Source organism: Microcebus murinus, chromosome 16 (assembly GCF_040939455.1).
Source record: "Microcebus murinus isolate Inina chromosome 16, M.murinus_Inina_mat1.0, whole genome shotgun sequence".
Classification (NCBI taxonomy): Eukaryota; Metazoa; Chordata; class Mammalia; order Primates; family Cheirogaleidae; genus Microcebus; species Microcebus murinus.
The window spans coordinates 40808213-40877118 of NC_134119.1; the positions used below are offsets into that span (position 1 = coordinate 40808213).

General features: G+C 46.9%; 4 protein-coding genes and 1 non-coding gene across 11 annotated transcripts; 4 read left to right on the forward strand and 1 right to left on the reverse strand.

Annotated features, from left to right (window-relative positions):
* Window positions 1-1331: 1331 nt before the first annotated feature.
* Window positions 1332-6303, forward strand: SYS1 (SYS1 golgi trafficking protein). Of its 2 annotated transcripts, XM_012780284.3 has the most exons (4): window positions 1333-1490; window positions 1704-1868; window positions 3810-3877; window positions 5088-6303. In XM_012780284.3, exons 2-4 carry the CDS (start codon window positions 1707-1709, stop codon window positions 5326-5328), a joined length of 471 nt encoding a protein of 156 aa, XP_012635738.2. In that variant the 5' UTR covers window positions 1333-1490; window positions 1704-1706; the 3' UTR covers window positions 5329-6303. The 2 variants fall into 2 exon arrangements, with proteins under 2 accessions (XP_075867268.1, XP_012635738.2); XM_076011153.1 differs by having other exon boundaries at window positions 1332-1868.
* Window positions 6304-11581: 5278 nt separating this feature from the next.
* On the reverse strand, window positions 11582-15240 carry TP53TG5 (TP53 target 5). The gene is made up of 5 exons (XM_012780315.2): window positions 15157-15240; window positions 14768-14842; window positions 14433-14563; window positions 12415-12913; window positions 11582-11717 (listed from the first exon to the last, which is right to left on the reverse strand). The coding sequence occupies exons 1-5, from the start codon at window positions 15202-15204 to the stop codon at window positions 11709-11711; spliced, it is 762 nt and encodes a 253-aa protein (XP_012635769.2). The 5' UTR covers window positions 15205-15240; the 3' UTR covers window positions 11582-11708.
* An 11988-nt stretch (window positions 15241-27228) lies between these two features.
* On the forward strand, window positions 27229-32184 carry DBNDD2 (dysbindin domain containing 2). 6 transcript variants are annotated; one of them, XM_012780372.3, is made up of 4 exons: window positions 27229-27362; window positions 29693-29839; window positions 30025-30162; window positions 31518-32184. In XM_012780372.3, exons 2-4 carry the CDS (start codon window positions 29701-29703, stop codon window positions 31721-31723), a joined length of 483 nt encoding a protein of 160 aa, XP_012635826.1. In that variant the 5' UTR covers window positions 27229-27362; window positions 29693-29700; the 3' UTR covers window positions 31724-32184. The 6 variants fall into 6 exon arrangements, with proteins under 6 accessions (XP_012635826.1, XP_012635801.1, XP_075867271.1 ...); XM_012780347.2 differs by lacking the exon at window positions 27229-27362 and adding an exon at window positions 27838-27996; XM_076011156.1 differs by lacking the exon at window positions 27229-27362 and adding an exon at window positions 28664-28679.
* A 6727-nt stretch (window positions 32185-38911) lies between these two features.
* Window positions 38912-47089, forward strand: PIGT (phosphatidylinositol glycan anchor biosynthesis class T). Its single transcript, XM_012780272.2, has 12 exons — window positions 38912-39135; window positions 39297-39474; window positions 40451-40578; window positions 40854-40954; window positions 41060-41146; window positions 41695-41782; window positions 41881-41978; window positions 42066-42231; window positions 42948-43148; window positions 45347-45512; window positions 45627-45710; window positions 46419-47089. Exons 1-12 carry the CDS (start codon window positions 38949-38951, stop codon window positions 46669-46671), a joined length of 1737 nt encoding a protein of 578 aa, XP_012635726.2. The 5' UTR covers window positions 38912-38948; the 3' UTR covers window positions 46672-47089.
* A 5112-nt stretch (window positions 47090-52201) lies between these two features.
* On the forward strand, window positions 52202-52306 carry LOC142861459 (U6 spliceosomal RNA). Its single transcript, XR_012912688.1, has one exon. It is a non-coding gene; the product is annotated as a U6 spliceosomal RNA (small nuclear RNA).
* Window positions 52307-68906: the final 16600 nt, after the last annotated feature.

Genomic DNA, 68906 nt, shown 5'->3' on the forward strand with positions numbered 1-68906 from the left:
AGAGGAATTTGAATATATATTTGTTGAACTGAATTGAGGTGCCTAAAAATATGGTTGAGCTGGAAAGTACCTTAGAAATCTCTGGGCCTTAATAACTCCCAAACTAGATTCCAAGTGAACTGTTTCCAAATGATAAGGGAGATCACATACTCTTGATAAAGTCTCAAGTTTCTTTACTTTTGTCTGGAATCGTATCAACACAATGTGATAACAAGGCTATCACATGCTGTTCAGAAATTCTGGCAGTTACATGGGTCTTTGATAAATTTTTTTAAATGGGAAAATAATTAATGGAGGGTAAATATTGAAAAACTTTAATCCTGTCCAACTCCTCATTTCATAAAGACGGAAGCTGAGTTTTAAAGGAGGAAGTGGCATGCTGGTCACACAGCTGGTAAGCAGTAGAGCTGGCTCTAAAACCCAAGTTCTTTTCCTGGAACCAGTTACTTCCCTTCTTTCCAGTACCCTAGGGGGGAACCCATGAAGTTGAAGGGCTTGGGTCTGCTGAAGCAGGAATAAAGTGAGTCATCAATTTGCTATTACTCTTTCTCTGTTCTTGACTCATTCATCAAATATTTACTGACCGTCCACTATTCGGACTCCGAGGCGAAGACAGAGATAAAACAGTCATGGCGGCGGTCTGCGTCCGGATTTGCTCCCAGGTACGACTTCAGAACCTGTGCCTTTTTCCATTGGATAGCCACATTTTAGAACACCCACCACTCTGCCTTCTAAATACGTTAGACTGTGTCTGAAGGCAGGACTGTCTCATTTGTACGTTTCCTAAGCTTCCTGACCCCCAGCAGGCGCGAAATCTGTCATAGTGCTGGAAACACCTGAATTCCAATCCCGACTTTGCCACTGACTCTTGTGTAGTTCAGACATTATGTTGCTTTCCTTCTCTGGCCCTTAGTTTAACCATCTTTATAACGGGAACAGTGGCAAAATCGTATGTGGAAGAGCTATGCAGGTTCACTTCAAGTTATCACAGATTTTAACTAGAAGGAAACTCTGGGAATCTAGGCTGAAAATAGAGTCAACGTTTAGCACCTGGTTAATTTCCAAACCTTGTTCTCTCGCCCTAGGCCACCCCCCCTTTCCTCTTCCACTGTCGCCCTACTTTTCTTTTTTCAAAATTCCCCTCTAGAGGGCGCGCAAGCTCTGCGGCTTTCCTGCCTCACTTCCGTTCGCCTTCACTCTTCATTATGCGCATGTGCAGAGTTTGCTTCCCGCTGCCCGTACCTCGTTCAGATGGTTTAGCCAAAGGTTGCGCCCACTACGCCTGCGCCATCCCAACCACGCCCCTCTGCCGCCGTCCCCGGAAACGCTTCCTTCCTACGCGGCCTTTCCTACCGCTGCGGTCGCTGGCGCTTTGCCTCTCTAGGCCGGCAGGCCCTCTCCTCCATGGTCCTGTCTGTCAGCACAGTTTCGGTAGCCGGCCGGTGAGGCCGGGCCACGCTCCGACGCTTCGATCCTCTAGTCTGTCACTGGTGAGTGGACCCCAGAGGAGCTTGTGTACGAGTAGGGGCCGAGCAGCCGTAAGGGGCAGGATTTCCCCTCGCTCCGGGAATGGGTCTGTCCGCCCCGCCCTCCCCCGAACTCCTGGAATGGGCTCGCCCCTGGATCCCAGTCCCTCCTCCCGGGCGGGGCGGCGTTGCCATGGCGATAGACCGCTGCCTGAGGCCCGGCGTGCATCCCTGCAGGGCATGGCGGGCCAGTTCCGCAGCTACGTGTGGGACCCGTTGCTGATCCTGTCGCAGATCGTCCTCATGCAGGCCGTCTATTACGGCTCGCTGGGCCTGTGGCTGGCGCTAGTGGACGGGCTAGTGCGAAGCAGCCCCTCGCTGGACCAGATGTTCGATGCCGAGGTAGGGTTCCCGGGCTGGCGCGGGTGGGGTCTTGGCCTCCTGGGGTAGGCAATGTCGTCTGGCATTACTGTAATCTAGACCCGGCAGGGCCATCTTCTCGCTTTGTGGCCCTGGGAAAGGGATTTCACCTTTTTGAGCCTCAGCTGCCCCATCCATAAAATGGAGTGACTGATAACAGAGAAGCAGATTAGTACAAAGGAAAGGACATATATGTTACAATAAACATGTCTCCTTTTCTGAGATTCTGAGAAAGTGATTTCACTCACCTGAACCCAGGTTGTCAGGTGACACACTGAAGCAGGGTGGATAAAAGAGCATTCATGGTAGTACAATGGAAACTGCCTGGACTGTGGGATCAGACAGTCCTCCGTTTAAGTTCCACTTACTAGCTGTGTGACCTGGAGCAAATGTTGTCACCTCTCTGAACTTATTTTCCTGTCTGCAAAATCATGAGACTGGTAGCAGAGAGGTCGTGGACTACAGCACAAAGAGCCTGTGCTATGGATTCACAAAGTCTTTGGGTCTAATCTAGACCCAAACATACTAGCTGTGGGACCTTGGGCAGGTTACTTTACCTCTCTGAGTCTTTTCTCTTCTGTAAAGTGGGTGAATACTCCTGCCATCCTGCTTATGTCACCCTCAACAAAATGTTATGAGGCCCAGAGAGGCCCAGAGTAAGAAAGTGCTTTATAAAGTGTAATGGAGGCTTATAAATTGTTGCATCTGAGCAGCAGCTGTGGTATGATAATGAGAACAGTTTTTGGAGCCAGTAGATCTAGGATAGAGTCCTTGGTCCTGCTGCTTATTCTCCATGTAGCCTAGCCTTTGGGCAAATTATTATCCCCAAAGTGGTAAGAATAAAAAGAATAATAATAATGGCTTTGTGAGGTTTTTGTAAGGATAATATAAAATTATAGATGTTACCAGGCGCCAGACTCATGCCTGTAATCCCAGCAACTCAGCAGGCTGAGGCGGGAGGGTCACTAGAGCCCAGGAGTTTGAGACCAGCCTGAGCAACATAGCAAGACCCCCATCTCTAAAAAAAACAAAAAAAAAAATGAAAAAAATTAGACAGGTGTAGTGGCCATGTCTACAGTTCCAGCTACTCAGGAGGATTGCACTCCAGCCTGGGTAACAGAGTAAGGCCCTGTCTCTTAAAAAAGAGAGAGAGAGAGAGATTACGGATGTCAGAGAGAGAAAGATTACAGATGTCAAAGAGAGAGAAAGAGAGATTATGGATGTCAAAGGCCTTTCTTTGTAAACTGAAAGTGTGGTGCAGATGTTTGGCATTCAATAGTATTGTGTTGTATAGTGGAGGTTGCACACTGACCAGGTACCCAGTAGTAGCCTATTAGGAGCCTCTGTCCTCCAGGGAAGGGCATGTGGGATTCTTGGGCCTTGTTGAAAAGCTATCTGATGCACACAACCAGAGTTCTAGACCAAAAGTCAACAAATCTTAAAGGGTAAGGTAGTAAAGATTGTAGGTCACAAGTACTCAGCTCTACTATTATAGCACAAAAGTAGCCATAGACAAATATGTATGTGAATGGATGTAGTTTTGTTTCAATAAAACTTTATTAACAAAAGCAGGTGCCTGGCCTGTGGAACCATAGTTTGTGGAACTCTGTTCTAGACCTTACTCTTGCTATTTATTGTATCACTTAGGGCAACTTAACTTCTTGGAGCTTGTAGGTCTTCCTTTGTAAAATGAGAATAATAATCCCTTTCCACCTGCTATGAGGATCAAATGAAATACCACAGTGGATGTCTGTGAAAGCACCTTGTTGGAAATAGGCTGCCATACAGATGAAGGAAGGTATTATTATCTTCTGTGCTCTGGGAAGAATGCTTGTTCCTTAGGAAGACTGCTGGGATCCTGGATCCTGGGGCTCTGTGCTAAGTCACTTCTCCAGCATATTTCCATTTGTGATTCCCCCTTAGATCCTGGGCTTTTCCACCCCTCCAGGCCGGCTCTCCATGATGTCCTTCGTCCTCAACGCCCTCACCTGGTGAGTATCACCAGTTTTGCTATCCAGCTTTTGGGGTCTTAGCACTGGGACTAACTTCCTAGATTTGGACATCAGATAGGCTGGCAATTGTTCCTGGGGAGGGGTAAACTAAAGTGAGTGGCAGAGGACAATTCTGGAACCATCTCTATCACGGGGCTCTTCCCATTGCTATTTTAACTTGTGTGGGAAGCTCTTATGTCACTGTGTGCTGCCTGTAAGATAGCTTCCATCTCAGATCACTTTCTTGATGTGGAGTGAGGTGAGGAAGGGATAAGACTGAGAGAGTTAGGGGAACTGGCTTCTATTCTTTGTTCGTGTGCCAAGTCACTTCCATCCTCTCTAGGCCTCAGGTTCCCCATCTGTCCATGAGGGGTTGGACTATGCAATGTCTAAGATCACTTATGACTATTGCCTGTCTCTTAAGAGGCAATTTAGCATAGTGATGAAGGTCTCAGGCTCTGGAGGCAGACTCACTTGGCTTTGAATTTCAGCTTTACCACTAGCCTAGTGACTTTGGACAAGTTAATCTATCTAAGCCCCAATTTCCTCATCAGTAAAATGAGCCTTATAATATCTCCTACCTCATAGTTGTAAGTATTAAAAAAGTTAATTCACAAGAAGTACTTAGGACAATGCCTTGCACATCATTATTATTATTGACCTTATACTGGAGATTAAAACCTGGTGGGCTAACTTTTACCTGAATTTGTCTCCCAGATAGGTTTTCTTTGGCTTACACAGACGTCAGCCCATACATGGCGTTTAAAACATTTTTTTCACTTAGTTGAACATCAGGATATTTTATATAAAAATCTAGATTTCTGACTTATTTCGAACAGTGGAATGACCAATTGATTTCAAGCCAACCTTCTAGCATGGCAAGATCTGCCTAGGTGCAAGTACCTTTTGCCCCCACTTTAGCTAGAACATGTATGTTGCAGGGTGCCACGGTCCCCACCAATCCCTAAGATCCCCTAGTGATAGTTGCCATTCATCATCAAGCTCGTCCTTTTATTTTCTTCTCTTCAGTCTGATTCACTCTTGGTATAACCTGTTCCTCTAGGCATCTAATATTGTAACCCTTGCTCCACACTTATCTTACTTCTGACCACCACGCTGTCATCTTAATTGTCCCTACCCCCCCCCCCAAATAACCTAATCTAAGGCCAGGACAACCCAGTGACAATTCCCTGCTGTCCTCTCCCCACAGTGCCCTGGGCTTGCTGTACTTCATCCGGCGAGGGAAACAGTGTCTGGATTTCACTGTCACTGTCCATTTCTTTCACCTCCTGGGCTGCTGGTTCTACAGCTCCCGTTTCCCCTCGGCGCTGACCTGGTGGCTGGTCCAGGCTGTGTGTATTGCACTCATGGCTGTCATCGGGGAGTACCTGTGCATGCGGACGGAGCTCAAGGAGATCCCCCTCAACTCAGCCCCTAAATCCAATGTCTAGAATCAGGCCCTTTGGACACCCTACTGGCATTTGGGCCCCCCAATATCTTGGGCTGCTCTGACCCTTCAAATGAGGTCCAGCCCAGGTCTAAGAGGAACCCTGGAAATGTGAAGTCTCTGTTGGTGTGGGAGAAATAATGAGGCCCTGTCAAGAAGGCAGGTAGCAGTCAGGATCACAGCTATAAGAATGGCCTCTGTCTGCTGAAGTCTTGGTATCTGCAAGGTCAGGAAGGGGACCTCTTTAAGAGTAATAACAGAATTGGAACCATGCCACTCTTGAGCCACCATACCTTTCACCAGCCTGTTATTTTTAAAAAGAAAAAAAATCAAGGATATCTGATTGGAGAAAACCACTCTTCTGATCATCTGTCTGACCTCCCTGGAACAGCTGTTACCTTTGCCATGTTGCCGAACCACAGCAATTCTGTTTGGAGAAACACTTGGTTTCTGGATCCATAGCCACAGAAAGAGATGTAGGTGCAACGGATTAGGCTGCTGTCAGGGAGAGGACGGCAGATGGAGGCATCAAGCACAAGGAAAACACACAACCTGTGTCCTGTTACACGCATGTGAGCGTGCACCCAAGAACCCATGACTTTCTTCCAGATCCCTCTCCTGAGTCCCCACCCTGCTGCCAGCCCTCAACATAGCAGGCCACAGGACCCAGAGAAGAATCCCAGCATCGCTCCCAATCTGACCCTCATAGTACAGACACTGCCTGTTCTCTAAGATTGACCAGGCACCCCAGCTTCCACTGGACCCCCATTCTTTTTCCTGCCTTATTTGGAATTCTGTGGTGGGAAGGGTAGGATGGGTGCCTAGAGCAAGAAGCCCTGCCTTCCAGCCTGGGCTATACTGCTAATGCTGAGGGAGATAGGAATTTGCTGCTAAGGTTTTTCTTTAGGGTAGAGTTTCCTATTGTGAAGGGCGTGCAGCTGTCCTTCCTATGTACCTAAATACAGTATTTTCCACGGTTCTGCCTGTACTCACTTTGTAATACTATGGTTGAGGCTGAGAGAGATTAGCACAGCCAGACAAGGGACCTATAAAGAATTATTAGGCCATCTTCTCCATTCCTGGACCCCAGAGTCCTTCCTCCACTTGGTTAAAATATTAAGTGCAGGGAAATGCTTGGGCCCACTCCCTCTACTTGCAGCCTCCAACTATGCCTCCAGTGAGTGTCCATGACTCTTGTCATTCCTTTCCTACTTGCTAATGATTTCTGAGCATGGGCAATGGAGAGCACTGGTTGAGACCCACTTCTGCATTGAAACCATCACTGTTCCTCTTTGGTTTCTCTGGAGCTTGCTCAAGAGAGCTGTTAGTTTTCAGCTTTCAGTGTTATAGCTACACAGATGAGGTTTTTTTAAATTTTGTTTTTGTTTTTTAAATTCAGACAGAGTCTCGCTCTGTCACCCAGGCTGTAGTGCAGTGGCATCATCATAGTTCACTGCAACCTCAAACTCTAGGGCTCAAGCAATCCTCCTGCCTTAGCTTCCTGAGTAGCTGGGACTACAGATGTGTGCCACCACACCTAGCTAATTTTTTCTATTTTTGGTAGAGACAGGGTCTCACTCTTGCTCAGGCTTGTCCTCCTGAGCTCAAGGGATCCACCCACCTTGGCCTCCCAGACAGAGTGCTAGGATTACAGACGTGAGCCACCACTCCCAGATAACAGATAGATGAGCTTTGCTGTCTCTCTAGGAAGCCTTTCTACCCTCCTGGCTCTCAGTCCTACAAGTAGAGTAGGGAGATGAGGCTGACAGGATGAAGGGTTTAGAGTGAATATGCCAAGGCAGAGAGACTGGGAAAATGCTGGGGTGAGGCACCTCACCCCAGTAACTCAAAGTAACTCAAGGTGCCCTGGCCAAGCTGGAAGGAAACAGCTTGTTAATGGGACACTGTAATCCTGGCTATAGGGTCCAGGAGGTAAGACCAGCTGGGATGACTTTCCCCAGCGTGGTGGATTTCCCCCTAGATACCACACACTCTACAGGCATGTGACTAACTGCATTTTGAAAGGCAGCAGAAGACACTTCATGTGGCTGCTGTCTCCCTTCATCAGCTGTGGTGACGGTTAGCATAGCTGTGGTAGGAACACCTCATGGGGATTCCCTTTGTGATCTTGTGTCTGTTTTTCTGCATATCATCTGTGATGATGACAGATCTCTTTACCTTGGGTGTTAATTTGATTTTTGAAAACTGCCAAAAGTCAGGAAGCCAAATTGTTTTTTAATACTCTAACAACTGAGCTGAGTGACATTTAGGACAAATATGTGACCTTAATGAGATTGTTCTGGTTTCTAAAGTAACAATAAGAACAGTTTTTAAGAGGTAAATTCCAAAGAGGATTGGTCAATGGCAGTGACATGTTTGCCATTTTAATAATGACAGCTGTTGAGTGCTTAATATAGCTATCCAGCAGTGGGTTAAGGGCTTTATGTCTCCTTTCTCAGTCTTCACAATGGCCCTTTGATATAGGAAATAACATCATCCATATCTTACAGATGAGGAAACTGAAAGGAACTTACCCAAGGTTACTTGTTAGAGCTGGCAGAGCCAGGATCTGGGCTCTGGTAGTGACACTAATAAGCTCATTTTGAAGAGGTCAGTAGTAAGGGATGTATAAGTTCTGATTGGTTAAACAATCTATCACCTTAAAATCGTAACTTCTCATCCTCTTATTTTAAATATGAAGGATGAAAAGCAATTTATAAGCATTACTAGCTTTATGCGGTACATTAAATATGGCCAGAGATTTTCAAGTGGTCAAAGGAATGTGGAAAACATTTCCAAAGGATAAGGGATGATACCTAGATCAGAGAGCTACCTCCAGCCCACTACTGAGTTGGCATTATCTCTTGACTTTATAGGATGTCTGGACCTCCTTTCATCCCACCCACCATGTTAACTGGGGCCATTTGGAGAGAAAAGTAGAGACTACTACATAGCTGGTACTCAGAATAGTTTGTAACCATGAAGGAGGACTGGAAAAGAGAAGGATGCCTGGCTCAGAGGGCACTTCTAACCCCTAGCTCTAGGCAGCCCTGTCCAAATCAGAGCCAAATGGGAGCCTGGGTGGCAGCTAGCAGGCAGGGTGGAGTAGGAGGCCTTAAGGCGGAGTAGATCACCTTAAGTCCTGGGGGGGTGCACAGCTCAAACAGGGGCTCTTGGACAGGAGTGTCCTTGCACTCCTTCCTTGGTATCTTCCTGATCAGTTTGACTTGCTTCGGCCAGTCCCAGAGAGCAGTTGGTGCACAAACGTAGGACACATCCTTGTACTTGCAGCCTGGGACCATAGAGCCTCAGAGACAGGGCCTCTGTGGAGGTAGGGCAGGGTGAATAGGGGTGAATTCAAGGTATAGGAGAGTTCCTCTGGAGAGATTAAAAGCCACTGTCTTGCTTGAGTTTTCTGTGGTAAAGTAGTAAAGGGTGGTGAAAACAGCATTAAAGCAGGAGAGTAGATGGAGCTAAGAGTTTTAATCCTCTTCTTGTCACTACCTGGAAAAGTTAGTGAGAATTATACAGGCCCAATACTAGAAGGCTTTAGAGAGCTACAGTGGGGTGCAGGATTAAGTCCTGGACTGCCCATTACTAGCTGTGAGATCCTGCGTAAACTACGTAATCTCCCCCTACCTCAGATTCCTCATGTGTGAAAATAAGTGTAATAATATTACTTATTTCCCTGGGATATTGTGAGGATTCAATGAGATGGCATGCATAAAGCACTTAGCATAGTGTCTGGCATGTAGGAAGTGATCCATGATTCTAAGTAGTTATAGTTATTAGGCTACCATGCTCCACCCCAGCCCCTCATTCCCCATTTTACAGAAGAAGAGACATCTTTCTTCTGTATCTCATTGTTTTCAAATGCTAGATGGGGAATAAGCTTGCCTATGATCTAGGTACCCTTACCAAGTATTGAACTCCTATCTGCCATACACTGCAAAGTGATTTATGTGTATTCTCACTTAACCCAATGAGATAGTCATTACTAATTTCCACATATTGCAGACAAACTGAAGATTAGGGAGTAAACAACTTTCCCCAACATCACACAGCTGATAAGAAGCTAAGCCTATCTGCCTCAAAAGCCTCATCCTCTTTTCATGTTCCAATTATGTTTGAGTAGTATGTGATCTAGACAGTTGGGAGAGGGACAGTCTGGGGAATCCAGATGCCATTTCAGCAAAAGCTTATGAATGTGAACATATGCTTGGCTTGCTAACAAGCAGCTAGTTCCCTAAAGGTGGGCAGTTAGGCAGCTGCTCATAAGTGAGAACAGGGCTAGTGCTAGCCGCAGGGCTTTATTATGGCAAAGGCCAAAACTTTGCTCAACACCCCGAAAACTAGCCTTACCTCCATAAAGCCTGATTCGCTTAAAACTCTCTGAAATGGATATCAGTATCCCTATTTTATAAAGAGACAAAATAGGCTCAAAGGAGTCATGTGACTTGTTAAAAGTCACTCAATGTAAGCTCAGATTCAAACACTTTTATTTTTTCCCAGTTAATTAGTTAGAGAGCAATTTCTGGGGTGACTTCCTCTCTAAATCAGCATCTTACTGAGCCCAGGAGAGGAGCCTCAGATTGAATTGTTAAAGGGAGGGTGGTAGTGGAGAGCCCCATTTGTGGGACTGTGGGAGGCAGGTGGGGATAAGGTTGGAAGGAGTGCATTGCTCAGACTCCCTCACCTTTGGGCCTGCAGTCCTAGCTGCCCTGGCCACACTGGATCCCAGCTTCATCTCACAGCCCCTTGCCCCGTACTTGGTGGCATTCCCCACGGGCAGCTGGGCCCCAACTCTGGCTCTCTGTTGGGCAAAGCAGAAGTGCCAGTCTCGCCTAGGCCCACTCCATGCCTGCCTCCACTTGGAGCTCTCTGGGCAGGCTCCCCAGAGAGGGTGTGCTGCCCGGGCTGCCTACTGATAGTGCGCTGAGGCCAAGTTCATGCAAAGTTGATGGAATGACAGGAAGACTGAGCAGAGGTTATTTTAAAAACAAAGGTTGATGGGATTGATGACGCCCAGCCAGGGGACTGAAATGGACACTACTCAGGAACTGGGCTGGAGTGCAGGCTGAGCGGGAAGACTGCTGGGAGTGGAGGTTCCCGGGGTGGAGGTTGCGCGGGCAGCGGCGGGGATGGCAGGGATGGCGGGGGTGGCGGGGAGGGGGGTACGCACAGTGGCACAGGACGGGAGCTCTGCTCAAGGGAGAGAGCGCGCAGCAGAAGCGCTTGGCCGCCTCGCCCGGGCTGCCTGGGCTGAGCCGCAGTGCCCGGCAGAGCAGTCCCCGCGCCATGGCTCCGCCCAGTCACCCTGCGGAGCACCGCTGGGGAGGAGTGGTAGCCGGCGGGGTAAGAGGGAGCCCCCCGGTCGTTCTCCTTCTCTCCCCAATTGGAGATCTCTTATCACTGTCCTGACTCCCGCCGGGAGGGCCCTGCGCCCCTCGATGGCCCCGCTGCTCTCCCGCGGGCGCCCGCTCTGTGCAGCCCGCCTCCGGGAATGTGGAGGTCGTCCTGAGAAAATCCGGGCTCCCTCGACTTTTCTCTCCCCCACTGCGTGTTCAGGGCCCTGCGACTCCTACTCACAGAGGTGACTCCAACCAGATGGGGTCGCCAAGGCTTGGGGTTGAGGGTGGACATGCTGTGTCACACCGGAGTAGTACGGACGCAGTACCAACTTGCCGCCTGATCCCGTGCTTTCCGTCATCTGTGACCCGAGCAGGGCACATTTGGAGGCCCAGCTGACACCCATTTATTGGCATGAGAAGCACCAACAGTCAGGGCGCAACGCGTGTGCAGGAACCGCTGGACGCTGGGGCTACTCCGCCCGCCCGCCCGGTGACTTCTGGGCAGGCTCTCATCTCGCCGTTTTCCTTTCTTGGGAAAACGGGATGGGGAGCAGCCAGGAGAGCCAGGTTAGGGTTCTAGCTGAGCGGGCCTGGGCAAGTTACTTTCCGGCCCGGCGCCGCGGTCCCCCGGGCTGGCAGAGCCATTGTGAGGCGCTGTGCACCCAGGAAGCACACGGCGCCTGTCCCGGTCTCTGACTTCACAGAGAAGCGCGCACCACTCCGGAGACCAGCTCGCGGAGGTGGGGGAGGGGTGCGGCCCGCGGGCTTCTTTGTTCGGTTCTAGACTGACCTTTGGGGCCTGGGGCCGCGGAAAGCCTGAAGTGACAGGGCTCCCTCCCCACCTCTGCGAGGGCCTCTCCTCCATCCTTCCCAGCCCCACATGAACCGGCAGAGGCAGCGGTAGTATTCTCGGTGCCATATGGGAGATTTTATTTGTAGACTCGTGAATTTCCCCACCCATCCCTCCGGTTCAGCTGATTTTGCGGTCATCCACCCTCTGCCCTCGGCTCGCACCTCTGGCTCCCTTCCAGGATCACATCACCTGCGAGCAGAGACCGCGGTGTTAGGTGCTAAGACCGCCCCCAGGCGGCGCTGTCGTTTGGGGGGAGGGCGCTACGGTGTCTGTGGCAGGATGGAGACGCTGCTTTTGCTAGAGGGAAACGGCCTCCCTTAAGCTGGAACCCGGGGAATAATCACCCCCTTCCTTTTATGGGACTTCAGTTCTCCTATGGAGGGAGGCTGGAGTATTTTCTTCTTCTTCTTCTTCTTTTGCTAAGGAACTTTTTCATTTGAAGCATGAATAAATCAAACATAAATGGAGAGTTGATTTGGTCTAAGAGGGGATGAGATGCAGTAAAGCCCTACCTGGCCACTTCCCCCTCCCACGTTTGGAAATCCTTAATCTGCTTACTTAGACCTCTGACTGTGAGATTCTGAACCACAGCAATTTCCTCCCTTCCTAAGGCCTGCAGGTGATGAGATGACCACTTCAGAACCCATACTCCAATGTCCCCTGCTTCCCCAGAGCCCCTGGTTGCACCCTGAGAGCCCTCACCCTAGCCATTGCCCTGCTGTGTGGCCTTGGTCAATGGTTTCTTCCCTCTCTGGGCATGAAGGCAGGGCCTCCCAGCACTGCCAGACACAGCCCTCAAGACTCTGGAACCTGAGCCTTCTGACTCTAGGGCCCAGCTCTGGGCCTGCCTCTCCCCCTGGCCTGGCAGTGGTCTTGTCACACCCACCTTGTATGGATGATACATAGGCAGCTCAAGTGTTGCAGAGCAGAAGCGGGTGCAGCAGCGCTTAATCCAGCGCAGAGTGGAGGATCTGCACATCACCCGGGGAGCTGGAGTATGGACTCGTGTGGGCAGCCCCTCAAACCAGAGCCACTGTTCAGCTACATCCGGCTGCTCCCTGTCTCCCATGGGTGTTCTGTGGTGGGGGTTCTTCAGGAAGATGATTTTCGGGCCCTCAGTGAGTAGCCCCCTCTGGGCTCTAGTGTTCAGACCCTTTGATGTTCTTGGGACCTCAGAATCCACCTGTTCATTACATAGCACTGCTGCAGGGGACTCCTTTGCCTTTTTCATCCTTGACCCCACCGTAGGCTTCCACTCCTTTGGGTTTATCTCCTTAGCTTCCCCTATGGAGCCTAATTTCTTGGACTCCAGATCTGTCTTGGGGCACCTAGTCTCCTGGAACTCTTCGTGATTTTGTTTCACTTTATTGCAGACATTGTTTTGCCTGGCAAGGAGAGGAAAGGCAGTCAGGAGAGCAGGACTAAGGCCCTGGTCCTCTAGCCTAGCTCTGAGACGGCTGCTATGCAGCCAGCTCAGGGGAGCCTGTTAAGAAACCTAGAGAGGGCCTGGAAAGAAACTTGTCTAGTAATCCTAACACTCTGGGAGCCCAAGGCGGTAGAATCGCTTGAGCTCAGCAGTTAGAGACCAGTCTGAGCAAGAGTGAGACCCTGTCTCTACCAAAAATAGAATAGCTGGGCATGGTAGTGCATGCCTGTAGTCCCAGTTAACAATACTTGGGAGGCTGAGGCAGGAGGATCACTTCAGCCCAGGAGCAACACAGTGAGATTCTGTCTAAAAAAAATAGTGGCCACTGCTGTTTGAGTGCCTACTCTGTCAGGCTCAGTCCTGCAAAGTAGGAGGCAGTGAAGCAGCAGAGTGACTTATAGAACAAGGCTTTGCAGTCACACAAACTAGGACTCAGATCCTGCCTTTTTCTCTTACCATCTGTGTGATTTGTTTTGGGTTTGTTTTTTGGTTTTGTTTTTTTGGTTTTTTTTGAGACAGAGTCTCACTCACTCTGTTTCCCGGGCTAGAGTGCCGTGGCCTCAGCCTAGCTCACAGCAACCTCAAACTCCTGGGCCCAAGCTATCCTTCTGCCTCAGCCTCCTGAGTAGCTGAGAACACAGGCTTGGGCCACCACACCTAGCTAATTTTTCTATTTTTGGTAGAGACGGTGGTCTCGCTGTTGCTCAGGCTGGTCTTGAACTCCTGACCTCAAGTGATTCTCCTGCCTCGGCCTCCCAGAGTGCTAGGGTCACAAGCATGAGCCACCACACCCAGCCCATCTGTGTGATTTGGGCAAGAAATTTAACCTCTCAGAGGCTTAGTTTCCTTGTCTGTAAAACAGGGGTAATTCTATCTACCCAATAGGATTGTTGTGAAGAATAAACTAAATGGGAAAATACTCATGAAGTGCTTATTAGCACAGTAGCTGGCACTTAGCAGGCACCTAATAAATGTTAGCTTTCTTAATATTCTGAGGGGACATATGAGGAACTTGAGCCTTAGCAAGATTAATCCTTAGACTTCAGGGGCCAGTCTTCAGGTGAATCTCAGCAAGATGAACTAATCCTTAGACTTCAGGGGCCAGTCCACAGGTGAATCTCTGGGATATGTTGACTTGCAGGTGGAGAGGAGGAGTGACCACCCCACCCACTCAGTGCCCAGGTGGAGGCTAGGCCCATGATTGGGTGATAACCATTGTTATGACCACAGCTCTGATATCAGACAGCAATGGCTTCAAATCCTAGCTCTGCCATTTACCAGTTCAGTTAACTGAGACATGTCACTTTACCACTTGAACCTCAGCTCTCCATCAGTAAAATAGGGCTAACAAATACCTTTCTCACAGAGCCTTTGTGAAAATTAGGCTGTGGTTCTCTAAAATTCCTTAGCACAGTGCCTGTTCCCAGTAAAGACAGCTACTGGGTCCACCCTGGGGGCCATGGGTGGGCCTAGCTCACCCAGAGGTGATATCGAGCATCTTTGGAACTCTGAAAAGTGAATTCCAACACCTTTTGGCCAGCTTATGCAGGTCTTTGATCCGGCGGTTCGAACTCTTGAGCAGCTTCAAGAGTGACAAGTTTTTAAACACCTGCCAGGGACAAGAAACCAAAAACATTAGAAGCTTCAGCTCTCCCAGAAAAGCCTCCCACTCCCCTGCCCGTCTCTGGCTCAGCTCAGCTCAGCGCTGGGCCTGCCGACTCCTTTTGGGTCACTCAGCCTGGCAACCAGGAGCAGCACTGCGGGGGCACTTAAGCTCCCCTAAGTTTGGGCCCAAATGGGGTATCTATCTCACCCTTCTAAGTCGGTCCCGCTTAATTCCTTTGCTGACTGGCTGCTTTATCTTGTCCTGTGGCTCCTCATCTTGCATCTGAGGGACAGAGAGTGTGAAAGAGGAAGAGAGAGAAATAGAAGAGAGAGACAGACAGACAGAAAATGAACAAAGGAGAAATCCATGTCTTTCCATTTGTCTGAGCATGGTTCGACCACCCCTAGACTGGGAGTGTTGTCACCTTGGTTTGGGAGCGGAAATGGGGAGGCCATTTTAACTCTCCTGACATCCCTTCACCCTTCGCCATTCCCTTTCCTCCCAAGCTGGAAGGTCTCTGTACCTGGTAAGACTGGACCCCTCCTTAAGGCCCTTCTAGGGAGCCCACCCCCCCAGGGCTCAGTCCAAAGTCTGACCTTGGAAACTGTGCTTTTCTTGGGCCTCTTCTTTGCTGATGGACTCATGCTGGGGCTGTGAGGCCTCCAAGATGGATGAAGCAAGACTTGTACCAGGCACCACCTGCACCCTGCCCCTCTCAGTTCAGCCAGCACTCAGGCTGGGCATCACACGGTGGTGCTGGCTTTCCCAGGGTGGGTAGCTGTGACATCACTGAAATGTGACAGCAGCAGGGCTGCATCTCCAAGGAGTGTGTGTGGCAGGGGTGGAGGGTGGAGGGTGAGAAGGAAACTCCCATCTGTAGAGAAACAGACAGTGGTGACAGGCAGCAGTGTACATTGTCACAACCGCCCTGTGAGGTAAGAGGATTATCTCCTCTTTTTAAATGAGCAAGCCAAGGTTCAAAGAGGTTAAATAATTTACAAAGCTGGATAACGGTAAACTTAAAACCTAACCAAGGTCCCCCAAACTATGCCCATCTATTCATCCATGTCTGTCACATGTTTGACCGGGCGACTGCTACATGCCAGGTGCTTCACTACACCCTAGAATAACAGAGAATTGTTACTCTCAAGGAGCTTACATTGCAGTGGAGGGGAAACAGCACAGTAAATGTTTAATAATTGGCTCTCTGAAACAAAGGGTATGTGTATGTATTATAAATTTTACTGATAGAAATCTGGAAATAATAAAATTCTACGATACTCTTTATTGTAACCTCCATTAGCCAATTGCTTCCTTTTTATTTTCCAAAATTTTTTAAAGGGGAGGGGTACCCAATTTCCTTGTTTGTTTTTCGTTGTTGTTGAGACAGAGTCTCACTCCGTGCCCTGAGTAAAGTGCAGTGGCGTCATCGTAGCTCACCACGACCTCAGACTCCTGGGCTCAGGTGATCCTCCTCCCGCAGTCTCCCAAGTGGCTGGGACTACAGGTGTGCACCACCACACCTGGCTAATTTTTCTATTTTTTTGTAGAGACAGTCTTGCTCTTGCTCAGGCTGGTCTTGAACTCCTGAGCTCCCGCCTCAGCTTGTTAGCGTGCTAGGATTATAGGCGTGAGCCACCTCGTCCAGTCCCTTATTATCTTTTTAATGTCTATGGAGTCTGTAGGCCTATGCCCTGTTGCATTCCTGATGTTGATAGTTTAGGTCTTCTTTTTTCTTTATTAATCTTTTTTTTAAATAAATTTGATTGTGTATATTTGAGGTTTATAACATGATGAGACAGTAAAACGGTTATGACAGTGAATCAAATTAACATACCCACTATCTCACATAGTTATTTTGTGTGTGTGACAAGAATAGCTAAAATCGACTTATTTAACAAAAATCCCTAATATAATCCAAATTTATTAACCATAGTCCTCTTGTACATTAATTAGATGTACATTAATTAGATCTGTAGACTTGTTCATCCTACATATCTGCTACTTTGTATCCTTTGAGCTACATCTCCCCATTTCCTCACTCCCTCCTTCCTTGCCCCTGGTAACCACTGTTCTATTTTCTATTTCTGTGTATTTGACCTTTTTATTTTGTAAAGATTCCACATACAAATGAGATCATGCAATATTTTTCTTTCTGTGTCTGGGTTATGTCAAATTTGTTAGAGGTTTGTCAATTTTATTGATCTTTTCAAAGAAATAACTTTTCATGTCATTCATTTTTCTCTATTGTTTTCTCACTTTCAATTATATTAACTTTTACTTTGGGGGGAAGTTATTTTGCTCTTCTGATTCTAGTTTCTTAAGGCAGGAATCCTTACAGTATTGATTGGAGGCCTTTCCTCTTTTTATTTTTATTTTTTAGTTAATTTAATTTTTTTAGAGATGGGGGTCTCACTATGTTGCCCATGCTAGAGAGCAGTGGCTATTCACGGGCCCAATCATGGTGCACTACAGACTCAAGCTCCTGGCCTCAAGTCATCCTCCTGCCTCAGTCTCCCAAGTGACTGAGATTACAGGCTCGTGCCACCACACCTGGCTAATTTTTTCTATCGTTTGTAGAGATGAGATCTCACTATGTTGCTCAGGCTAGTCTCCAATTCCTCTACTCAAGTGATCCTCCCACCTCAGCCTCCCAAAGTGCTAGGATTACAGGCATGAGCTACCGCACCTGGCCTGCTTCATGTAATTTCAAGGTCTCTTGTTGTCTGGTACATACACATTTATGATTACTATGTCTTCGTTGTCTTTTGACCCTGTTATCATTATTTTATGTCCCTGTTTGGCTCTGGTGATTTTCTTTGCTCTGCAGTATATTTTATCTGATATTAACATAGCCAACTCTGCTTTCTTTTTATTAATCTTTGTATATCTTTTTCCATCCTTATATGTTCAATCTACCTATGTCATTATATTTGAAGTGAGTTTCTTGTAGACAGCTTATGTTGGGTCATTTTTTCTCACTCCATTTGCCAGTGTCTCAGAGTTATAAATTATGTTTTTAGAGCATTTACAGTAAATGTAATTATTTATGTGTTAGGAATTAAGACTGCCATTTTATTGTTTGTTTTCTGTTTGTTCCTCTGTTTTTCATTCCTTTCTTTTATTTTTTCACCCTTCCTGTAGGTTACTTTAAACAGTTTTTAGAATCCCATTTTTATCTATCTATGGTGAGGTTTTTTTTTAGTGTATCTCTTTATATAAGTTTTTTAGTGGCTGCTCTAAGTATTACATTATACATACATAATTTATCACAGTGTATTAGTATTGACACTTTTGCTACTTCAAGTGAGGGAGAGAAGCCTTACCTCTATTTAGGTGCTTTCACCCCTCCCCTTGTATAATGTAATTGTCTTAAATATTATCATTATATACACTGAGAACAACATCAGGCAATATTTATGATATAGCCATTAGGCACAATTTATTTATTTGTTTGTTTTTGAGACAGAGTCTCACTCTGCTGCTTGGGCTAGAGTGCTGTGGTGTCAGCTTAGCTCGCGGCAACCTCAAACTCCTGGGCTCAAGCAATCCTTCTGCCTCAGCCTCCTGAATAGCTGGGACTACAGGCATGCGCCACCATGCCCGGCTAATTTTTTCTATATATCTTTTTAGTTGGCCAATTACTTTCTTTCTATTTATAGTAGAGACGAGGTCTCACTCTTGCTCAGGCTGGTTTCGAACTCCTGACCTTGAGCAATCCTCCCACCTCAGACTCCCAGAGTGCTAGGATTACAGGCCTGAGCCACCGTGCTCGGCCCATCAGGCACAATTTAGAAAATGCAAGCGAAGGATAGGCTATTATATTTACCCATATTTTTATTCTATTGTTATTTCTTCATTCCTGATGTTTCAGGTTTTCTTCTTTGATCATTTCCTTTGAAGAACTGCCATTAGCCATTCTTTTAGAGTATAGCAGATCCTCAAATAATGTCATTTTGTTCAATGTCATTTCATTACAACATTGATGAGAAAAACAGTTGATTCCCAGCTAGGGCTCCTGTCTGCATGGAGTTTGCACATTCTCCATGTCTATGTGGGTTTTTTCCAGGTACTCATGTTTCTTCCCATGCTCCCCAAAGATGCACATGTTAGGTTAACTGGCATATCTAAATGTTCCCAGTATGAGTGAGTGTGGTGTGTGTAAGTTGCTCTATGGGGGAATGGCATACTGTCATGAGTTGGCTCACAACTTGTGCCCTAAGCTGCTGGGTTAGGTTCTGGCCACCTGGGACCCTGAACTGGAATAAGCAAGTTGGAAAATGAATGAAGAAAGGAATATACATTATAGCAAAATAAAAATTTGTGAAGTATACGATAATCACAAAATGTAAAATAAGTGATGTGGTATAAAAGTTGAGATTTTCCTGGTTCTTGGTATGGTGAGTTACTTTTATTATAACTTGGACATTTCAGATATTATGTTATAAGACTCTGGATCTCATTTACATCTTCTGTTTAACAGACCTCTCTGCTGAAACTGGGCTGGTAAAATATGGGGGGCACCAACCCTTTACTCCTGGGTGGAAGTGAAAGCCCAGGCTTGCTACGAGAACTCCATTGACACGACCCTGTAGGAAAGGGGAGGGTTGCCCCATTATTGCTGGGAAGAGGTGGAAATGTGGGCCCCACAGTTGGCCTCCTTTACTTTGTGGAGAAGGGAATGGAGCTTCTTTACTGCTGGCTGGGGAGGGCAGCTCAGGCTCTCCACTGGCCTCCACTGATATCCTGGCGGAGGTGGGGAGGGTGCTTAATCACTGCTTGGCAGTAATGAAAGCCCAGGTTCCCCGCTTGGTCTTCTCTGACACCATCTGGAGGTGAGGGAGAAGAGCATTTTGTTATCACCAAAGACTGAAATCTATGCTTTCTCCTCTGCCTTTGCTGATAAGAGTTTGAGAGTGAGATTTTTTTTCCCCTGGGATTTTGCTGGAGGCATTTAATGTCAAAAGGTATTTGTCTTGGTAGGGTTCCCTTTTCCCAGTCTTTTAACAAGAAAAATTGGGCTTTTTTGTGGGGATATTTTTGTCTGTGACTGTTTGGCTTTTCCAGTGCCCTAGCAAAAATTAAAAAAACCCAGAGACTCACTACTGGATCATTCCTCCATTATTGGGGTTTCTATAGCTGTTCTGCCTTCTTATGTTTGTTTTCTATATAGTGTCCAGCATTTTAAACTTTACTTAGTGGCAAAGATTGAAAGGGATGCATCTCCTCCATCTTGTCTAGAATCAGAAATCCTCTTTTTATTTATACTCTCTTTATCCCTATAAATCCTGGAGATGTTTCTGAATATATAATCTTTTTAAAAACGTGTGGATCAGTTTGATTCTTATTTGATTCCACTCAGTTAAATAAAAGACATGCCCACAAATTTCTCTGAGATAAGTAAGCCTTTCTCTATTGTAGGCTTCTGCTGAGATGGCTAGGAGATGACAATCACTTTTAAGATTTCTAGACTCCCTATTGTTTGATTTAGAGGATCTGTGAGGCATACCCATAATTTGTTTAGATTTTTTTTTTTATCTGACTGAACAATACTCTGAAGCACTGCTTTAAATCTTTCTGAGATGTTAACAAAAGACTTTGCAGTAATATTCCTAGTTTCTTATTTGGACCAGGTTTTCCTGGCAGTATCCTGGATATGAGTTTTGCTAGAAAGCCATTTTTTAATTTTGCCATTTGGACAGGCTGAGCATTTTCTAAACGATGAGGTCCTGGCTCTTTCATGTTTAACATTCCTTCCTTTTAAAAAGTTCAGGGTTTCTCAGCCTCAGCACTATTGATATCTTGGGCAGGATAATCCTTTGATGTGTGTTGGGGGCAAGGGGTAGGGGTCGTTTGAGAAGGGCTATGCTAATGACTAGATGCCAGTAGCAGCCTCCCCAGCTTTGACATCCAAAATTGCCTCCAGACATTGCCAAGTTGTCTCCTGGGAGGCAATATCACTCTCACTTGAGAACCGTTGCTGTAGTTTATCCTTCTCCTCCTGCTCTTTACTATAAGCAGCAAAAAGAAAGCAGGTGCTACCATCAACACTTTGCTTGGAAACATCCTTAGCTAGATCACCCAATTCATAAGGCACATTTTCTATTTTTCACTCTACTGCAGGCAACAGGGTTGCTAAACTTTGTGCCACAACATAGTTTCTAATAATATCTAACTAATTTTCTTGCATGCTCTCACTGCCACCTTACTTAAGGCCCAAGGCTTCCATGAACAGCTTCTTCAAGGCACTTTAGGTTTTTACTACACTCTGCTCAAAGCTCAATTCTAATGCCACTCCTGCATTTTAGAGTGCTGTTACAACAGCACTCTACCCTAGTACCAAAACCTCTATATGTTCTCTATTGCTACATAACAAACTATCCCAAAATTTAGCAGTTTAAAACAAGAAGTATTTATTATCTCAAAGTGAGCATTAGGAACCCAAGAGCATTTTGACTGAGGGGTTCTGCCTCAGAGTCTCTCACAAAGTTTCAGTCAAGCTGCTTGCCTGGCCTGCTCTGGTCATTTCAGGGCTCTTATTAGGGCCAGTGAGTCTGTTTCCAAACTCACTCATGTGGTTGCTGGCAGGTCTCGGTTCTTCACTGGCTGTTGGCTGGAAGCTTCAGTTCCTTGCCATGCAGGCCTCTCTATAGGACTGTTGACAATATGGCGGCTTGCTTCCCCAGAGCGAGTGACCCAAGCAATAGAGAGAGAGAGTACACAGCCAAGACAGGCTGCAGTCTTTTTTTTTTAATTTGAATTTTGGAAGTGACATATCATCATTTTTGCCATATCCTATGGTCCCATACAGTAACCTTGATACAGTGTGGGAGAGGACTGCACAGGTATGAATAATGAAGGCAAGCTACTCTGGGAGATGTTTTTGGTGGCTGACTGCTGCATTTCAATTTTATTCAATTTGAGATATTTTGTCTAATTTCCCTTTGGACTTCATCTTGGACTTATGTTTTATTTCCAATATCAGTGTTGCTTTTCAGTTATCTTTCTGTTACTTGCATTTTAATTCTGTTATGGTCATAAAGCATGTTTTATATGATTTAAATTCTGCTCAATTTGTTGAGGTTTGTTTTTATGGCCCAGAATATGATGCAGCCCATTGACTTTTGTATGTGTAGTTGAAAAGAATGTTTATTCTCCTGTTGCTGGGTAAAGTGGTACGAAAATATCAATTAGGACAAGTTAGTGATGGTGTTAAGGTTTTCTATATACTTACTTTTTTGGTCTACTTGTTTTATTGATTATTGAAGGAAGCGTTGAATTCTTTAAATGCAACATAGATTTTTTAATTTTTTATTTCAAGTCTATTGTCTTTTACTTCATATAGTTCTGAAATTCTGTTACTAGATATACACACATTTATGGTTACATTTTCTTCGTGAATTGAACATTGTATCATTATGTAATGTCCTTCTTCATCCCTTTTAATAGTCCTTCTTCTGAAGTCTACTTTGTCCAGTATTAATATTGCCACTCCAACTTGTTCATTATTGTCTGTGTAGTATATCTTATCCCATCCATTTGCTTTTAGCCCATATGTTTCTTTACATTTAAAGTGGGTAACAGGACAGCATATTATTGCCTTTTACATTTTTCCCCAATCTTCTAATTTCTGTCTTTTAATCTGGTGTCTTTTTATTGATACACTTCGATTAAGATCTTCCATCTTGCTATTTGTTTTCTATTTTTCCATCTGTGCTTTTATCCTTTTTTCCTTCCTTGCTTTGGATTAATTGATTATGTTTTGAAAGGGAAAACTCCCAATCTCATGGGTGCTGAGAGTAGACAATGTGATTTATTGCATCATATTGAACCAGTTTATTACTCATACACAACAAACAACATGAACATCAGCATAATTGTGTTGGTTTCCCTGGCCCTCTGTCCAACAGGTGGTGTGGTGAGCCCAGATACATGATACACACATGGTGGGTTTGCACTGTAGCTGAGGAACCCAGGCCCCGTACTCTTTATAGCAAGCAGTAAGCAAGCCTGCCTTGATCTGAGAAAGATATTATCTTATCTTTCAAAATTTCCAGCTGTATTGACAATCCTGAGCAAGGGCCCAGGTGAATGAGAGGTCAGGGCTTTGCAATCTTGACATACTCAGCAAGTCATGTTGAACACAAGAGGCCTAAGGAGGATGCCTCCTAACGTTTAAAAAAAATGACTATATGTATTTTTTCCATGTTCAACATTTATTTTTAAAAATAAATTGTATTGTATATATTTAAGGTATGCAACATAATGTTATAGAATACATATAGATAGTAAAATAGTTACCATAGTGAAGCAAATCAATACATATATCATCTCACATAGTTACCTATTTCAACATGTTTATGATTCCATTTTACTTCCATTATTGGCTTGTTACTTATATCTTAAAAAAATTTTTTTTCGTGGTTGCCTTTGAATTTATAATATATGTCTTTAGTTAATCACAGTCTATCTTCAAATAATATTATACCACTTCTTATATAGCGTAAGGATACTTTAACAGCATGGTTCCAATTCCTCCAGCCCATCATTTTTATTATTATTATTGTCATACATTTTACTTTTGTATATGCTATAAACCCACAATGGATTGTATTATTTTGCTTTAGTCAAGCAATTACCTTTTAAGGTGATTAAAAATCAGAAAAATGTCTGTTATATTTACCTTTATTTTATCCATTGCCAGAGATCTTCATTTCTTTATGTACATTTAAGTTTCTCTTGGATAGCATATTTCTTCTGCCTACAGAACTTCCTTTACCATTTCTTATAGTGCTGGTCTGCTGGTAATAAATTTTCTATTTTTGTTTATCATAAAAAGTGTTTGTATCGCCATGTTTGAAAGATATTTTTGCTAGTTATAGAGTTTAGGTTAACAAGTCCCCCCTACCCCAGCATTTCAAAGATATCATACTATCGGCCGGGCGCGGTGGCTCACACCTGTAATCCTATCACTCGGGGAGGACAAGGCGGGTGGATTGCTCAAGGTCAGGAGTTTGAAACCAGCTCTGAGCAAAAGCGAGACCCTGTCTCTACTATAAATAGAAAGAAATTAATTGGCTAACTAATATATGTAGAAAAAATTAGCCGGGCATGGTGGCACATGCCTGTAGTCCCTGCTACTCGGGAGGCTGAGGCAATAGGATTGCTTGAGCCCAGGACTTTGAGGTTGCTGTGAGCTAGGCTGACGCCACGGCACTCACTCTAGCCTGGGCAACAAAGTGAGACTCTGACTCAAAAATAAATAAATAAATAAAGATATACTATTATCTTCTGGTCATATAATTTCTGATGAGAAATCTGCTGTAATTGTCATCTTTGTTCTCTGTAGGTAGCATGTCTTTTCTCTGTAGATGCCTTCAAGATTTTTCTCTTTTTCTTTGGCTTTCACAATTTTGAATGTGATATATTAGGTTGCGTTTGCATGTGCTTATTTGTTGTGTGTGTTTATGTATTTATTTATTTATTTATTTATTTATTTTTTTGAGACAGAGTCTCACTTTGTTGTCTGGGCTAGAGTGCCACGTCAGCCTAGCTCACAGCAACCTCAAACTCCTGAACTCAAGTGATCCTCTTGCCTCAGCCTCCCGGGTAGCTGAGACTATAGGGACGTGCCACCATGCCCAGCTAATTTTTTCTATTTTTAATTGTCCGGCTAATTTCTTTCTATTTTTAGTAGAGATGGGGTCTCGCTCTTGCTCAGGCTGGTCTCGAACTCCTGACATCGAGCAATCCTCCCACCTCAGTCCCCCCAGAGTGTTAGGATTACAGACATGAGCCACCGTGCCTGGCCATGTTTATGTATTTGATCTTCTTCAGATTCTGTGGGTTTCTTGGCTCTGTGGTTTAATATCTTTCATTATTTTGGAAAATTATTGGCTATTATATCTACACATATATTTTTCCCCTCTGTTTTTTCTCCTGGGATGTGAATGACTCACTCATATGTTAGCGCTTTGTTATTTTGTTCTGTTTTTTGTTTGTTTCACTCTTTTTCTCTTTTTGTTTCAGCTTGAGTAGTCTCTGTTGACCTATCTTCAGTCTCACTGGTTCTTTCCTCAGCTGTGAGTTTCCTGATGAGTCTGTCAAAGGCATTCTTCATCTCTCTGTTGTGTGGGTTTTTTTTTTTTTTAATTTTAATTTCTCCTATTTCCATATGACTCTTTTTTGATAGTCCCCATATCGCTGCTATAATTCCCCTTCTGTTCATTCATGTTGTCTACATTTTCCATGGGAGCCTTTCGTATTAGTTAAAATTGTCTTAAGTTCTCTGTTAGATAACTGTAACATGTTGATCTGGCATCTGGTCCTGCTGACTGCTTTGTCTCTTGACTGTAGGGTTTTGGTTTTTTTCGTATTTTAAAGTGTGTGTGTGTATTATAATTTTTGATTGATATTTGGGACATCATAGGACTTAATTTCCTATTATTTATGATTGGAAATTGTCACATTTCTTTTTCTGTTAGGCTATGAGTGTGGAGGATTGAGTCAGTGAGGATTGTCAGGAGTTGAATTAGGCTTGGGTTTGGTTGTTTCCATGCTTACTACAGTGTCTGTGGCTCCTATGGATTCTATACTCTCACGCTAGCCACACTGGGCCTTTAGCAATCAATAAAAATTTTAGCTGAGCTCTCCTTACCAACTTGGGTGGAGACCTTGTCTCCCTCCTGCTTCACAAGTGAGCTTCACAAGTGAGCTTCACAAGTGATCCCACCTCTTTTTGGAGGTTTCCATCCTTTGGAATTCAGGTTAATTGGTTGCTCTGCAACCTTAGCTCTCTGATGGGTTCGACAAAAGTTATGATTTTGTAGATTGCCCAACATTAAAAAAAATTGTTATCAGTGTAGTAATGAAGCTCTTCCTAGATTTCGGCATTCTAGTTGGAAGCCAGAAGTCTCAAGCCATCTACTTTTTCACTGCTCTTTTCAACTCCTTTGGCCATCCACTTCTGGCCTGCTGCTTGGGTCTTTCTCTTGGGTAACACCCTTCCTGCTTAGCGGCCCTAATTATTTTCAGCTTGGATGTTTCCCCCTCTCCACCCTTCTGGTGGCAAATATCTGGTGAAGAGAAGAGACAGAGGCTCCTAATCTTTCTTCAGCTTGAGCTCAAAATAATCCATGGAGTCCCATTCCCAGGGATGTTTGAAAATGAGGGAGATGACTTTTGGAGCTGAGCTCTCATCCTGATTTGGCCTCATTCTTCCGTGCTAGAAAATGGGATGAAGTAGCTACTCTATCCACAAATTAGAAATAATAATCTCACTGATTAAAATATTTCAAAACTACAACAGGATAAAAAGGGCAGGCTGGCAGTAGAGTGGTTATAAACACGGTCTCTGGAGGCAGCCTGCCTGGATTCAAATTCCAGCTCCATCACTTACTGGCTATAGGGCTGTTCCATCACCCCTCTGTATCTCAGTTTCTGTATCTGTAAAATGGAAATAACAAGAGAATGACTGGTACATAATAAGCTCTGTAGAAGTGGTAACAATCAGGGCTCACTTCAATTTCAGAAATTCATGGAAGAAACCAGTGCCCTCCTTTTCTCAGAACCTATTACAATCAGTACAGCTAATGTTCCTTGAGCATATCAAAGTGCCCAAGTCCTGTACTAAGCATTTCATATGAATTTCCTCCTAAGAGGTAGGGATTAATTATTCTTATATAATAGGTAAGGAGATCAAGGATCAGAGAAGTGTTTACCCAGCTGGCTAGAGGCAACAGTAGGTTTACAACCCAAGAGGGTCTCACTACAATGCCTGTGCTCTTAACCATCACACTTGTTGACTCCCACAAACTAGTTTCTAGGCTTGTGAACTAGTGGGAAAGCTGCTTGCTGTATTTATCTCACAGGGTTGTTTTGAGATCCCAGTGATATAATGCAATTGCCAGTGCTTTAGGTATTTGTACACAGTGTTGGTTCCCTGGCAGGGAAACCTGAATGTGTCATGACTTTTCACATCCTCATCCCTTGCACTTGCCCTTCCCCCACGTTTCTGCTTGTTGAACTCATTTCTTCAAGACTCAGCTCAGATATCAGTGCCTGGATTTTATTCTAACAATGGAGGATTCAAGCAGGGGATGCACATCAGACACGGGTTCTGAAAAGACGGCTGCCTGCTGTGTGGGGAGTGGAGTGTAGCCGGGCCAGAGTGCGTACAGGAAAATCAAATAGAAGGCTACTATAGTAGGAGCCCAAGCGAGAGACGGTGGTGGAAACGGAGGGGAATGGTGGATGGAAAGATATTTAGGAAAAGAGAATCGACAGGAAATGGAGGTGTATTTTAATGTGGGCGGCGAGGAGAGGGAGGTGCCAAAGATGACTCCTAGTTCCTGGCTTGCTCACGGATGTTTGTTGAATGATCTAGTGACCCCAAGACAGGAGCATTCTCAGACGGTCCCCGCGCTGCTTCCTGAGCTATGACCACCAGGGGATGGGTATGAAGGGAGGAGGAAGAGAATGGGCACGGAGCCTTGGTCCAGGAGCTGCTAGATTGGGGACTTCTAGCACGGGCCTGAGCGAGGAGGCGCTGGGAAGGGGGCAAGCGTTTCCCCTCTCGGCCTGCAGTTTCTGCCTCGCCCTTCCACCCTCGCCAGGCCGGACCTGCAGCGCCCCTCTCAGCACAGTTGAGGTGCTGGCTCCCTGCCAGCGTCTGGGGGCGCGGCGCAGCGGCCCACCCCTTCGGCCCTGAGCCGCCCGGTCTCGGTGCCCACCCCGCCCAGTGCGCTGGTAAACTGGGCGGCGGCTCTGTCTAGACCCGGAGCCAGGAATCAGGGGCAGCCGGGTGAGTCCCGGGCTCAGGGGGTCCTCCACCGCAGTGCACCTGCCTGCTGGGCGGCCCTGGTTCAGCGCCCTGCCGGCCTCCGGCGGGTTCCCAGCGTGCGCCTTCTCCAGCAGTGCGCGCGTCCGCGTGGCGAGTGTGGCCGAGGTCCCGGGAGTCCGGGTGCCGGTGCGGAGCCGCCGCGTGGGCGCTGCCAGGACCCCGCGCGCAGCAAGTGTGCGTGGGCGGAGAGCCGGCGCGGGAGCCCGCCGCGGGGCTGCGCGGGGCGGGGGCGCAGCAAGTGCATCTGAGCGTGCGGAGAGCAGCGCACGGGCGTCGGCGGCGAGGGTGGTGTGCGGAGGAGCCGGGCCGCTCCGAGGGAGGAAGGATGCGTGCGGGGAACTTTTCGACCGCCCTGGAAGTACGACCAGTCGCGCTCCCAGGGGCTGCCTTTGGCCGCTGGGCGAGTGTGCCCGCCGCCGCCCCTCCCCCACTTCCGCCTCCCGCCTCTTCCTCGTTCCCGGCTCCCAAGGCCCGTCGGTCCCGGGGGAGACCCGGAGGCGCAGCCCCACCCCGGCCGGCGCGGCTCGCTCCCACGCCCCCGCCGCCGCCTCGCCTTCGCCGACAGTCTGAGCAGCGGGGGCGCCGGGCGCTGCAGGTAGGGGCTCTGGCGACGGTGAGCGCAGGTGCCGCGGGGGACAGCGGAGGGGACAGGAGCACGAGGGGAACGGCCTGGGGAGCGCCCTTCTCTGCGCTCCTCCCTTCCCCCGGCGACGCGGCGTGTCCCTTTTTAGGGAATTCTTTCCCTCTCGCTTGCTCCGGTGCGGGTGGGGCTGAGACCGAGAGGAGTTCTCCATTTCACCGGCTCCTGCCCGGTCCCCTGGCAGCCTCCTGCCCCCAGATCTCTTCGCCCCCCTCCCCAGAACCCATAGCCTCGTAAACAACTCCCTTCTTTGCTCCAGCTCGGCTGCGCGGCCCCCCGGAGGGCAGCCCCTTCGCTCTCGGGAGACCCGTGGGACTAGGGGGAGGGGAAAAGAAAGGGGGCGTCCCGGAGTCCCTGGTCCGCGTCGGCTCCCCCCACCCTCTGTCTGTCCCTTCCCCACCCCCTGCTAGAGCAGACTGCCCCAGGGGCCCTGGGTATTTTTAGCGTTGTGACCTGGGCGGCAGCTCTGAGAGCCTTTCCCAGGAACCGGCGTCAGCGCCTCCCTCCTCCACGTCCAGCCCGCGGCCACACCGTCTCCCCACACTTCGTGGCCCTGCCTGGCCCTCTCGGGTTTGGGTCCCTCTCGACTGCCCCATCTGGGGCTGGCCAGGGTCTGGGATGCGCTGAGTCCGGATGAGGTGGGGAAGGCAGTGTGCAAAGGATGATGACCAGATCCTCAAGCTAGAAACTCCCCTGCCTCTGGCGATGGGCTCAGAGCAGAAAGCCAGGAAGGAGATGGAGCGAATGGGAGTGAACGCGGAGGGCCTGGCCTGGCCCAGAGCTCTGGTGTTCTGGAAAGCTCTCAGCACTGGGGGTCAGGAGATCTGGTCTGAATTGGACCCAGGACCCGCCCTTCCGATTGTTCCTCACTGACTAATGGGGAGATAAGACAGTGAGATGTGAAACAAAGAGCTCAGAGAGTTCAGGGAAAAGATGGTCGTCCCCTAAATAGCTCACCTTCCCAAGCAGCGTCTTGTGTTTGAGGTAGGTAGGACGATTATGTCATTTTCAGATGAGGGGACTAAGGCTAGAAAGATGATTTCCTCAGTGGCAGAGCCCAGTCTGGAAGTCAGGTCTGTGACTTCAGAACAAGGGGATGGGGGTGGGGTGGGTGTTTGCAGAGAGAGAAGGAGGAGGAGGAGGGGTTGCTTTAGCTTTTGTTTGAATTTTGAAGGATGTAGAGGAACCAGAGTTGCAGCACTAGAGGAAGAGGACCCTCCACTCCAAAATCTCTATCCTGTCATCCTCCCTGGCCTTCCGAAGGGAGCTGGGTCCATTAAGTGGAGAAAGTACCTCCCCCATTTGGGCTGAACCAGCCCTACCCGTCCAGCCGCTCTTGGAGGGGTACAACACTGAGAGTTGGCCATAGGCTGTGTTTCCTGAATACAGAGGACCTCTTTTGCAGTGCCTGGAACTGACATCCCCTTTGTGAAGCTAGGGCAAGCCCTCCCTCTGCATGAGATTTGAAGTTTGTGGGATGAACTTGCTTTCAGAGAAGGGGACAGAGGTAGCCAAGGCCAGAGGTGTCCAGGCTGGAATCAGAGGTCCCACTGCTGGGATGCTGTCTGCAGTGGGGCTCCCTGTGCCCAGACCCCCACTACCTTCTCCCTCGGCTTCACAGCTGCACTTGTCTTGCTTCTTTACCCTCCAGGAGCCGACATGGACCCAAATCCTCGGGCAGCCCTGGAGCGCCAGCAGCTCCGCCTTCGGGAGCGGCAGAAATTCTTCGAGGACATTTTGCAGCCAGAGACAGAGTTTGTCTTCCCTCTGTCCCACCTGCATCTCGAGTCACAGAGACGTAAGTCCTGAGGCGAGGGACTGGGGTAGGGTAGGAAGGATGTCTTGTGGGTCTTGAATCTTGCGGACCCCCTCCCCTCTTATTTTCATGGCCTTCTAAACTCCTCCTTTGGGACCTGACAGGTACCTGTCACCATTCTATTGGCTCCAGCCTGAGTCCTGACTTGCCCCCTTCTTGATCTGTAGCCCCCATAGGTAGTATCTCGTCTATGGAAGTGAACGTGGACGCACTAGAGCAAGTAGAACTTATTGACCTTGGGGATCAGGATGGAGCAGACGTGTTCTTGCCGTGTGAAGATCCTCCACCAACTCCCCAGACGTCTGGTATGCCCCTCTGCTTTGGGGACCTGGGCTAATGCTGACTAATGTCAGCCAGAGCCGGATGTTGGGGCTCTGAAATGAGACTGCAAGGCTGGGCTGGGGAAGTACACGAGTAGGGGCTGGAAGTGGGTGTTTCTACCAACAAAACAGCTGCCTGCTCTGATTTTAGGGAAGTTGACCTTGAGGGGGAACTAGGTTACACATCCCCAATTCAAAGTTCTAGGAATGGTTAATCCTTTGCCTTTTAAATTGTACATTTGTGAAGTTAATATATTTGCTTACTATAATTAAAATAATACAAAATATAATTTTTATATTTTAAATTTACAATTTAAGTAGTTTTAGTCATCATAATGATATTAATATTTATTGATTACTTTAGTACGTTCCTTATGTTGTGCTAAAATACTTTACATATATTATCTCAATCCTTACAATGTCCTCTCAGGGCAGGTAGTATTATCCCCATTTTGTATAGAAGGAAATTAGGCTCAGATAATTGAAATCACATAGCCACAAAGTAGAAAAGCTGGGATTCAAATCATGTCTGTCTGACTCCAAAGCCCATATACTTATAAGATATTCTCTTATTTAAAACTGCAACTCTTTATTGATAGCCTACTATGTCAGACATTTTTTTTTTTTTGAGACAGAGTCTCGGTTTGTTGCCTAGGCTAGAGTGAGTGCTGTGGCGGCATCCTAGCTCACAGCAACCTCAAACTCCTGGGCTCAAGCAATCCTACTGCCTCAGCCTCCCGAGTAGCTGGGACTACGGGCATGCACCACCATGCCTGGCTAATTTTTTCTGTATATATTAGTTGGCCAATTAATTTCTTTGTATTTATAGTGGAGACGGGGGTCTCACTCTTGCTCAGGCTGGTTTCAAACTCCTGACCTTGAGCGATCCTCCCACCTCGGCCTCCCACAGTGCTAGGATTACAGGCGTGAGCCACCTTGCCAGGCTTATGTCAGACATTTTCTAAGCATTCTTAGATTTTTATCCTCAAAACCCTTTGGGAATGTAGATGTCCTCCCCTCCCCCCCTTTTATTTTTACAAAGGAGGAGTAGAGTCCTTAAAAGGGAAAGTGACTTGCTCCAAGCTACAAAGCAGCGGTAAGTGATATAGATAGAACTTGAACTCTTGCATCGATTGACCTGACACAGACACAGTGTAGTGACATGGAAGGAGCTGGGAGTCAGGAGGAGGAGGTCTTAATCCTGGCTCTTTACTGTGCTGGCAAAATGACTTTGGACAAGTCCCTGCCCCTCTCTGGGCTTCAGTTTCTCCTGGCTGGGTAATCTCTAAGAGTCCTCAAAAGTGCTGTTTTGGCCCTGATCAGCTCTTTTCTCTGGGCAGGGGTGGACGACCATCCAGAGGAGCTGAGCCTGCCAGTGCCCATGGCAGACAGGACCACATCCAGGACCTCTTCTTCATCCTCTGACTCCTCTACCAGCCTGCACAGCCCAAATCCGAGTGATGGTGGAGCAGACACGCCCTTGGCACAGTCGGATGAGGAGGAGGATGGAGCTGATGCAGGGGCAGAGCCCGGGGCCTGCAGCTAGCAGTGGGCCCTCCTACAGACTGACCAAGCGGGCTAATCTGCACACGAGGCTGAAGGAGAAGAATTTTCTTCTTCGGGAGCAGACCAGACTCTTAACTTACAGTAGGCACCAGAGGGGAGGGAAGGATGGCCGGATTGTGTCTCTCTCTGAGATTAACCCTTTCCTGCTTTACTGCTGACCTTTTCCTGCTGCAACCCTTGCACTAGTCTTTGGCTTACTCCTGAGGTAGGACTTGCAAATAAGGCGATGGAAGATGAGGTAGGACGAGATGCCACTGCTTTTCTTAGCACTCCTCCCTCCCCTGAACTATCCTGTAGTCTTCTAATAGAGTCTCCTAAACCAGTGTCTCTAAGTGGATGTGAACTCCACACGTCGAGTAAGGTGGTACTCCAGCCATCCTGCCTCCTTTACAACCTTTTTGGAACAGAGCACGGTATAAATAATAAACAAATATTAACATACCAACCATTCCATTTCATTTTTCACATCACAGAGCCTTTAGCTCTCTAATCAACACCATGTCCTCATCACTCATTCACTCCATTATTGCAGAAATATTTATTGAACATCTGTGCTAGGCATTTGGAATACAGTTTTGAACAAGGCAGGCTGATACAGACTCCTGCCTTCATGAAGTCTACTGTCTTGGGGGAGAAAAATCAAGTAAATACCACCATTCACAGTGTAAGTAGTGTGAGGAGGAACTAACTACTCCTGTACTAGAAAACATGGGCATCTTAACCTAGCTTGTGTGGTCATTGAAAAGCTGATTTTTAAGCTGAAGGATGATTAGGAGTTAGCCAGGCGGGAGGGCGTAATCCAGACAGAAAGAGCAGCTTGTGGAGACTTTAAATGGAGAGAACGTAGTCTCGAGGAACTGAAAAACACTGTTTGGCTGAATTGCTGGATTTGAGGAGGAGATGCAGGGGTAAAACTGACAAAGCTCAGGTTGTGAAAATGCTTTGAAGCCTGGATCAGGTTTCAGTTTGACTGCTAGTAAAAGATCATGACTTAAGATATAAATTTATTTCCTCATATAAAAGAAGCCCAAAGTATAGGCTATATGCAAGTTTCATAGTTACTGAGCACCAGGCTCCTTTGTGGTTCTTTTTGCACATGGCTTGCGTTCTTTTTGATACTTCATGTCTAAGGTGGCTGTCAGAGCCTCAGCCATCATGACCTTGAAACTGGCAGAAAGCAAGTGAGGCATGGGCAAAGAAGGCACAGCCAGAAGTCTGTTCCCACTTTCAGAAGCATTTTTGGAAGTTCTAATTAATAGCATCCACTTTCATTTCATTGGCCAGAACTTGGTAGCATAGGAAATGTTTCATTTATAGACCTTTTATAGACATAGGGACTCATGCCTGTAATCCTAGCACTCTGAGAGGCCGAGGCTGGAGGATCGCTCAAGGTCAGGAGTTGGAGACCAACCTGAGCAAGAGTGAGACCCTGTCTCTACTAAAAATAGAAATTAATTGGCCAACTAAAAATATATAGAAAAAATTAGCTGGGCATGGTGGCGCATGTTTGTAGTCCCAGCCACTCGAGAATCTGAGACAGAAGGATCGCTTGAGCCAGGAGTTTGAGGTTGCTGTGAGCTAAGCTGAAACTATAGCATTCTAGCCCGGGGAACAGAAGTGAGACTCTGTCTCAAAAAAAAACAACAAAAAATAGACATAGGGAGACAGCATTATTGAGGAGAAAGGAAATTCTGGTCTTTGGAAAGACCATAACCTTTTCAAATCCCTGAATTATCAATGCATCTGATTTCTGAATACCTGTCAGACCCCTCAGAAGCACCCTCGCTACTGGGGTGACTGGGATAGTCATTTAGAAGGGCACATTGTTTTCTTGTTAGATTCAAGGTTTTGTAATATCAAGGAACAAGAGAACAGTAGTCATTGGGTAGGTAATTAGTAGTTTATATGTTAGAGGCCACGTTAAAGAGTTTGAATTTATTGGGAGTAATGAAGGATTACAAGTGGTTGGATTTGCTTGTTAAAAAGCTAATTATGGCTGCTGTGTAGAGAATAAACTGGAAGAGGATAGGCTCAAGACAGACAACACAGTAATCCATGTAAGAGATAATGGCGGCTTACAAGACAGTAGTGGTGATTGGCTTAATTGAGTCAAGGCAGAGTATAAACTGATCAATGACATTATTCATTGAATAAATGTTAAATGTAGGTATTTAACATGCACAAGACACTGAGCATGGCCTTGTAGGTGTAGTAGCAGCAAAGAACACAGTCCCTCTTCTCATGGAATTTACAGTCTAGTGGGAGCCCACATGTAAAATTGCAACTGTGTCTAGTGCCAGGAAGGAATTAGTCTATTCGGAAGGGTCACAGGGGTGTTTCCCTGGAGGAAGTGGCATCTGAGCTAAGATCCTAGTGACGAGTGGGAGTAAACTAGGGGAAGAATAACTGGAAGGGCTTCTCGTGAAGTCCTGATTGAAAAGACCAGAATGGATCCATGGAAAACAGAAGCTGATTGTAGCCATCTAGATAAGAAATAATGGATGAGGGTGGAGGTAGAGGGATGGAGAACCCTGGAAGGGATGAAGAGATTTAGGAGGCAAGTTCCAAAAGATTTAATGGGTGGGTGTGAGAGGAAGGGATCAAGGGTGCTGCCGTTGCTTCTGCCTCCTGCAGCCGGGTGATTTGGAGGGCTCTTCACCCAGATGGGGAGTTTTGGAGAGAACTAGGTTTGGGAAGAAAGACATACATTTGGTTCTGGTTTATTTATTTTTCTTACAGAGACACTGTTCTTGTACATACTGTTGAGTCTGAAGTGCCTTTGAGACATCCAAGAGGACATGTTGAGTAGGCACTTGGACCTATAAGTGTGGAATTTAGATGAGAGGATTGGACTGGAAAAAGAAATGATGAGTTATCATGCATAGATTATAGGTGGTAAGTGAAGCCATGAATGTAAATGAGCTTGACAAGGGAGAGAATGTTGAATGAAAGGAACATTACTCATTTCTCACATTTAAAAAAAAATCAAGGCCGGGCCCAGTGGCTCACACCTGTCATCCTAGCACTCTGGGAGGCCGAGACGGCCGGATTGCTTGAGGTCAGGAGTTCAAAACCAGCCTGAGCAAGAGTGAGACCCCATCTCTACTATAAATAGAAAGAAATTAATTGGCCAACTAATATATATAGAAAAAATTAGCCGGGCATGGTGGCGCATGCCTGTAGTCCCAGCTACTTGGGAGGCTGAGGCAGTAGGATCGCTTGAGCCCAGGAGTTTGAGATTGCTGTGAGCTAGGCTCCCGCCACGGCACTCACTCTAGCCTGGGCAACAAAGCGAGACTCTGTCTCAAAAAAAAAAAAAAGAAAATCATTCTACCTTCCTTCACACATCAGATACCACACATGGGATCAGTGACCTTAAGCCCAAGTCCTAAACTGTTCCTAAGTGCTTTTCCTAAGGCTAATGAGAAACTTTTGGGAGCTCCTGGGAAGTAGGAGTGTCCATTAGGCTTTCCCTGTCTCCAGGAAGCTTGTGGAGTGAATACCTTTTGTCCAAAAGCCCTGCGTCCAAGTTGAAGTCATCCATTAAGCTGGGCCAGGGCTATGTTAACCTTTGGGGGTTTTCTGGGTTGCTTATGACTTTGCTGCACACAGAAGACATGATCTCCGTCCTCTTGTGCCTTCTCCCATTCTTTCCTTTAGAGTAGCAAGGCTCTACCTCCTGTCTGACTGTGGCTGAGTCTCCTCTTGGGCAGTGGCCCACGACCTGAACAGCTTTGCTATGCAGGGCTTCTGAACACCCGAAATCACCCCACTTCCTTCCAGGGTGAATGATGGGAAGCTAGACTGGCTTGGTGTCAACATGTCAATAAATCTCTTCGTACCCCAGGCACACAATGCTAAGATTGTGGGGAGCCTGTCTGGGGAGAGGGATTTACATCATTCTCAAGAAGTAGAATTGTTTGTGAGCCTATGGGGAGCCTTCAGTTTGGCTGCTATGAGCCTTAGCCCTGCCTGGAAAAGTCTAGGATCGGCTGAGACCCCGGGACCACTTCCTGGTTGGGACAATGATCTTTTCTCCTGCCAAACCACAGGGGCTTGGCTGGCCTTCAGAGCCACCATCTCCAGCTGACAATTTTTTGGTGTTTTTTTTTGTTGTTGTTTGTTTGTCTGTAAAAAACTTTTTATTATGAGGGTTTCAAACATAAAACAAATATAGAAAGAAAAATATCCCTTGTTCCCATCATACAGTTTCAAAAATTATCCAAACAATTCCAATATTGTATCATCTATCTACCACATACTTTTTTTTTCATGGAAAGATATGATAATTATTGAGAGGAAGAAGTAGATTACAAAACAGTGTATCCAGTATGGTCACTTTTTATAAGATAATATGAGTATCTTCAGGATTCACCATTTGATTACAGTGTCTCATTAAAATTAAACCGTGGTTTATGCCAGCCCAGAGTCTAGCTGTCTGTTTTTTGAGGCCATACAGTGCCCTTGGAGATGGGAGGATGATTTGGAGCCAATTCTGAGTCAAGGAGCCCAGCTTTCAGTCTAGAGGCCACAGTGTGGCTTCTGACTATTGCACAGACTTGTCATAGGGTGGACATCCTGACAGACTCTGGAGAGGAGGGGAGAAGACAAATCCATCCTGATAGACCGCTATGCTGTGGAAGAAACAGGAAGGACCACAGCTCAGGAGAAGATTCCCTGGGAGCCTCACACCGTAGCATCCCCAGGAGTGTACAGAACTTGACACTGAACAGCCTGGCAGTGTGGGGACAATATAGAACTGTGCTATGATGTTTGTTTGTTCATACATTCAGACACTACTGAGCACCTACCTATTTATGTGCTAGCCACTTAGCTTAGGCAACAGAAATACTAAGGTGATCAAGAGCTCTTCCAGGAGTGGACATAGCCACAGATCATGGAAGTATAATGTGATGAGGGCTGTAGCAGAAGTACACAAAGGACTGTAGCTTCCTAGAGAGGGAGAAAGTAAGTCTTCACTGAAGGCTGGGTCTTAACTGATGGGGACAGGCAATTCAAAAGCAAGGCATAGAAGTACAAAATCATAATGATGGAAGCTCTGCCTTTTAAAAAATTATTTTGAGCTATAGTATACTGTAATTTCTTAGGAAATGATCTCAGTTTTTGTACTTCAGTTTCCTCTTCTCTAAACTGGATATAATAGTACAACATGATGGGGTTGTTTGAGGAAATGTTATTATTTAGCACTTACTACATTCCAGATCCTACATATACATAATTTCTAATCCCAACAACAACCCTGAAAATAGGTTTCTCCATTTGACAGATGAAGAAAAGTGGCACTTGGATTGCTCAGGTTCATATGCCTTAAAGGCTAGCACAGGGATTTGAACCCATGTCTTTCTGACATCTAAGCTCATGGCCTTCCTACTATTCCATGCCTAATGAGGCAGGAACACTGAATTTAGGTAGAGTGAGAAAAATGCAATAAAGACAGCTTTTGGACATTTCCTTTCTGGTTGGTTTGTAGTATATCTCAGCAGACCTGCCGGACATCAAATTCGGCTCTTCATAGAAGTATGGTTGTTTTACCAAGCAACTGTTCATGAAATCCTTCGTGAATGTGTTGCCCATAGGGCAGATAGAAAAATAAGAGCATAAATTTAACACTGGAACTCCTACAACTTAATCATAAAAGGGCAAGCAAGCCAGTTAAAGGGGGGGTGTGGTACAAAAGATTTTAACAGACCTTTCACAAAAAATATATGAATGGCCAATGAGCACATGAACAGATGCTTAACATTGTTAGTTACCAGGGAAAAGCAAATTAAAACCATAATGAGACACCACTACCTACACACCCAAGCAGTAAAACTAAAAAGTGCAAAAAACTTAAAAACACCAAATGTTGACTAGGATGTGGAGTAACTGGAATTCTCACACATTGTTGGTGGAAGCACAAAGTCATACATGTTGGAGAAATGTGTGTCAGTTTCTTATAAAATTAAACATACACCTATTATTCTTTGACCCAGCAATTCTACTCCTAAATATTTGCCCAAGGGATACAGTAAGTATGTCTTCAAAGTAATTTGTGCAGACAGCACCCTTGTTCATAATAGCCAAAAACTTTAAAGATCAACAGGAGAATGGATAAACTAAGGTATATTCATACAACATAACACTACATAGTAATAAAAAGAAAAAAATTACTGATACATGCAAGAATGTGGATGATTCTCAAAAACATTCTTCCCGTGAAGAAGCTTTACACAAAAAATATACATGTAATGATTTCATTTATATTTAGTTCTAAAAACAGATTAATCTATTGTGGAAGAAAAATCAGAAGAGTGGCTGCCTCTGGAGGTGGTGTAGGAGCAGGGATGGACTGGGAAGAGTTATTAGCCAACTTTCTGGGGTTTTAGGAATGTTATGTATTGTGACAGGAGTTTGGGCCACACGGGTTGTGTGCATTTGTTAAAACACAGTGAATATACATTTCAGATTTGTGCATTTCACTGTATGTGAATTTTACATAAAAGGTAAACAAATATCGAACTCTAACTATATACATGCTGAACTATTTAGAAGTGTACAAACTACATCTGCAATTTGAAGTGCATCAACACATAAGATAGACTGATGGATGTGTAGGCAGGTATGTGATAAAGCTCAAGCATAGTAAAATGTTAATGGTAGAATTTAGGTGATTGGGAAACAGGTGATCATTTTTTCAATTTTAATGTATGTTTGAAAATTTTCATAATAAATGAAGCAGTTATTGGAAGGGTTTGCAGGAAAGTCCTGCCACTAAGAGGTGCTGGATAGGCTAAGGGCCGAGCAAATGGAGACACCAGAAGCTAAGGGAGGCACGAGCCCCACTGTGTGACCTCGCAAAAGTAACTGACCTCAATCTGTTTCCTCAACTATTAAATGGGTAAATGGCAGTGGCCGCGCTCCGTATTATTAAGCACTTTCTGGTGGGTGAAATCACCTTGAACTGGGTGAGTCCTCAAGGCAGCCCCTCGACCTGCCACACGCCCACTCCCCTTGGTGTCCTCTCAGTGCCCACTTAGACCCACCAGCCCCGTGGAATATCCGCGGCCGGGGCAGACAGTGGCTCTGCTAACAGCACCCCGGTTTCCGGGACGTATCGGAAGTCACTTCTCCTACGCCCTTCCTATTGGATGCCGGCCTCTCATGGGGGCGGGCGCGCTGGGGGCGCGGAAGCAGCCGCAGGCATGGCGGCGGCCTTGCCGCTCGCTCTGGTGGTGCTGCTTCTCTTGGGGCCGGGCGGCCCGGCCCTTGCAGAACCCCCACGCGACAGCCTACGAGAAGAGCTTGTCATCACCCCGCTGCCTTCGGGGGACGTCGCCGCTACATTCCAGTTCCGCACACGCTGGGATTCCGAGCTGCAGCGCGAAGGAGGTCAGAGGGCGAGATCTCACAGGAGAAAGATTTCTGTGGCACCTGCTGGGAGTAGGGTGGGGGCAAGCCTTGGGGGCGGGGCCTGATCCTGGGTGGAGTTCTGGACCCTGGGAGTGGGTCCCAATGCGGTGTGCATCACTCACCTGCTCCCTCCTCCTCAGTGTCTCATTACAGGCTCTTCCCCAAAGCTCTGGGGCAATTGATCTCCAAGTATTCTCTACGGGAGCTGCACCTGTCATTCACACAAGGCTTTTGGAGGACGCGATACTGGGGGCCACCCTTCCTGCAGGCCCCATCAGGTGCAGAGCTCTGGGTCTGGTTCCAAGACACTGTCACTGAGTGAGTGCCCGCCTTGGGTCCTGTTCCAACTATGGAGGGGAAGGTGTAGTAAACTTGCCACTGCCCTTGGGGGCAGCAGGGATTCTACGGGGGGGGGGGGGGGGGGTAGAACATTGTAAGAAAGAAATGATATTACCACTGAGTGGCATTCAGTTCTAGTGCTTATTAAGTTTTATGCTTCCTATTATTAATATAGACAGCAAATCTCTTTGATATTTCTCTAAGAAATGAACACCTAATTTAATTTGATATTTTTTGTGAAGTCCTAGAATAGTTGTTTTTCCCTTTTTCAGTGAGCTTTTTTTTGGTTATAAGACTTCCCACCGTAGAACCAGGACTTACGTTCACATCCAGGGTATTCATGGGGCAGTGTGTGTTGCTTTGCCCAGCTAAGGCAACTCAGGCAAGATCAGTGAGCTCATCTCAGCTCCAAGGTATGGGGCACTTTCCATGGTGGTGTGGGAAGTACATGAATGACCCAGACTAGTCCTTGTCCTTAAGTTGCTCACAGCCTAGTTAGGGGGAAAAGGTGCTTAGGGCAAGATGCTGCCGCCACCTAGCAATCTCCCAGGACAGACCTAATGAGTGGCTTGGATGGTCAGAACCACAGCAGCACAGAGGAGGCTGTGCTCAAGGAGGGCAGGAAAGGGTTCCTGGAAGAGGGGGCAAGGACTGGAGCTGGAACTTGAAGTTGGGAAGAGAGCAGTGGGCAGAGCTTTCCCAGGCAGGAAGAATCACCTGAACCAAGAAGACCCATGGGGACGCAGGGATGTCTGGAGGAGAGTGAGGAAGAAGGGGCTGTGTAGGGTGAGACCCAGGAAGTGGGGTGAATGGGAGCAGTGATGTTCCAGCCATCAACTGCCCTAAGGTTAAGAATACAGCCTCCTCCTACTGTGGGTTTGGTGGCCAGCTGTGGGCTTTGAGGGAGGAAACGGAGGCAGTCTCAGGACAGTGAGTGGTTTGTGTCTCCATCCAGTGTGGATAAATCTTGGAAGGAGCTCAGTAACGTCCTCTCAGGGATCTTCTGTGCCTCTCTCAACTTCATCGATTCCACCAACACAGTCACTCCCACTGCCTCCTTCAAACCCCTGGGGGTGGCCAATGGTGAGATATCCCCTTGTCTCCTTTTCCCCTCAGTTTCCTTCCTCCTCAGCCTGGGCTAGATCCTAAATCCCCTGGGTGTGCAGGCCTCAAAAAAAGGCTTCCCAAGACCGTGCTGTCTCTGCATTGCCTTTTCCCACAGGGAGCAGGAAGCCCCACCCCCACCTGTGAGTGGGCAGTGGTGCTAGGGAGTGGTGCAGGTCGTCCCTGTCTCTGGAGAGTGTGTCCTGAAGGGTGGGCCCCAAGGCCCACCCCAGGCAGACCTCTGTCTCCCTCAGACACTGATCACTACTTCCTGCGCTATGCTGTGCTGCCGAGGGAGGTTGTCTGCACCGAGAACCTCACCCCGTGGAAGAAGCTCTTGCCCTGTAGTTCCAAGGTGAGGCCACACAGCCTGGCAGCCAGGATGCATTTACAGAGACCCCGTGCTCCATGCCAGGTGATTCACAGGTGCTGACCTGTCATCTCTCCTCACCTCCTCCAGGCAGGCCTCTCTGTGCTGCTGAAGGCGGATCGCTTGTTCCACACCAGCTACCATTCACAGGCAGTGCACATCCGCCCTGTTTGCAGAGTAAGTCATGGGGAGTTAGGGGTAGGTGTGATCCGGGGGTTCACAGAGAAGGTGCAGGTAAAGCTCATAGCCTGGTGTCTGGTTCAGGCTGAGTGAGTAGTAAGTGATAGATGGTGATTATTCAAGGCATTGGCCAAACACCAAGGAAACTGAGTGGCTGCCTGGCAAATACTCAGTAAATCTTTGTCATGGAGCAGAGTGGTTAAGAACAATGGCTGTGCGGGTGCAATTGCTAGCTCAGTCACTTGCCAGCTGGCATGACCTTGAGTGAATCATTTTATTTCTCTGAGCCTGGTTTCCTCATCTGTCACATGAGAATAATAATAGAGAGTCAACTCTTAATGTTATTGTGATGATTTATCAAACTGCTGTACAAAAAGTGGTTGGCACAGAGCATGGCACAGGGTCAAGTGCTCAGTAGTAAGCGGTAGCAAAGCGATGGGTGTGAAGATTGATAGGTGAGGGATTGCATCCAGGTGGGAGTCCTTGAGGCTGTGCGGTTGGTGAGAGTGATGCTCCTCACTGCTGCCGTCTGGCCTTTGTGGTAGAACGCACGCTGTACCAGCATCTCCTGGGAGCTGAGGCAGACCCTTTCGGTTGTATTCGATGCCTTCGTCACGGGGCAGGGGAAGAAAGGTAAGCTGCCTTGGCAACGCGTCTCCATTCACCTGCCCCCGCCCCTCCCTGTCTGTGCCGATCAGGCCTAGCCCCAGCCCCTGCTCTCTGCTCCTCAGACTGGTCCCTCTTCCGGATGTTCTCCCGGACCCTCACAGAGCCCTGCCCTCTGGCGTCAGAGAGCCGAGTCTATGTGGACATCACCAGCTACGGCCAGGTACCAAGGTCTCCAGCCACACATGCACCCCCCTCTTCCCCAAGGCCAGTCTGCCCCTCTACTTGCTTCCCTGCCCTGTGTCCCCAGGACAATGAGACATTGGAGGTGAACCCGCCCCCCACCACTACATACCAGGATGTCATCCTGGGCACTCGGAGGACCTATGCCGTCTATGACTTGCTTGACACGGCCCTGATCAACAACTCCCGCAACCTCAACCTCCAGCTCAAGTGGAAGAAACCGCCAGAGAATGGTGAGTGGGTAGGTGGGTGGGCTGCCAGGGTCACAACGGGCTACCGATCTTTCCCTTCTTGGGAGAAGACTCATGATCCTGTGTCTTTGCTGTACAATCACAGGGTTGTGTTCTGAGCCAGATATCTGGAGTCATGAGCTCCTGGTTCTGACTCCACCTCTTCTGAGCTCTGTGACCTTGGGCAGGTTCCTAACTCCCCTGAGCCTAGTGTCTACTTCTGAAAAACAGGGACAGTAATGTCTCTGGATGAGGTAATTGATGTAAGAAATGGAATTTGTTCATGCATTTACTTCATCCATCAAATAGTTTTGAATTGGTACTATGTGCCAGGCGTAGAGTAGTAAATAAGACAGAGGACACTGCATTCAAGAAATGTAATGTCTATTAGTTGAGGCAGGTATCAATTAATTAATTACGATTGTGTTCGGCGTTACCAAGGGAAAGGACAGACTGTCCTAAGAGCACCTACTTTGAGTTGGGAGAGGGCATAGTGTTGGGTACATAAGCACTTGGTAAATAATAGTAATCCTACTATCATTATCATTTGTGGGCCAGGAAAGACAGAAAGGATTCCAGAGCCCAGGTTGCCCAGTTCTGATGAATGGCAGGACATTTCCCCTCTACTCAAGAGCTTGGGACTCTGAACATGGCCCAGGGAGTTGGCTTGTAAACCCTTTCCTTTAGCAGCAGCTAACTGCTGACTTTTCTTTGCACAGAGGCCCCTCCAGTGCCCTTCCTGCATGCCCAGCGCTACGTGAGCGGCTACGGGCTGCAGAAGGGGGAGCTGAGCACGCTGCTGTACAACACCCACCCCTACCGGGCCTTCCCCGTGCTGCTGCTGGACTCCGTGCCCTGGTATCTGCGGCTGTATGTGCACACTCTCACCATCACCTCCAAGGGCAAGGAGAACAAACCAAGTGAGGAACTGAGTCCTGAACCAGGCCCCACCACCCCAGCCCACCTGGCTCATTCTCTCTCCTGGTTCCCCAAACTCTCATTTTTTCAGGATAATGCCTGAGTACCTCTGAAAAACTACACAGGCATAAAGAGTTAGGAAGAGTCTGGAAAATGGAATGGGAAACTCACCATGCCAGATTCAGAAGTAATTTATAAAGCAGAGATCATTAAACACAAAATACTGGTGATTCTTAATAGGCCTGTACGGAGGCAGTAGCTTCTGATCTTTTCCACTTACTTGCTCCTTTCTGCAGCCTCAGGCACATGCTCGTGTTTTGTGATGACTCATAGACTCTTTAACATAGAGAAAGCGTTGATAATTTTGGATTTTGGGAGCTAAGCTAAGCTTAGCAGAGCTGGGGTAGACAGTTTTTTGCTTCCTTGGGAGGGGTAAAGACATACAGTTTTTAAAATTTATTTTTATTTTCCATTATTTTTCTAAGGGGAAATTAATATTTACTGAGTACTTTCTATTAGCATAACACTTTAGTTTTAGTGTTTTTCTTTGGTGTAGGGTGAAACAAATAATAAAGAAAAAGATATTAGGAAGGTATTATGTCACATTCCAAACAGCCAGACTTAAAATTCTTCTTTGCATACCTCTGTTGTTTCCCATATTTTCAAGCCTGTGGTTAATCATTGTACTTATTTTCAACACTATTATTTGTACCACCTTCAAAATCTTCCTTTCAAAAGTCTTACCTATGTATTCTGTAGGCTTTTCTGTTTGGTTTTGGTTTTTTACCTTTTTCAATGGAACATTTCAGGCACTAACCCAAATAGAATAGTGTACTAAACTCCCATATATATACCCATCCTGTAGCTTCTAGTCTCTAGCTTCCTGTCATTTTTATTCATTTCACCCTTCTTTTTTTTTCTTTTTCTTTTTTCTTTACTGGCTTATTTTTCTGCTGGGGTATCTTAAAGCAAATCTTAGACATTGCATCAGTTTACCTTTAAATATAGTATATATGTCTAAGAGACAAAGACTTAAAAAAATATAACTATATCATTATCCCTGCATGGTCTTAAAAATGACTTTTTTTTTTTTTTTTTTTTTTTGAGACAGAGTCTCACTTTGTTGTCCAGGCTAGAGTGAGTGCCGTGGCGTCAGCCTAGCTCACAGCAACCTCAAACTCCTGGGCTTGAGTGATCCTTCTGCCTCAGCCTCCCGAGTAGCTGGACTACAGGCATGCGCCACCATGCCCGGCTAATTTTTTATATATATATCAGTTGGCCAATTAATTTCTTTCTATTTATAGTAGAGACGGGGTCTCGCTCTTGCTCAGGCTGGTTTTGAACTCCTGACCTTGAGCAATCCGCCCGCCTCGGCCTCCCAAGAGCTAGGATTACAGGCGTGAGCCACAGCGCCCGGCCTAAAAAAATGACTTTTTATTATTGGTTTATTTGAATTGAGATCTAACCAAGGTCCTCACATTGCATTTGCTTGATATGTCTCTTAAGTTTCTTTTTTAAAGATAAATAAACTTTGTGTTTTAGAGCAGTTTTAAGTTTTAGGCTTACAGGAATATGGAGCAAAAGTACAGAATTCCCATAAACTCCCCTCTCCCCACTCACAGTTTCCCTCATGATTAACGTCTTACAGTTGGGGTGGTGCTCTTTAGTCTCTCTTAATCTAGAACAGTTCCCATTTTTTTGTAAGCTATTTATTGGATACAAAAAACTGGGTCATTTGTTGTATAGAATGTTCTACATTTTGGATTTGTCCTTGTGCTGGTTTGTAACATATTCCTCTGTCTACTGTTATTTCCTGTGTATTGGTGGTTAGATTTAGAAACTTGATTAGATTGATGTCCCATATTTTTGGCAAGGAAAATTCCCCGGTGGCTCTGTGAACTTCTCTTGCATGACATCAGGCACTTGGTGTCTGCTGCCCCAGTTTTAGTGATGTGAAGATTGATTAGTGGTCTGTAGCACTCTTGAGAGCCTCTCTGGACCACGTCCTGGGATCACTGCCCTGGAAACATCCTCTCCCTTTCCTGAGATCCCATTTCCTTCCTTAGACTACCTGACTTCTGCGATCTGGAACCCACCACCTAGGCACCCAGATTGAGGCCCCAGGGTAAGCGGTAGGAACCCGAGGGGTAGGTCGTCTGACCCCAGGAAAGAGGTATGAGTGGCCTTTGCCTGTCTCCAGGTTACATCCACTACCAACCTGCCCAGGACCGGCTCCAGCCCCACCTCCTGGAGATGCTGATTCAGCTGCCAGCCAACTCGGTCACCAAGGTCTCCATCCAGTTTGAGCGGGCGCTGCTCAAGTGGACCGAGTACACCCCAGACCCCAACCACGGCTTCTATGTCAGGTGGGCTCCACTCCCCCAGGCTGCCCCCCACCTTCCTGATCCACCCTCTTTGCCAGTCGCCCCTTGGTGGGGGAGCCTGTTGGGAACACCGGCCATCTGTCTGCTTTTCTCCAGCCCATCTGTCCTCAGCGCCCTTGTGCCCAGCTTGGTAGCAGCCAAACCAGTGGACTGGGAAGGGAGTCCTCTCTTCAACACCCTGTAAGTGTAACCGCACCCTCCTGAGAGTACATCCTCAGGGGCCTTAACACAGATGGTCCGGCTCCTGCAGGGTGGGTTGGGGTAGATGTTACCTCTTCCACAGCAATGTGTGCATGTCACTCACTCCTATTGAAAGTCCTAGTGGTCTATGATATTTGTAAAGACTTTATAAAATGATTTTAAAGTGCTTCTAGAACAATAAGTAGGTGAGAATAGCAGTAGTTACAGCCTACATTTAGTCAGTGATACTCTTAAATATTTAATCAAGCACTTATCAATGCCAGTACTTCAGAGAGCACCGGGTATACAAGAGAAAACACAACAGACTCATCCCGTCCTCCCAGCGCTTACAGCTAGAGGGAGGTTCTGCCCTAGATAGTAACGGAGTGGTGATTAGGGTGGGGTAGGGAGTAATTTAGTGGGTCATCTAGGAGTGCTTCTTGGAGGAGGGGGCAGAGACCAGGCTAAGAAGGGGCAGCCAAGTGAAGACAGGGCCCCTTTCCTCCACTTCAAGGCAAGGCTACTCTCCTTTTATCGGGTTTATGCATTGAGCTTTCACTAAGATGCCTTCTGTTGAAAGGTTTCGATACTAAGAGAACGTTGCAAACCCTGACCGTGTAGCAGTGGCCCGGTGCAGCCTGGGAGTGAGGACAGGGAGCTGGGGAGGAGCAGCCAGTGCTGTGCCACCACTCCTTCCCTGACCCCCAGGTTCCCAGTCTCTGATGGCTCTAGCTACTTTGTGCGACTCTACACCGAGCCACTGCTGGTGAACCTGCCGACACCGGACTTCAGCATGCCCTACAACGTGATCTGCCTCACGTGCACCGTCGTGGCCGTGTGCTACGGCTCCTTCTACAATCTCCTCACCCGGACCTTCCACATCGAGGAGCCCAGCAAGGGTGGCCTGGCCAAGCGGCTGGCCAACCTCATCCGGCGCGCCCGAGGTGTCCCCCCACTCTGAGGCCCGTCGTCTTCAGCAGCTGCGGTTTCTCTGTGAGAGGCATGGCGGTGACCCCAGGGGCTCACTCTGCCACTCGCTCTCCCCAGTCTTGGCTTTTGAACCAACCTCCCCTGGACCACGCCAGGGCCTAGAGCTGCGCTGTCTAGTCCAGTAGCCACAAGCCAAATGTGCCATTTGAATTTAAATTAATTTAAACTAGAAATCCATTTCCTTGGCTATAGTGGCCACAGTTCAAGTGTTCAGTAACCAAAAGTGGTTAGTGGCTACTGTGTAGGACAGTGCAGATAAGCGTTTCCATCACTGCAGGAGGTGTCACTGCACAGCACTGGCCTGGGTGACAGGGTGCTGAAGAGTCTGTGTCGCTGTGTGGTAGGTGGGACTTACTTGTTGTGGAATAAAAAACAGCTGCTTCCTTGGTTCTTTGCCTCCTGTCTTTGAGGCCTGGGAAGAGTGGAAGACTAAGGCCTGTTTGCTGGGTGCCTGAACACGACCTCCAAGGCTACCTCCCCACCTAAAAGGACACCCAGCAACTCCCCTGCCAAAAATTCCTTCTCTGCTCCTCCCTCCTCCCCTCCTCCTTCCTCCCCACCCTCATCTGACTGTAATTCCCAGAACTCCCTGGGTTTGGCTGGGAGTGTTTTCTGTAAGCAAAATCATAACCATGAAAATGAATCATCCTGCCTTTTGGGGTCTCTGAGAACTAGTCCACATCACCAAGGGGAGAGGGGAGAGGCAAGAGAGCTTTGGCTTGTAGTTCTTTAGCTGTAATGTGCCTCAGAATTATGGGGGCACTTATGAGAATAATGCAGATTCCTGGGGTCCAGATCGTACTAATTAATTCAGTTGGTCCAGGTGTAGCCCACTTTCAAATGTTTAGCAGGCTCTTCAGGTGCTTGTGTTGCAGATGGTCCTTAGACCACCCACAGGCTTTGAAGCCTGCCCCTGCCTACCTCCCCTGCTTGTTATATAACCCTCATTCCTGTAAAACAAGCCCTTGGGCTGATGTCTCCTGCTGCCTTCATCTCCTGTAAAGACATCTCCTCTTGCAACTTGGCATTAACTGTGTAAGTTATTTGCGGTTACCCCCACCCCCCAGCCCACTCAGTTCTCCTGCAATAGCAGTTTAGCCTAGGATGCCCTGTTCCACGAACCACACACACCCTTGAGCTGCCTGCTTCAGTCTTACTTACAAAACCAGATGGGAAGTTGCTTCCTCCAGCAAGTGTCCCCTGACACGACACGCCAGACTGCTGTAGGTGCCCCTCCTCCAGCTCCCTGGACTTACCGTTACACGTTCCTTATCACCTGCTGCTGTTGTCCTTTCACTGCCATTAGACTGGGTGTGTCCTGGAGGCACAGGGGCTGTCTTCCATCGAGGCCAGACCATCTCAGGACATGTCGTAAGTGCTCAGTCAGCAAATGGTACCGTGAGTGGGTGTGGGCTATTCCGGCTTGAGATCTGGGCTCCAGGATAGAGGGGGGGCGAGGGGCACCCTAGAAGCTCCACACGTCGGAGTGCAGCAGACTAGCAGTAGTAGCATTGCTGGTGTCTGTGCCACCAACACAGATGGGTGGTTTAGGTTGCCTAGAGGGTTTTCCGCGAGCTCCCAGAACATGCAGGTGATGTGTGTACATGCCCAGGAAGGAAAGGTGGTGGGTTAGTCTAGACCATGGACAAAAGCAACTTGGTCAAGGTGCTTCACTTGAGTTTACTTCCAAAGCAATGAATAAGCAGGCTGAAAATGAGACAAGAACGCAGGTGGGTGGATGTCCGAACTAAGCCATCTGCATGGCGTGCTATAGTGTGAGATGCAGCCTGCGCAGTGCGCGTTGTCTGCCAAGTGAGAAGAGCACGGAGTTGTGGCCTGGCTGTCTTTTGTACACCCAGCCATGTCAGTACCTAGAAATGCCCTCCACCACCATGCCATATGTAAACCATGCACTGACCACACCCACCATCTCTTGTCCAGACCTCTGCCCTGAATTCTGGATTTGTTCCCCCAGCTGCCTACTGTCCATCCCTGTTGGGATATCTAAAGGCATCCCAAATTTAATATCTCAGAAACTGAGCTTCTGATGTTCTCCACCCCTATGCCAAACATCCTCACCCATTGTCACTTCATCTCTGTTGATGCCAGCTCTTATCTTTCCAGGAGCCCAGGTTCAGAACCTCTGGGTCATCCTTAATTCTCTCCCACACCCTGTATGCCACCTATCGACAAATCCCACACCCTGTGTGCACCCTACCTTCAAGCAGATCCAGAATCCCACCCCTTTCACTTCTGCTGTCAAGTTATTAATGAGGTTGATTGCTAGCGTGGCCACAAGCTTACATCTTTCCTGTTGTGTTTATCTCTGTAGCTCTTATCACCATCTCACATACTGTGTGTCTTACTTATCTTGTTTATTTATTATTCATCCTCACTACTACGGAAGCTCCACAAGGGCAAGGATTTTTATCTTTCATAGCTGCGGTGTCTAGACCAGTGCCTGGCATGTAGTTTGCATTCCAGTGATTGATGAATGAGAGAAGGAATGTATGACTATCACACAGTCGTTCTGCTGCTAAGCGAGACACGAGACATGTCACCCAAACGTCTAGGTTCTGGGCCTTGAAATTCTAGGTGTGCCAGCACTGGGACAGTGGTGCCTTATCTCTGCATTCAGGGATAGGGCGGTTCCTTTATGCTTGGTTAGGGCTTCTCTGAGTGAAGCCTGGCATGGCCTTCTCCAAGAGCATTGACTGGCATGAGGCAGTGGCAGCTGGGGAAGGGCCAGAGATGCTGAAGGCCAAGTCAGTCAGCCTCCTGGGGCATTGTGAGGTGGGCTTTCCATTCACACAGCCCAAGCCTGTCCCCAGCTCCTGGTGGGGTGGCGGTTGGGGTGGTGGAAGGGAACTTCTAGCCTCTGAGGGCTGCCAAGGAAAAGAACAGCAAGTGAGTAGAGGAGGGGGCTTGGAGAAATGGAGTTGTCAGCAGAACTAGGGTCTCCTTGGAGTCTTCTCTCAGCACCTGGGACAGTTCTTGAGACCAACTGCTATCCTCGCTGGCCAGAACCCGCCAACACTCACTGCATGGCTACCAGGGCACTGCAAAGGGTGCCCTGTGGATTATGGGAGCAGAGGGAGAACCTAACCCTTGGGGAGCCCTGAAGATTTAAGAACATAAGGCATGCTCGTTGGTAACAAACCAGGGGAGTCTGTTATACCCGAGACTGCGTGCCTAGGACTGGGAGAGCGGGCAGGCCGAGGCAGTCGGCGACACTGATACCTACTGTTCCTTGAGTCCTTACTGTGTTCCGGCACTTTGCTAAGCATACAGCCTTTGTCCTTACAACAGCCCAGTGACGCCGCTATCATTCTAATATCCATTTCACAGGTGGAACCCAAGAGTTTAAGGATACTTAACTTGTAAGGGATGAAGAAACTGAGGCTTGGAGAGGTTTGGTAATTTTCCAGAAATCATAAAACCAGCAAGTTGGGACCTGGGATTTAAATCCAGATCCAATTTCATATCCCAAGTTCTGCAGCCTGCTGCCTCTCCTAACTTAGTATCAGGATGTTTGTTGTAGCCTTGTTTATAATTTTAAAAAAGGAAAAAATGTAAATGTTCACTACGAGATTGACAGGCTACTGTGCAGTTATTAAAAACCATAGTGCTGATCTATATACATCAATATGGCTCACATATTTGTTGAATAAAAAATCAAATTACAAAAAAAGGAGTTGTAGTGTGGTCCTATTGATATAAAATATATGGAAGAACCCATACAGTGACCTGAAGGTTAGTCCCCAGTATATTTAGAGTAGTTATCTCTGGGTGATAGAATTTAGGTGGTCTTTATTTTCTAAGAATTATTTTTAGTATTGTTTAAATGACAATGAACAAGTGTCACTCTTATAAATAGGAAAAAAGTATTTGTATTTTAAAAATCTTTAACATCCATGGGTGATGAGCAAATAAAGACGCTGATATCTTTTATTGAATCACTTATTTTAACTCCTTTCACATCTGGATCTGATTATCCCACAAAGTGATTTATTAAAATCGTGCATGCACATACATGTCTCAGCCATTGGACACTCAGGAGCCCAGTGTGCCCCTTCGTGGGCTGTAAGGCACACCACTGTGATACGTACATCTTGCCCGCTAAGGCCAGCATCCCTCGCTGGCCTGTGAGTCCTCAATGGATCTGCCCCTGGCCGTGCTGCATACACTGGGAGAACCCTAATCCTAGAAGAGGGAAGCCTTCCGTCAGCAACTGCTTTCCGGAAGCCATCTTCAACCTGGGCAGCACATGGGAATCACCTGGGGAACTTGAAAAGTCCTGATGCTCGGGTTTCACCCCAGACCAATTAAATCGGAATCACGGAGGGTGGGACACACTGGTTCCCAGGTGACTCCAATGTGCAGCCAAGCTTAGGAACTTGGTCTCATTTTTAAAGTAGTATGAAAATTTCTTTTCTCTCATAAGCCTTCTAACAGTGGATACCTCTGGGGAGTAGGACTGTTGGGGCTGTTCGAAAAAGGGGACCCACTTTTTAGCTTTAGACATTTATGGATTGTCTTCTTAACACAAAAATATGTATTGTGTTTATCACAAAAAATTAAAATATGGTGATGATTTAATTAAACCAAATAGTCATCTGGAAGGTCTGGCCGCAGATCTTCCCCAGGGCTGGATGGTGACCACAGGTGAGCCCCTTTCTGTATCTGGGCCTTGGGTTCCCTCTGAGGTGGAAGTGCCAGGCGCTTGTGGGAGCCAGCCCCCCTCACATAGACCGTGGCTTTCAGGAGTCCTTTCTGGCAACACCTTGGCTCACTTGAGGTCTTCTCTGAGCTGCCCACCCAGCAGATGGCAAGGCAGAGGGCAAGGGGGCTGCTGGGCTCCATGGTGCCAGTGGCTGAGAGGTGCAGGCCAGGGCAGGAGGCTGGAACTTGTGCCTGCAGCTGAAGGCGAAGGGGCCCTATTCCTCTAGCCGAGGGAAGAGGAAGCACCCTGGACAAGGGCTGTGATCGCAGATGACCTGGACCCCTTGTCTGGAGGTGATACTTCCCACCTTGGAGGGGCTTGCGAGAGCTATTGAACAAGGCCCCTAGGTCAGCACTCCTGCCTCATCTGCAATGCCAGTCTTCAGCCTCATCTACTGCAGACTCAAGTCCATGAGACCTTACACTGGTAAGCAACCCTCTAGGGCCTCAGTTTCCCTTTCTGTAAAACAAGTGGGCTGGACAATGGTCCCTAAGAGAGATCAGCTGTTCTCCATTCTATTATTATTGGTTTCCATCCAGAGCCTCCCAGCTAGTTGTCTCAACAGCCCAGGAGAGAAAACATAGCTCTTTGTCCATTGGTTTATTTATTTAATTTTGGAATAACGAGTTTATTGTTTTATGTGAATAATCATACTTATTTTAAAAGATCAAGCTATGCTGAATAGTACAAACAAGAAGCACAATCTCTCCCCCAAATTGTACCATGGTGCTGTGCAACAGAAATATAATGCAAGCCACAAATAGAATTTTAAATTTCCATGCTCACTTCAGCAGCACATATACTAAAATTGGAACAATAAAAGGAAGATTAACATGGCCCGTGTGCAAGGATGAAATGAAGAAAAGAAAAAAAAAGAATTTTAAATTTCCTAGTAGCTATGTTTTAAAAAGTAAAAAAAAATAGGTAATATTAATTTAATAATAGTTTATTGAACTCAATACAGTATATCCAAAATATCATTTCAACATATCATCATGTAATAGAAATTAATGCGATATTTTTTACTTTTCTTTGAAATCTGGTGTGTGTTTTAACACTTATAGCTCATCACAATTCATACTAACCATACTTCATGCACTCAATAGCCGCCTATGGCTAGTGGCTACTATATTTTATAGTAAAGCTCCACCACAGGAAGCAACTATCAGTAATTTGAGGATAACCTCATAAACATTTTGTTAGATAGACAAAAATAATTCTACAAAAATGAAGAGTTTACAGGTATTGTTTTTCCTGGATTTTTGCCTATTGCCTTTTTACTTGAAGGACAATTTGATGGGGTAAAAAATCCTGGGACATAGTTTCTTTTCCCCAGAACAATTGTGGACCTGGCTTCACTGAATTCTGCCACTGAGTTTTGTTATGACACAGCCTGAATGTTTTTTCCCTTAGAGGTGGCTTTTTCACTGCATGAAGGCCTAAAAATATTTTTGCTTACTCTCCAGATTAAGTAACTTAAGAATATTTTGGTGTCATTCTGCATGTTTTTTTTTGTTTGTTTGTTTTTTTTACTGACACATGGAGTGATTTTTCAGTCTGCAGATTTTTTTAAAAGGGAAATTTTCTTGTATTATATCTTTGTTTTTATTTTTATTATTTTTCTTTTTTTTGAAATAAATTATTTTACTTTTTTTTAACTTTTTTTTCATGAAAAAATGCTGACTGATATATCTTTGAATAAGTTTTCTGTTCCAATTGTTGAGTTTTCTACTTAAAAGACATCAATTATGTCAGATTATGTTCACTTATAGGTAGTTGTTAAAAACATAGACACTGGAAACACAAGAATTTGAATTCCAGCTTTGCCATTCACTATCTGTATGACCTTGGACAAGTTATTTAACCTCTGTGCACTATAGTTCCTATTTGGAGATAGTAGTAGAAACTGCCTGTTTGGAGTCCCCAAGAACATACTCAGGCTCAATTCCTTACAGGGACTCAACAGGTGTCAGAAGTTGTTATACTCAAGGTTACAGCAAAAGGATACAAAATAAAATCAACAAAGCGGGGCTGGGCGGGGTGGCTCATGCCTGTAATCCTAGCACTCTGGGAGGCCAAGGTGAGCAGATTGTTTGAGCTCAGGAGTTCAAGACCAGCTTGAGCAAGAGTGTGACCCCATCTCTACTAAAAATAGAAAGAAATTGGCTGGACAACTAGAAATATACACAGAAAAAATTAGCCGGGCATGGTGGCGCATGCCTGTCGTCCCAGCTACCGGGGAGGCTGAGGCAGGAGGATCACTTGAGCCCAGGAGTTTGAGGTTGCTGTGAGCTAGGCTGGCACTCTAGCCCAGGCGACAGAGTGCCATGGCACTATAGCCCAGGTGACGGAGTGAGACTCTGTCTCAAACAAACAAACAAACAAAACATCAACAAAGGGAAAATGTGCATGGGATGAAGTCTGGGGGAAAGCAGGCACAAACTTCCAAGTGTCTCCTCCTAGTGGAGTCACACAGCATGAGTGACATGCTTAGTTCACCCAGTAACAGTGCATAAAACAACACGTGCAAAGAAGTGTTGCCAACCAGGGAAGCTTGCCCAGACCTGGGTGTCCCAGCTCTTTGTTGAGGGTCAGTGACTGCGTGACTGTCCTCAGTCAGTGAAGCTCCAGACCCCCGAGAGGGAAAGGGGGCATTCATCATAAATCACACTGTTAGTATACACTGTCTGGACAAACTGGTACAGTGTGGCCCAAGGTCTCAGGTATGCAAAAACACTCCTCAACCAGAATGGTCTACACATCCAGGAGCAGATCAAGGGTCAGTCCTGAAAACGGACTTTTCTTGGGAATGTACAGGGTTTGAACACCCCCCTACCTTTATAGGATTATTGTGTTATTAAGATTGTGAATACTGGCCGGGCATGGTGGCTCACACCTGTAATCCTGGCACTCTGGGAAGCAGAGGTGGGAGGATCGTTTGAGCTCAGGAGTTCAAAACCAGCCTGAGCAAAAGTCTCTACTAAAGAAATAGAAAATTTCTACTACTCTACCGTCTCTACTAAAAAAATAGAAAGGAATTAGCTGGACAACTAAAAAAAAATATATATATATATATATATATATAATTAACTGAGCATGGTGGCGCATGCCTATAGTTCCAGCTACTCGGGAGGCTGAGGCAGGAGGATCGCTGGAGCCCAGGAGTTGGAGGTTGCTGTGAGCTAGCCTGATACCACGGCACTCTAGCCCGGGCAACAGAGTGAGACTCTGTCTCAAAAACAAACAAAGATAGTGAATACATATCAAATGTTTAAATTAATGTCAATAAATAATACATGACACATGATAAACTGGTATTTTAAGAACTAATTTTCCTTTTAAAAAATATAAATAGATAGTTTATTTGGGCCAAGTTTGAGAACTGCAGACCAGAAGCATAAACTCAAGTTGTCCTGAATATAAATAAATGCTCCCCAACTTTTCTTCTAGGTGATAATTTGATTGTTAGCTCTGACTCGCTTCTACCTTGATATGTTCAATTTATTTGCAAGTCTTTTAGTTTTATTACATAGATCTTTCATTGTTTCTTTAAAACTCATTTTTAACATCTTGTTTTGTTAAAATTTTTTAGGCTCAAACTCCTGGAAAGTTACCCATTTCTTGAATTAAGTTTTCTTCTAAATTGAGTTTTTTTCTTTGTGTCTGTTTCATTTCTTTGATGTCCTTTCCTTTTTCATTTTCTTTCTTTTTTCCTTCCTTCCTCCATTTCGGAGGCCCCTTCCCCAACTCACCAAAGGGCTGCAAGCTTTCCAGCTGGGTGATACGACTGAGTCTCAAGCGCTCCGAGCTTTCAGTGTGCAGCTCCCAGTGCAGCCGGGGACGCGCGGCCCTAGCAGACTGGAGGATGCCCGCGACAGGGCGCAGCGCGGGCCAGGTACGCGGCCCGACCTGGGGAGTTGCCGCCCCCGCGTGGTCGGACGTGGGAATGGCAGCCGCTGAAACTCCCCGTGCGAGGCGCGCTCCGGGGCCCCGCCAGGTGCATCAACCTTCGAGGGGTCACCAGTGGTCTTGCCTCCTCCACAGGCTAGTGTGGGCGTGGGCAGGTCGCGTCTCTCTCTCCCTTTTCCAAATCTTTGGCAGGAGTTCCACTCTTTGCATCGGTGGCCGATTCCGTGGCAGCTGGGCGGAGCGGGGGGATAAGTGCGGACAGGAGGTCGTGACTCAGAGAGGCGCAGGTAGGGTCTAGGGCTCGTAAGGCCTGATTTCCGTCTAACCGTCTGCTTCCTCCTGTTCCCACTCTGGCCTGAAAGGAAAAGGGGGATTCCTTTACAGCTGAGATCGGTCTCAAACTTTTCCCCTGGGAGCTGGGTGGATAATGACTTTAATAGGAAACCTGAGTTATTGAGCATTCACTGCCCAGGGGCAGAGAGCTCGGCATTCTACATTCCTCAGTCTCAAAAACCCTTCACAACAACCCTAAGAAATGGGTGATGATTTTATAAACAGCCTCATTTTACAGATGAGGGAATTGAGGCCCAGAAACACTATTTTTTTTGTTGTTTTTCTATTTCTTTTTTAAAAATTAATTAATTAATTAATTTTTATTTCAGTATATTATGGGGGTACAAATGTTAAGGTTACATATATTGCCCATGCCCCCCTCCCCCCTCCCACTGGCCCGACACCTGATAAATGTTATTCCTATATGTCCACTTAAGTGTTGATCCGTTAATACCAATTTGCTGGTGAGTGTCCCGGCCCGTGGGACCTTCTGTTACTCGCAGGGGTCAAGGGGGACCTTGCCTGAAAGAGATGAGCGAGAGAAAGGAACGAGACCAAGCAAATGGTTGTCAAGGTCTGCTTTACTTAGATTCTCAGTAGGTTTTATAAGCATACAGAAACAAGGAAGTAGAAACAAAAAAATAGAGTGGGGTGACGATGAGGCTTGGGTCTGGGTTAATCAGCCCCAATCAGTATCTTATCGGTATCCTGTTTTTGACTGGTTACTCATCTCCAACCTGGCAGGTGGTCGGGAACAATTGCAGTCAGCACTCCCTGGAACATTCCGTGGTCAGCACGTCATGGAATGCATTCTTCTCGGAGCTATAGCTGGAATGTTCCAGGGCGAAGTCCTTGCGTAGGACGAGTCATAGGGGAGTTGAGGGTCTTTGAGGGTCCTTGCCTCTAACATCTCCCCCTCTCGTTATTAATATGAGGGGGGTTTATATAAGTTGGTGGAGAGCCTGTCTTAGGCTACGAGATGTGCTTCCGTGACCAGCACCCCAAATATAAGATCTGGCGATTAATGTGAAGGTGAGGCCTCTGTCTTAGGCTATGTAGGTGGCATCCAGCTCCGGCACTTCTGATTATGAAGTGTGCCCCCGGGCATGGACCTACAATATTCCCGTCATGGAGTCACCTCACTGCTGGCGGGGTGTGCCTCTGGTACACGGCATCGCGATAATCCCGTCATGGGCGTCTCCACAGCCTTTGGAACCAACTGCGTTCCATGTCTGAGGCAAGGTCTGAGAAATTTAGACCCTCAGTGGGTGTATTGGGAGACTCTCTACGGAGGTCTTTTCTGGAGCCTTTTTGTTCTAGCCGTTGGTAAAACACGGAGACCGATTTTTGTGTGGCTGTGTCTACCTGTGACTTGACAAAATTAGTTAGTTTTTTGAAAGCCCAAGGCCCAAAGGTGAGGAGCAACAGAAAGCCTACAAGCGGCCCTAAGACACTGGGAAGCAATGTGGATAGCCAGGGGGATGTAGAAAACCAATTTTGATACCATGCCTCACTTTGTTCTCTCTGTTTTTTTCTATCTTCTAGGCTCTGTCTAACTCTCTCAATGCTATCTTCTACCAGACCTATTTTGTCTGTGTAAAAGCAACATTCCTTTTTAAGTGCTGCGCACAAACCTCCTCTTGGAGGAACACTAAGTCTAGTGTTAGTCTAGACCTCTTCTATTTTGCAACACTACCTCAGAAAGCGAAGCGAGGGATTCTTTGAGATATTTTAGGCCCTGCTGTAGCTCTCGGAGATCGTTATCGATGGCAGCAGAAAGCTGCAGGTATTGCTGGTTGGAGGTGACTAGAGAGGCTATGCCTGTTCCAGCCCCTGTGGCACCAAGGCCTAGAACAACTGCGAGTGTTATGGCCGTGATGGGCTCTCTTTTTTCCCGGGGCATTGTGGTGCCGCGCTCCCAAAATTTGAGCAATTCGTCAGCAGGATGTACCGTGAGTCTGGGGAAAAGCATGACTAACACACAATACTCTCTATGCTCAAGAAACGTTGCAGTGACTACATACGGGGTAAGACCGGAAGAACAAGCAAAATAAGAGGTGTTAGATGCCTGAATATACTGAAAAGTGGAGTTGACAGTAATTGACTATTTTTTCTAAGGGTGCGGGGGGAAGCATTCTTGGGCTAAGAAGGCAAAGGCCTAGGCCTGTGACTTGGCTGAGTGTCAGGCCGTCATGGGTCTCCAGGCCCCATCTGAGTTTGCTGGTGTTGTTAGTAAATGATCCTAGAATGGGGGAGACTCTTGTTTTCTTGGGAAATATTACAGGTGTCCGATAGAGGAACTGAATTAGTTTATCAGGGGGGTAATGATTATCTAGTTTGCCCTGGAAAGACATACAGTTAACTGCCCAGTCATCATCATTCTGTATTAGCCACCGAATTTGAGAAGCATTGTAAGGGAGTATTATGATATCTGGATCCTTTCCAAAGAGCTTAAGGGAGTTTTCTCGCCCCAAGCGAATAATCTTAGCTACTAAATAAGGGTAGGTGGGAAGGACTTTAGGGGGGGAAGCCGACAGGTGAACCCAAAAGAGGGGCTTGCCCTGCCAAGAGTCCCGTGGGCGAAAAGGGGGTGGGGAGGACAATGAAGTACAAGGGGGAGTCGGGGGAGAAGTAGCCAATGGCCTGGGCATTTATGGCCTGCTCGACCAAACTAAACGCTTGCTGCCCTTCTTTAGTTAGGGAGCGTGGAGAGGTTGGATGGGCATCTCCCTGCAGGATGTCAAATAGGGGTTTTAACTGTCCTGTGGTGAGTCTCAAATATGGGCAAAGCCAATTAATGTTGCCTAGAAGGCGCTGAAAATCATTAAGGCATTGAAGAGAGTCTTTTCTGATTTGCACCTTTTGGGAGAGGACCTTATTGGGGAACAATTCAAAGCCTAGAAACAGGTGAGGGGGGCAGACCTGAATTTTTTTGGGGGACAAGCGGAGGCCTCGAGCTTGTAAGGCCGAGACAACCTGCATGGTAACTTGAAGTAAGGTTGCCTCGTCGGCTCCGGCAAAAAGAATGTCATCCATATAACGAATTATATATAGCTGAGGATGTTGAATTCTAAAGGAATCAATTGTCTGAGCTACATATTTTTGGCAAAGGGTAGGGCTGTTGGCCATGCCTTGAGGCAATACTCGCCATTGGAAGCGCGGGGAGGGTCCTATACAGTTTACTACCGGGAGACTGAACGCAAAGCGTTTGCAGTCATCCGGTGCAATGGTATGGAGAAGAAGCAGTCTTTTAGGTCGATGACTATCTTATAGTAGCCTTTGGGGATGGCTACGGGCGAAGGCAAACAAGGCTGGAGTGCCCCCATGAGAACCATTGTTTGGTTAACAGCCCGTAAGTCTTGTAGCAGCTGCCACTTGCCAGTCCTTTTTTGGATGACGAAAATAGGGGTGTTCCATGGTGAAGTAGAGGGCTCTATGTGACCGGCAGCTAATTGTTCCTGCACCAACGCTGTAGCTGCGGCTAGCTTGTTAGATGGGAGGGGCCACTGATCGATACAGACAGGTGAGTCACTTTTCCAAGTGATTTTATCTGCCTGAAGTGCAGGGGGATCAATGGCCCTTACGAAAAATGGTCTTTGAACCCTAGTCCTGATCTGTCTGACTTAGGGAGGGTGGTTAGGGGTGCTCTTAGTCCCTGACCCTCTTTGCCTAAACCCTGTCCTGGGAGGAATCCCTGTTTAAGCATTTGGCTGGCTACAACTTCATTTGTGCAAGGACATCACGCCCCCATAAGTTAACAGGTAGGCTCGGGACTACAAAGGGTTGAGTGGTGCCTCTGTTTCCCTCAGAGTCTTCCCATGTCAAAATTTTTGAGCTCTGGAGAGTATCTCTAGACTGTCCTATACCTTGTAAGTGCATAAGGGAGGGCTGCAGTGGCCATGAATCGGGCCAAGCGTCTTGGGCAATAACCGTGGAATCGGTGCCTGAATCAAGAAGGCCCTCAAAAAGTTTACCATCTAATTTTAGCTGCAGGGTGGGCCGTTCTTTGGTGATAGCTTGGACCCAATAGAGATCAGAAGAGCCAGGGCAGGAAGCACCTCGGTTAGAGGCGATGGCTGGAAAGGATGTATTAAGGGGCAAGGGTAATGCCTGAGCTAAGCGCTGTCCCTTAGAGACATACACAGGGCCTGTAAGCGCACTGGCTAAGATGTTAATTTCTCCGGTGAAGTCACTATCTACTATGGAGGGGTGGACTATGAGCCCTGCAAGAGTGGAGGAGGCTCGGCCCAGAATAAAAAAGAACATGTTAGCCAGGGTGGGGGTCCAAAGGAGCCAGTGGGCAAAATTTGAACACCATCCTCAGGTCTTAATATTGTGTCGGAGGAGGCACACAAGTCCACTCCTGCGCTCCCTGTGGTCGCTCGGAGCAGTCTAGGGGCTGGGGATCCTCTTGTCAGCTGTTCCCCGAGGCCGACTGAAATTGAATAGGGCGAGGGGCCAGCCGAACGAGACCAGCACCCCTTCCCAAGGTCGGTCCAGGCTCACCTCTCCTCTGTGGCCCCGAGCAGAAAATGAGGGGAGTCTGTAGGGTGGAAGGGGCCGAGTGAGCTGGGCTGGGGGCTGGGCAGAGTCTAACCTCCCTGTGGATTTCTCCTGGGAGGTTAGGAAGTTTTAACTCAGGGACATTTTCCGACTGAAAAGTTCATCATTATGTTTTCAGCTTTTAAAAAATTGTCATGTTGGCCGGGCGCGGTGGCTCACGCCTGTAATCCTAGCACTCTGGGAGGCCGAGGCGGGTGGATTGCTCAAGGTCAGGAGTTCAAAACCAGCCTGAGCGAGACCCCGTCTCTACCATAAAAATAGAAAGAAATTAATTGGCCAACTAATATATATATATATAAAAATCAGCCGGGCATGGTGGCTTGTGCCTGTAGTCCCAGCTACTTGGGAGGCTGAGGCAGGAGGATGGCTTGAGCCCAGGAGTTTGAGGTTGCTGTGAGCTAGGCTGACGCCACGGCACTCACTCTAGCCTAGGCAAGAAAGCTAGACTCTGTCTCAAAAAAAAAAAAAATTGTCATGTCATGAACAGAAACTTTTCAAAACAAGACAGAATAATGGCCAACAAACATATGAAAAAATGCTCAACATCTCTAATCATCAGGGAAATGCAAATCAAAACCACAATCAGATATCACTTATCTCCAGTGAGAATGGCCTTTATCAAAAAGTCCCCAAACAATAAATGTTGGCATGGATGCAGAGAGATAGGAACACTCCTACACTGCTGGTGGGACTGCAAACTAGTGTAACCTCTGTGGGAAGCAATATGGAGATACCTCAAAGAGATACATGTAGATCTACCATTTGATCCAGCAATCCCATTACTGGGCATCTACCCAAAAGAACAAAAGACACTTTATAAAAAAGACATCTGGGCCGGGCGCAGTGGCTTGTGCCTGTGATCCTAGCACCCTGGGAGGCTGAGGCTGGCGGATCGCTCAAGGTCAGGAGTTCAAAACCAGCCTGAGCAAGAGCAAGACCCCATCTCTACTAAAAATAGAAACAAATTAATTGGCCAACTAAAAATATATAGAAAAAATTAGCCGGGCATGGTGGCGCATGCCTGTAGTCCCAGCTACTCGGGAGGCTGAGGCAGCAGGATTGCTTGAGCCCAGGAGTTTGAGGTTGCTGTGAGCTAGGCTGATGTCAAGGCACTCTAGCCTAGGCAACAGAGGGAGAGGCTGACTCAAAAAAAAAAAAAAGACACCTGCACTTGAATGTTTATAGCAGCACAATTCACAGTTGCAAAGCTGTGGAAACAACTCAAGTGCCCATCAATACATGAATGGATTAGTAAAATGTGGTATATGTATATCATGGAGTACTATTCATCTATAAGAAACAACAATGATATAGCACGTCTTGTATTTTCCTGGATAGAGCTGGAACCCATTCTACTAAGTGAAGTATCCCAAGAATGGAAAAATAAGCACCACATGTACTCACCAGCAAATTGGTTTCATTGATCAAGACCTAAGTGGACATACAGGAATAACATTTATCGGGCGTCGGGCAGATGGGAGGGGAGAGGAGGGGATGGGTATATACATACATGAGTGCAATGCGCACCATCCGGGGGATGGACACACTTGAAGCTCTGACTCTGGGGTGGGGAGAAGGGGGGGAAGGCAACACATGTAACCTAAACATTTGTACCCCCGTAATATGCTGAAATAAAAGAAAATTGTCATGTCGAATGCTCATCAGACAGCTCTGGCAAGTCCTGGGCCCCAGCTCTGAGATTCTATTCCTGGTTTTTGCCTACCTCTGAACCTCAGCTTTTCCCTGAACCTCACTGTGGTATAAGTAAATAAATATTTGGTCTTTTCTTTCGTTTTTTTTTGGAGACAGAGTCTCACTCTGTTGCCCAGGCTAGAGTGCCATGGCATCAGGCTAGCTCACAGCAACCTCAAACTCCTAGACTCAAGCGATCCTTCTGCCTCAGCTTCCCAAGTAGCTGGGACTACAGGCATGCGCCACCATGCCCAGTTAATTTTTTTCTATATATTTTTAGTTGGCCAATTAATTTCTTTCTATTTTTAGTAGAGTCAGGGTCTTGCTCTTGCTCAGGCTGGTCTCGAACTCCTGAGCTCAAACGATCCATCCACCTTGGCCTCCCAGAGTGCTGGGATTATAGGCGTGAGCCGCCTCGTGGCCAATATTTGGTCTTTATTCCCTGTTCCTGGAACTGAGCTCCTAAAACTCTTGGCATTTACTGTCTTCTGTTTGCCAGTGACATACCCCAAGGCAAGGCCCCATGGGGACCAGTCCCCTGAAAAACCAACCAGGTGATTAGAGGGTTAGAACTGTCAGCCCCACCCTGACCTCAGTGGAGAGGAGAGGGCCTGAGACTGAGTTCAGTCACCAATGGCTGGTGACTTGATCCGTCATGCCCACATAGTGAAAACTCAACAAAGGCCCCTAAACGATGGTTTGGAGCTTCCAGGTTGGTGACTACATGGATAGCTGGGAGGGTGGCACCGTGGAGAGGACATGGAAGTCCCCCTCCCCAGCCTTGCCCTGTGCATGCCTTCCATGGGGCTATTCCTGAATTGGATCCTTTAGCATAAACTGGTAACAGTAAGCAAAGCGCTTCTCTGAGTTCTGTGAGTCATTCTAGTGAATTATCCACCCCTGGATGGGGGTTGTTGAACCCCAAAATGTATATAGCCAGTCAGACGTGTGAGTGGCCCCTGAAACTTGCACCTGGGGTCTGAAGTGGGGACAGTCTTGTGGGACTGAGCCCTTACCCTGTGGGGTCTTGGCTAACTCTGGGAAATTCAAGTCAGAAGTGAATTGAATTGTTGGATGCCCAGCTGGTGTTGGACAATTAGTTGGTGTTAGAAATGACACCACCTATTTGGTGTTAAGATAAAATCCTCCAGGGTCACTCATCCCTGTTTTCTGGTGGCTGCAGTGAGATTCGGGGACAGGGGAGAGATGAGTTTGGGCAGTGCCTGGAGACCTTTACCAGTTATCTGCATTTTAAGAATTTTCCTGTAGAAGCCGGATGTGTCAATGACTGAGTTGTGGCTTAATAGTAACCTGTCCTGGCTTCACCACTTACTGGCTGCATGACCTTGGGCAAGTTACTTGTCCTCAGTTTCCTCCCCTGTACAGTGGGGAACCTGCTACACAGGTTATTTGCCCAGTTTTCACTAAGATGTCTCATTCTCACAAACTGTCTACCTGCTTCCTTCCCCCAGGAAAAAAATTCGGGTGGCAAATAATGATTCTGTTTCCCCATTATAAAAATGAATCAGAAAAGCCTGACAACGCCGGACTGCCTGAGGCATCTGCAGGCAGGGAACAAGAAAGGCTTTCTGAATTCTCTGAGTTCACCTGAGGTTGCCCAGGGCCAAGGCAAACCCCGGCAGTCAGTCGGGATATAGTAATAGCTCAAGGCCCTTCCCCTCGCCCACGTGGCTATTCTTGAGATCTTAGCGTGTCATTCTGGTTGGTGGCTCTCATTGCACCCCCACCCCGCCTCCCGTGTCTTTTCTGAGTTTATGAGGTCTCTCTGGCGATGTGGTTCTGGGTTGAAAGAAAGACATCTGGGCTGAGGGAGGTGTGGGGAGCTGAGGTCCCCCGCTGAGTCCTTGGGCTGCTTTCTTAATTAGACGTTCGGATCCCTTCTGCCTCTGCTGCCCACACCCTTCCTCCTTCCATCGTCACGGGCTCAGGCTGCTCTGGAGGAATCCTTCCTGAGGTGAAGGAAGCGATGGGTGTGGGGAGAGGCTCTGGGGGCCTGAAATACCCCCAAATGGAAGGAATCGTGCCCTAGGTCCCACGCCCCCTTCCAGTCCCGGCCCTGCCTGGCCTGCAGGGCTCACGTCCAGGGCCTCTGCCCTGGGAAACTTATCCTGAGTCTATGGGTGGAAAGAATCACTCCCTCTTCGGACCTTCCGTGTAGACCTTTTGTAGAACATTAGCGCTAGATTCCTAACAATGTAGACGTGCCCTTTGACCAAATGGACATTTTTCTAGAGAATTTAGTTATCCTCATTCTGTTCTGACTGCACCCTCCCTGCCCCGCCCCAGTGAGCATTAGCTGGGCAACTAATTCGTTTGACAAATATCTGTACAAGGCATCGTTCCCCGTGAGGACACACAGCCATAAACAAAACACAGCCAACGACCACGCCCTGTATGGGAGGCAATAGACAAATAAGGAGATAATGTGTCTGGTCATGACAAGGGTTTCAAAGACAAAGTCTAGAAAAGGATAGGGAGTTAACTGGGATCCAGGAGGTGATGCCCTTTCATATAGGAAGTGAGAGCGAGCAGCGTGACCGGCTGGGGAAGAGCAATGGGCAAGGAGGAGAGGGTAAGTGCAAAGGCCCTGAGGCAGCCCATGCGGGATGTGTGTGGGCAGCAGGGATGAGGCCAGAGAGGCTGCAGCTGAGTGGGTGGGGAGTAGTGGCTATGGGGCAGGCCTTGCAGGACTTGATAAGAACTTGGACTTTGTCTCCGAAAGAGATGGGGAATCCCTAGAGGGTGTGGGCGTAGGAATAACATCATCTGATTTCAAATTGTAACAGGACCCCTTTGGCTGCAGTGTGGAGCGTGGCCTGCAGGGGACCACGGTGGAGAAAGAGGGCCGGCCATAGGCCACTGCACCGGTCCGGGCGAACACTGATGGCCTTGTGTACAGGTGTTGTTCCCTCGACCTGTCCCAGGTGTCTCGAATAGCAAGAATGCTTTGCTCTGTTGAGGATGAGTCTGTTCCTTTCTAAATAATTAAATGTCTTTCCTTTGCTGTTTTCTGATACATATATTTCAGGTATGTTACCGCATTTGTGTCCATGATAGAAAGCTCAGAAAATAAAGAGAAGCATGAAAAAGTAAACAAAGATTTCCAAATGCTACAACACAAGATAGCATATAAATCATTCTAACTTAGAGCTCTTAATGTACACGAACTGATCGATTTGCTCAACAAAAAGTGAAGCAGCAACAGCGGCAGCCCCGGGAAGCACGGCCTTGGCCTTCCCTTTCCAATCATTTCCACTCTGTGGTGCCCACTCTCCCCTCCTCAGGGCTATGGGGTTACCCTCCCTCCAGGCCCCACCACACCTGCCCTGAGGTGCAGCTCCTAAAGACAGCCCGAGAGATGGGCTTCACCTCAGCAGTGTGGCCAGGACTAGGGTGTGACTAATGAGGCCTCGGGCACAGAAATTAAGCAGAGACAAAAGACTCAGTCATAAAGATCAATCATATTTGAAGCCTGAGCAACATAGTGAGACCCTGTCTCAACAAAAAATAGAAAAATTAACTGGGCGTGGTGGCGTGCACCCGGAGCCCCAGCTACTGGGGAGGCTGAGGCAGGAGGATTGCTTGAGCCCAGGGGTTTGAGGTCACAGTGAGCTGCCTCTAAAAGCTGTCTCTCAAAAAAAAGGGATAAACTATTGCATTCAAATATGATTTAATAAGTCAGAATTAATGTGAAAATTCCATGATGAACAAAATATCGAAATTTGAAAGACCAGATCCAACCCTGTACATGCACAAACTTCCCTCACTCCCCTCACCCTAACCCACTAACCCAGCCTTGCTCAGCCCAAGCGCTTTCCATTCAGACCTGAAAACGAGTCATTCAGATTTTGAGTTCAAGTTAAAGTGTTAATCATGTTATCGGAATGTGATTTCTAGCTTCAAAAAGGAAAATCTAGAAAGCAGCCTCCACATCAGTGCAAAGGTTTTCTGATACATGAGAGCTTTCCTTCTGCTCTCTGCACAGCTGTGCGGCATTGCTGGTCGGCATTCCACCGGGTTTTTTATTTGACGGTTTATTGATGGGGTTAGGAAGTCTGTGGCTGAATGAACACATTGAATAATTGCAGAGATTTTAAATTCCAATCTTAAATATTCCTCAAGATATTTTACATTTTGACAAGTTATGCCTAAGCTAGATGATAATTATTTTTCTTGTTCCTGGATAAATGCACATCTTAAAATTTCACACAGCCTAAGAAATGTGTTTTTCGGATACCACAGCCTCGAAAAGCAAGTCATTTACTTAATCCAGTGCTCAGAAAAAGCAGCAGCAGCTTGTCCCAATGTTGGGAAATCTGGGACTTACCGGGAGATGCTGTTGACATCCCAGGGTGTCAGGCCAGTGGGGCCACGTCTGTTGTGCTTTGGTTAAAGGGCTGTTGTAGGCAGTTTTGTCACAGGTGATATAAGGTTTGGACACTGACCTGAAACATTAAATTAGAATTTATTGAGGGCATCTCAGAACAAATCTAATATAATAACTGCCATTTACTGAGTATTGATTAATTACTACTTAATCATCTCTAATCCTCTCAACAAGTCCATGTGGCTGGGATTATCATGCTTGTTTTACTGATGAAGCTGCTAGCTCAGAGTGGTTAATTTTTTTTATTTTATTTTATTTTTTTTTTACCTAAGGTCACACAGCCATTGAGTGGCATCACTAAGACCGTAGAGAACATGCCCAGGGGTTTCTACATGATGCTTCTTGCCCCCTGGGGGCACTGGGGTGGGAGTGATGAGGGGTACTGAGACAGCTGAGAATGGGGTTCGGGACGCCTCACCCAGGGACCTACGAGAATAGCTTTCTTTTGGTAAGATTTCATTGGAAAGAAGTGTCTGCGGCTAAAAAGGGTTGACAGTCATACCCTCATGGTATGTATTTTGTTCTTTGCAAAAATAAGATGTCACTAGACATGGCACTTGCTCCACAACACGCTGCTGTTAGGTCTGTGTTGATTGTCCCCGGTCCCCAGTTCCCAGTGTCCGCGGTGAGTACTGGTACCAAGTTGAGCCGATGCCGAAGCGATCACTCATACAAAGCAATCCCGCACAGTTAATTCCAGAAAAGAAAGACACTATAGAAAGTGAAAGTAAAGAAGGAAGCCACCCGAAGTGAAAATACATCCCAGAGAGGGGGGACGGATCGGTCTTGGTCTCCATGAGTGAAGAAAGGCGTTGAGGACTCCCAGGTGTTCCCTTTTATTGGCCTGGTCTGGGGGAGGGCTAACAGGAGGAGCTGGATGTTACCAAATGGTTGTCAGGTGTTCTGTCACCTTGCCTGCAGTCCCTTCCCGATTGCCGCCCCTCCCCCCAGCTTCTCTGCCCCTAGGAATCACCCTCCTGGCCGACACCCAACACCTAACACTGCAACCATTTTCCAACGTAAACGTTCTAGGATACTATTTATTTTCCAATTTGCAAAAGTTATGGTGTATTTCATTGTGAATGTTTATTTTTTGAATTACAAAAGGATATGTGCTAACTAGTGGAAGGATATAAAGATGTATAAAGATGGCTTTCACACTCCCCCTCAATACTTTGTTATTTTTATCTCCTTGGGATAAGCAAAGTTAACAGGCTGGTATGTTTTCTTCCATGCCTTTATTTTTTTTTTAATTTATTTTTATTTTTTTACATTATATATATTAATTTTTTTTCTTTTTTATTACCACCCAGAAGTACCTTGTCAACCAATCTTCCATGCCTTTCAACATGACTCTTTAAGACCTTTTTCAGACATCCACGAGGCTAAAGAGAACGGTATAAGAAACCCCTATGTATCCATTGCTCATTCACCAATCATTGACATCTGGAGAATATCACTGCAGTAGACTGAACCCCAGGGAACAGCGGTCATTCACTCTCTCATGTATTCAGCACCTGTTTTGTGACAGCCACCAGGGAAACAACAATGACCCAAACCATAGCCTTCAATGTGTTCGATCACTCACACGCCTATCAGTGAAAAGTTTTTGAGTGTGCAACTCCCATATAATTATTTATTATTATAAGCACACCTTGTACTAATATATATATAAGAATTCAACAACAGATTTTAATAAAGTCTGGGCTAGAAACAAATAAGCAGAAGTTTCTAAATATTTTCTTCCCGTACCCAGCACATGCTGGTATGGGAAGTCCAGGAATCGGCTGCACCAGGACAGTCTTTATCCTCAAAGAGTTCCCTGCCCTGAGTTCCCTGTCTCCAGGCAGAGACACAGAGTTGCAGCAACCTAAGTCCTATGAGAGCCGAGGTGGAGGCCCGTTCTTTCACCCGCAGAGGCCAAGGCCAGCTGCCCCGAGGAGGCAGGCAGTGTTTGAGCTGAATTTAGAAGGGTGAGTTGGATTTTATCAGGTGGAAAGAAAGGGAAAAACATGGCATCTTTGGACATGACAAAGATTGGAGAGGAGGAAAAAGATTCTTTTTTTGTTTGTTTGTTTCTTTTTTTGAGACAGAGTCTCGCTTTGTTGCCCAGGCTAGAGTGCGTGCCGTGGCTTCAGCCTAGCTCACAGCAACCTCAAACTCCTGGGCTCAAGCGATCCTTCTGCCTCAGCCTCCAAGTAGCTGGGACTACAGGCATGCACCACCATGCCCAGCTAATTTTTTCTATATATTTTTAGTTGGCCCATTAATTTGTTTCTATTTATAGTAGAGACGGGGTCTCGCTCTTGCTCAGGCTGGTTTCGAACTCCTGACCTTGAGGGATCCTCCCGCCTTGGCCTCCCAGAGTGCTAGGATTAAGGAAAAAGATTCTAATTCCATCCATCTCCTGCCTCTCGGCCAGGACCTTGGCGTATTGCTACCGTCTCTCTTATAAATGGATTCCAGTTTTCCTCAGAGGTACCTAAAGCCGTTTGCTGCAGTGATAGCCTCGCCTGGGTCCCGTACCTGGGAAAACCTGCCCACTCCACCCTGCCCTTAATTTGACCCTCTGCCCTCT

What these genes read in the sequence shown, in the direction of transcription:
- TP53TG5 (XM_012780315.2), bottom strand. Translation starts at nt 15,204, where the DNA reads ATGAGTCCATCAGCAAAGAAGAGGCCCAAGAAAAGCACAGTTTCCAAG. An exon ending in AGAAAAGCACAGTTTCCAAG is followed by an intron (nt 14,843 to 15,156) that starts GTCAGACTTTGG and finishes TCTGTCCCTCAG; the next exon opens with ATGCAAGATGAGGAGCCACA. An exon ending in ATGCTCGATATCACCTCTGG is followed by an intron (nt 12,914 to 14,432) that starts GTGAGCTAGGCC and finishes TCTCCTTGCCAG; the next exon opens with GCAAAACAATGTCTGCAATA.
- SYS1 (XM_076011153.1), top strand. Translation starts at nt 1,608, where the DNA reads ATGGGCTCGCCCCTGGATCCCAGTCCCTCCTCCCGGGCGGGGCGGCGT. An exon ending in ACCAGATGTTCGATGCCGAG is followed by an intron (nt 1,869 to 3,809) that starts GTAGGGTTCCCG and finishes ATTCCCCCTTAG; the next exon opens with ATCCTGGGCTTTTCCACCCC. An exon ending in GTCCTCAACGCCCTCACCTG is followed by an intron (nt 3,878 to 5,087) that starts GTGAGTATCACC and finishes CTCTCCCCACAG; the next exon opens with TGCCCTGGGCTTGCTGTACT.
- PIGT (XM_012780272.2), top strand. Translation starts at nt 38,949, where the DNA reads ATGGCGGCGGCCTTGCCGCTCGCTCTGGTGGTGCTGCTTCTCTTGGGG. An exon ending in TCTTGCCCTGTAGTTCCAAG is followed by an intron (nt 40,955 to 41,059) that starts GTGAGGCCACAC and finishes CACCTCCTCCAG; the next exon opens with GCAGGCCTCTCTGTGCTGCT. An exon ending in AGTCCTCTCTTCAACACCCT is followed by an intron (nt 45,711 to 46,418) that starts GTAAGTGTAACC and finishes CCTGACCCCCAG; the next exon opens with GTTCCCAGTCTCTGATGGCT.
- DBNDD2 (XM_012780372.3), top strand. Translation starts at nt 29,701, where the DNA reads ATGGACCCAAATCCTCGGGCAGCCCTGGAGCGCCAGCAGCTCCGCCTT. An exon ending in GCATCTCGAGTCACAGAGAC is followed by an intron (nt 29,840 to 30,024) that starts GTAAGTCCTGAG and finishes CTTGATCTGTAG; the next exon opens with CCCCCATAGGTAGTATCTCG. An exon ending in ACCAACTCCCCAGACGTCTG is followed by an intron (nt 30,163 to 31,517) that starts GTATGCCCCTCT and finishes TTCTCTGGGCAG; the next exon opens with GGGTGGACGACCATCCAGAG.